The sequence below is a fragment of the Pyxicephalus adspersus genome, chromosome 2 (assembly GCF_032062135.1).
Source record: "Pyxicephalus adspersus chromosome 2, UCB_Pads_2.0, whole genome shotgun sequence".
NCBI classification, from domain to species: Eukaryota; Metazoa; Chordata; class Amphibia; order Anura; family Pyxicephalidae; genus Pyxicephalus; species Pyxicephalus adspersus.
Window position 1 is genome coordinate 133,465,465 of NC_092859.1, and position 72,089 is coordinate 133,537,553.

At 37.2% G+C, this 72,089-nt stretch overlaps 1 protein-coding gene across 1 annotated transcript; it reads left to right on the top strand.

Annotated features, from left to right (window-relative positions):
• Positions 1-15,407: 15,407 nt before the first annotated feature.
• Positions 15,408-46,827, top strand: LOC140324514 (elongation factor-like GTPase 1). The gene is made up of 4 exons (XM_072402454.1): positions 15,408-15,555; positions 19,874-20,853; positions 29,852-30,036; positions 46,528-46,827. The coding sequence occupies exons 1-4, from the start codon at positions 15,413-15,415 to the stop codon at positions 46,714-46,716; spliced, it is 1,497 nt and encodes a 498-aa protein (XP_072258555.1). The 5' UTR covers positions 15,408-15,412; the 3' UTR covers positions 46,717-46,827.
• The last annotated feature ends 25,262 nt before the right edge of the window (positions 46,828-72,089 follow it).

Here is a 72,089-nt window from a genome sequence, read left to right on the forward strand (position 1 = left end):
TGCTCCTGGAGACCAGAAATCTTTGATAGATAACATTATCAACTCACAGCTGTAAGGATTTGAAACTTTGATTCTGATACATCAGCCAGGACCAAGCAAAATTTCCTCTTCAACTTCAGATTAAATTCATTTAGATACAGCATACATTTTCATCTGAGCCAGAAATAAATCCATCAAATGCAGACTTATTCTTTTCCACTTGTTTTAGGGATGTGGTGAAAATGTATTACTGTATTACTGTGTTGTCAGTAAATACTCATAAAGAATATCATTCCTGTACTGAAGAAATTTGTTTGTTTAGATGGTTGGTAATGTTTTCTGTTTTTAGCCTGGATGTGTTTAAATGCTAGGAGCAAGATAGATCATTTATCTGTATGTCAACTGAAGAACATACTCTTCTGTATCTGTATGTAGCACATTCTTAATGCTAGACTATGTTATGAAAGGGCTGGCTGAGATTTTTTTCTTCTTCTTTTTCTCATTTTGTTTTTTAAGTGTAGTTGTTTTTTAGGCAATAAAAAAAAATGTGTATTTTCCCTTAAATACAAGATTTACATTGTCTGGAGTGGCCAACTGTATATTCTCAAAGGAGTTACCAAACAATCCCTCTGGGGCTAATTTATTACCAGAAATATATGTTCACATCAGTCAGGTGCACGGTGAAAATGGCTTCCTCTGGTGAGTCCCGTGTGACCTTCATTAGAAGCACATAGGCACAGCTAAATAAACATTAACTTCACAAAAACAAAAAATTAATCAAAAAAATCTGCATTACTCAGTAGATTGCTATAGGTACGTGCTCTTCATGTAATTTAAATATTATGGGTAAAAAACAGATATCAAACTTCAATCAATCAATACCACATCTTCCATGATCAGGAAATCATCCTCCTAACAAGTTTCCAAGTAAGATTTTGGAATACTTTCCTACTGTGTTCTACGTCCCCCACCTCTTGGATTGTAAGCTCTTCTGGCCAGGGTCCTCTCCTCCCCCTATCTCTATGTTTCCATTAAAATTGTCCCTAACATTTTCAAGGTTTTATTATTTATTACCAGTAAGAGCAAGTAGTTCTAGATGAGAACCATAATCACACGTTCCTTCATAAATACCTTCTTTCACATTTGTACTAAGTCTTCTAACCCAAATTAAAGGGACCACTTAAAAAGCATCTTATAAGTAAATACGTATTAGTGCTTATGTGCTGCCCTTTTTCCTTGTTTTTACCAGTATAGCTGAACTTTCGATATGATATAGGATATTCGATAGGATATGAGTAGGCTGGTGTGGGGGATTACTTTTTTTTATTTTCATTTTAAAGAAAAATGAGAAGCATGGTTTTGTTAAGTATTATGTAAATATGTTCAGGTAGAATTGAGCAAATAACAATTAGTATTTTTTTTTAACAGCAAACATGCAGATTTTGCTTATCAAAATGGAAGAAAAAAATCCTAATCTTCCCTATTTAGAGCAAGCAGTGGTAAGGTTGAAGGACAATAAAAAGAATTTATACATTACGGGCTTGGTTTGGTTACGTTCTGCTCTGCATATTACAAATAGTGTTTTGTCCTGTACTGTATTATTGAATAAGTTGAGATATCCTGTTCACCCACTAGAAGTATTTTCTTTAAGATACCAGCAGTCAAAATGGCTGAGGATCTCCTGGCTCCATCCTAAACATCGCTGGAATTTAGATCTATCTATAGGTAATAAGGAAAAATATTAGGGATTTGGTTCAGTTATGTTTGAAAAAAAATCTTCCCTACACTTAAAAGCTGAATACTTCTACTGAAGATCCTTATTTTACCTTACAAAGTAAATATAATGTGCATTCAGCCAGGAAAACCTACTTGTTAGCAAATTGCTTTGCTATACTGAATCACAATATGCTTTTCTTTTTTATGATGTGACGGCTTGCAAAAAAGTCACTAACACTTCTTGCTTTGTATACAATTTCAGCAGTCTGAGTAACAAAATACAGGATACTTTTTGTGTTTTTTGTAACATGCATTTCTAGGAACTGCGGCTGCTTTTTAGTTTCTAAAAGTTTGTGTTTTTTTTTCTACTTGTAAGGGAATTGCTAGCATGGGAATTGGTAACATAAACTGTGCTAATGGCTGTCTGCACCTGTAAAGCAACAGTCAATTGGGATTATAACACAGATTTTGCTAATTGCAAAGGGTGAGGCTAAGGATTGTTTTCCATTGTTTAGGCTACGTTTTGCAACTGTGAAAATTACATGAGGGCAATTGCATTGCTAAAATGCAGAATTTATTAATTAGTGAGGGTGAGTGCAATATTCACTCAGAACAAGAGCTTGTTATGGCTGGTCCCTGCTGTTTGTATTTTTTTTAATGCATAATTTGAGAGATTTAGTAGTTCTTGTTCCTTATCATGTTTATTCATGTAACATTGTTTCATTAGCAATTCATACTCTTCTGTGGGTTTCCAACTTTTATTTTTCCCAAAAATCAGTACACAGGAATTAAAGTTTAAAGAGTCTGACATGTGCCTCTATCTTGTTCTGCAATTATACCCTGATCATGAAGAATTCACTAGACTTCTGTGCACTAGAAGTTCTCCACTTAAAGGTTGCCTCCAGACAATGCCATCAAATCAATAGCTCTACCTAAGCACTGAAACTTCCCTATAACAGAAACCCAATTACCTTGATGAGCATTTCACAGTTCTACATTAGGCACCTTTAAATCAACATTGCTTATACAGGTAAAACATCAGTACATGCTTCTCTGTTGCCACATTAAGAATGCTTCTAGGAACTATTGGTAAAAGACCTTTTGACATTTGGAATAAGTTTGGATGTTGTTCCTGTATCCGTTCTTTCAGTGCATGAGATCTACACATTGAGCAGATTGGGAATGCCGACACTCCCACGGCATTCTAAACCCATTATTACTTCCTATGATGCTTCAACTTATCTATTTAAAAACATATTAACTTTTCATATACTGTTGACATGCTGCAAAATGAGATGCAAATAAACCAGCAAATCTTCTGTGAATAGAAAAGTTACCAACTTTGCTCTTTTTCAACTCAAAATGTTCATAAAGAGGATGTATAGGATATATAAATATATATATATATATATATATATATATATCTCCAGAGCTCTGTTATACAAGTCTTTTTTCATTCTTTGAACATTTACAGCATTCGTTAATTTCCAATAGTTTTCAATACTTCTAAATAAATATTTAATATTGTTTCTATTATACTGGAAGATGTTTTCTAATAGGAAAGCCCAGCACCTCTCTTTTTGATTGTCTCTATATAATAAACCATACAGTTCAGTATGAGCACTCTGGCCTTTGCAGCACTGGGTCCCAGGTTCGAATCTCAGCCAGGACACATGGACACTCTGCATGGAGTTTGAAGGTTCTCCCCATGTTTCAGTGGGTTTCCTCCAGGTGCTCCTGTTACCTCTCACATTCCAAAATTATGCAATTTGGTTATTTGGCTTCCCCAATTAAACCCCTTATACTGTATTAAAGACATATATAGGGACATTAGATTGTGAGCCCCTTTGAGGGATAGTTAGTGATATGACTAAGGAGTTTGTAAAGCGCTGCATAATATGTTGGCCCTATATAAATACTGTGTAATAATAATAATAAATTATTTATTTTATCAGTTTTCTTTTTCAAACTGTGACTGGTTTGGTGGCATTAGTTATATTCTGGTGTGTGACAGGATTTTTCAGATCTCCCAACTACCAATTTTAGGGTTTAATAAAGCGTTTACGCGGCACTCCTGGTGTGGGGGTCCTAAAAGGAAATCAGCCTAGGCCACAAAGTACACCTAATTCACCAATAATCTAGAATACTGTGCTCTGATTTCTCACTGCTACTTTAGCAAAGACAGAATCATTGAAAAAGCTTAGTGTGTGTGACTTCTTTTATAATACACAATTAATCTTGCACAAGAAAGACGTTAGCGCAGCAAGCTGTAGGCTTTCCATTCTTTTTTCAAATTTAGTTACTGAACATTTATCTTCATAGGAGGATGTAATGTGTATGCATAGTATAGAACGGGGTGTGTCATTTTTTGTGTATTTTCCTTTATTGTTTTGCAGAATAGATACAGTTATCATTTACTCATGTATTTAGGGAAAATAAAATATGACATTGAAATATTTACCTCTATGGAAGTTGTGAATAAGATATGCTAGGCTTTCTTTTTAGAGAAAGAATCCATGCAATCACTATATATTACATTTAAAGTAAAGCAAAATAAAATATCAGGTTATAACCTTTTATTCTTGCAAAAATGACTAAAAGCCATTGCTATTTTGAGCAACCATTGTCATGCTCTGGTAGCTTATTTAACTATATTTGTGGACAGGGCTTGATGTAAGCTCTTTATTTGCTCCCTTTTGGTAACTAGTATTTATGTAGTCATGTCACCAGCTGTCCCTCAAAGGGGCTCTCAATCTAATGTCCCTACCATAGTCATATGGTGGAACCACAGTTTAAGGTCAATTTAGGGGGAAGCCAATAAACCCATACGCTTGTTTTTTTTGCAGTGTGGGAGGAAACCAAAGTACCTGGGGGAAACCCAAGCAAGCGCTGGAAGAACATGCAAATTCCATGCAGATGGTGTTCTGGCCGACATTCAAACCTAGGACCTAGCACTGCAAAGGTCACCATGCTGCACTCTTTTCCCTTTCTCGTGTCACTCCTTTCTAGTAACACATATAAATAGAGAAAATATTGTATACCTTGTCGTTTTAATTAGCTCCCTATATATATTATTTCTTTTACATCAGAAGTATTTTTTAACGTGTCTGTATATTTGTAGGCAGCAAATTTCTGGTTCTTTCAGATGATTTCATTGTAAGTGTCACTCTGAACAGTAACCATAAAAAGTACCTTTTCAGACCACTGCTGGTCCCCATTGGAGTTTTTATTGTTTTGTATTGCATTAATATGGGATGTGGCAGTATTATGTAAAAAGAAAGCACTTAAGCGGGACACTCAATTTTCTGTTTTAAAAAAAGATCCTTTTTTTTTCATAGACTTGGCAAACCTTAGAGGAAACACTGGCTTTTGTTTATTGTGCTGCAGCACTCGTTCTAATAATTTTCAAAATGTCAGAAAATGTACAAAACCAATTAACCATCCTGTTTCATTATCTAAATAATTGTGTCAGGGTTTTGTCCATTTACATGTGTGCTCTATATTTATTGACCTTTGTTGTAGAAATTCCTGTTGTGAGTTCTAGCAGTGTGAATCCTATGAATAACGCAATGGCTTTCTTCTTCCAGGAGGGAGTTTCCAGCGCCTTGTATTAGCCCTTGCTTTGTTTTGGAAAGCAGGCTGGTTTGAAGCATGTCTCAATAGGTGTTCAGATCAGGCAGTCTGGTTACCCTGTTTTCACAGAGCTGGATTTCTACCAGAACAATTGTTTTCTGCCTGTAGCTGAATGTCTTCCAGCTGAACAGCGGTTAGTGAGAGCAGATCCAGCAGCCTGGCGCGTGAAATGGCTCATCGCTTGCTAATCTGGCCCGGCTGTTGCAGGAGACTGTTATACCTTAGGGTAGAAAAAAGGCTGAGGTCATGTAATAGGGAGATTCCAGTCTTGGCTGAGAGAAGCAAGTGTGAGCTCAGCATCAATTATTTATTCCATCTTTTTTTTCCTCTTTCCTGTGGCTGAAACTAAAGCTGCAGATATGGCAGATTGATTGTTTCAGTAACTTGGAGTTGTAGCAACCTGTAAATTGTTCAATCGGGGAGCAGTTGTGCCAATATACAGTGTCTGGGAGTTAAAGGTATTTAAATGGTTATGTATTATTTATTTACCCTGTTTTTTCTTCTGGGTATGCAATAACTAATTTATAATAGCCCATGTGATTGATTAGATCACTGTGATCAGCAGGGGATCAGATTGTGTAGGGTGGCGTAGGATAGGTTATAAACTGATTTGCAGAGATTTTTTCAGCATGGTAAAGCATCACTACACTGAGGTTTTTTTGCAATCTAATGCGAAAAAAAGACTGGATTCAGAAATGATTCTTCCACGGTGCCTATGTCTAAGACAGAGGTCAGCAAACTTTTTTGGCTACTAGGCCACTTTAGGAGGTCAAGAAGGCACACTAGGCCGGACTCTCTCTTTTTTGGATACCTAAAGAAGCTGTAGATGGTGTTCAATAGGGAGGGGGTCAATATAGCAGTCACTGTTGTGTGCTTTTAGCTGCACACCATTCATTAACTCCACGCTGCAGACTGTGTTTATTGTCATATTATTAAAATGCAGGTGGCCCATACAATGTGCTATGGTGTTCTCTGTATTTACCACTGCATGTTTGGTGGAAAGGTCAACCACAAGTCACATGACAGGGCTTTTCTTACTCTTTTCTTTTTCATTCATTTGAGTAACTCTATGCTTGCTTTGGGTTCCTGCAGAAAACTGAGAGCAAATGTACATCAATGTTTTTTTTCTTACGCAATACTTTATATTTGGAAATAATATTAACAATTGCTATTTTTTTATTTTTTTTAGCATGTCAGTGATGCTGATCACCTGCAACCTATTTTTGTCTAAATGCATACATTCCTCTGAGGGCTGCATGTTATTGACAGGGGTGGGCTTTCCGATAGTGACAATGGTGGACCATTCCTACTTAATAAGCACTTCTTTTTTTCCACTAGAAAAAAATGTGACTGGTCAACAAAGCAGGAAAACAATTTTTATGGTATTTGAATTGTTCACTTCTTGCTGTAAATAATAATTGGCACAGTAAGTAGGTGGGTAGAGGGATTTAGGGCAAGTAAATATTGACTGTTCAGTGAGATTTGTTTCAGTTCACCAATGCCAGCTTTCATGGTGTTACCCATTTTCATATAAGTTTTGTATACTGGTTTGTTCTTGTTATAGTTCAATGCCCTAAGGAAAAACAGAAAAAGTCTTCCCTACTCATTGTTCCACGTGAGTGAAAGAGGTGTGAAATGAGTGAGTTGGCCTACCTAGCATGTGTGTGCGATGAACTAGATAGTAAATGTTTACTCATACTTCTGTCGTCTTAAGGTCATGTCCTTGGTGAACAACCTACTGTCTTGCTGCATTATGCCATTGTTTTAGAGCAGACAATTTTTAAAGTGTTTGTTATTTTCCTTTTAGGAATACCTAGAAGTGGCCTCCTGTTTTGTCTTTGCTATTTCTGCTGCTATGCTGAAGAGGTTGTTGAACATTCAACAACAGATATTTGTATTGATTCTTTTTTATGTATAAATTTCTAAGCCACCTTTAAACTTTCCAAAAAGCTCATTTACTTTGTGGCTTTGTTGTGGATCCCTAAAAAACATTTAAAAGAAACAAAATATTAAATGCTTTTGATTTCTAGTACTTGGATCGGATGTATAGTGTGTATTAGCAACTGCAATACCTTTACCATTCTCCTAAACAACAATTAGGATACGATTTTAGCCACCCAGAGAGGTGCATTGGTTTCATGGCTGGAGTGGAGGAAAGTCTAGGCATTCTTTATTAATACTTCTACACAGTATTTATATTACACCGATATATTATGCTGTGCTTTACAAAGTCTATAGTCATGTCACTAGCTGTCTCTCAGTGAAGCTTACAATCTAATGTCCCACCGTAGTCATATGTCATTACCACCGTCCATGGCCAGATGTGAAGTGACACCAAAAAAAACTAACAGCATGTTTTTGGGATGTGGGAAGAAATGGGAGAGCCCAAAGGAAACCCATGCAAGTACAGAGAGAAGATACAGAAGATCCTTTTTAAAGTTTATTGGTCAAGAACCTGGGACCCTAGTGCTGCAAAGGCCAGAGTGCTACAACCATTCTCCCCTTTAGGCACTGCAAAGCATGAAGAAAGAGTGTATTCTGTAACAAGCAAATATGACTTCCCCCATGTCCATATATAATTACAACCTAAACACAGACATTTTTTAACACAACACGCACACACAGATCTGATTATTTTCATAAAACGGATCTCCTTCAAATGTATATCTGAAAAAATATTGAAAAGAATATACTATTCTATTAATAACAACTCCTGCTGTGCTTTAGGGTAATAGAATAGCATGTAATCGGTTAACTTATACCTACAGTGTGTATTTCAGGGAAATGTCCTGCTTATTTCCAAGAATGCTCATCCTTTAACAGTCATTGACATGCTAGTCTAAGAACTGCGTGACTCATGGGCTCTGAAGTAATTTAATATATGGCTCCTGAGAGTTTTTTTTGCTGGAAACATAAATAAACAACTTATTTATCATACTATCAGTCACGGCTAAGAGAACGTGTGTTGAAATACAAGGTGATCTGGAGATCAGGAGCATACAGTTCAGCGATTGTATGGAATATATATATATATATATATATATATATATTATGAGAGAGAGTGTGAGTTAGTGCAATCGGCTAAACCTTCTCTCTGGTTTCCCAAGAATTATATCATTGTCAGGTATTTGTACCAGCTAAACTACTGTATAAGCATTAAAGCAGAACCAAACCTGCTATACTCACCTATCCCTGTTCCATTACAGGGCGCTGCCATCTTCTTACTTTTTCTCCTCTTGGAACCATTCTTTGGCTATATTGATTAGCCAGGCTGGGATGACATAACTGTGTATGTACTACCATAGTCATTGGGCCATTGCTGATCACCAACTTTTTTATGGGTTAATCAATGTAATTGTTCAGAGTTTGTTCCTTTGTTCCCCAGTACTAATGGTTCCTCCATGGTTCATGTGCTACATGCCATATCAGTCAGTCTGTGGCAGTTGCTAGATTGGGCCTGATTTATTAAAGCTCTTGCTTACTTTGAAAACGGCAGCTTGGTATTGCATGTTATAATGTCTATGATCTACCAGAAAACATAGTAATTTGCTATTTGTTAGCAAAAATTTTTTAATCCTGGACCAGATCCATTTCATGTTTGCTGGATCACCCAGCTTCACTGATAACAGTTCACCTCCCCAACCTTTATTAAATCAGACTCAATGTGTCCAGTGACTTCCTATATAGCTATAGCTGCCCAATAGATGATAGTAGGCATGAACATGCTGACCAACCTTAAGAAAACAAAAATTCCCATGGATGTAGCACGTGATGAGTAAAAGTCTGTATATTGCAGTAAATCACAGCTAGAATCCTTATCAAATTCTTTAAAGACCTTTTTAAATTTCTGTCATTTTGCTGTAACTGACTCATCTGCCTTATTCCAGGCAAGAAACCCCTTGACTTCTTAAGGTTTTTACATAGCAATATTCAGTAATGTGCTTGATGGGTTTGAGGTATATTTCATCACTGCCATCATTTTTGAGACAGGTCCCGGAGCAGAGCACATTTCAATCCCTTTGTATTTTAAACCTGAGAGAAAAAGGAAATCCATCTACATGATAGTAGAAAAAATTACAAGCACTTAGTACCTGCATGCAGTATGATAGAAAGTGATTCGTTCAGAGGCATGAAAGTGATGGCTTGTGTGCAGGCTTTTATCAAACCGCTCTATGAGCTGGCAGAAAACTCATTTTTGGTTATAAAAAGAAGTTCATGAAAGTTATAAACCGGTGGTTAGGATCACAGGCACCCGGTTATCCCAAAAGCTCCAGATGGCAAATGATTTTAACCCTCAGTTCTGTACTGAAAATTATTTCTGAGATGACATCAATGCCGGTTGCAGAGGCTGCAGAAATACGAGTGAACGCTTGCAGTAGTAACTGAAAAGACAATCTGTAACTATAACCGTGTGTATAACTGTATCGGTGTGGATACAAAGCCTGAAACAATGAACAGTTACGGTATGGGATATATAAAAATGTTTAGAGACATTTGGTAACCCTGGTAAAAAATGTTTACAACTGGTAATGAGGTCAGCCATCAAAAATGATCTGGGGGTTTTCTGGTTGATCATAGACATTATAACATGCATGGCCAAGCTGCTGTTCTCAAAGTAAGCAAAAGCTTTTGTGTTGTAAAGCTTGGTATTGCATGCTAATATGTCTATGATCTACCCAAAAGGGTACGGGAATGGGCAACTAAACTTGTAAAAGGCATAGAGGAACAAGCTGATTGAATTTATCACAACACCTTCTCGATTATTGACTTTTCCTTGAGGGGTGTGTGTGTGTGTGTGTGTGTGTGTGTGTGTGTGTGTGTGTGGGAGATATAATATATATGGTCCATTTGTGAGTTTATATATATATATATATATATACATATATATATTTTTGGTCCATTTGTGAGTTTGGTGCCATTATTCACCTTGAGGTCATTGCATAGGACAAGAGGGCACTCTTTGCATCTGGAGGAAAAGAGGTTTAATCTTTGCATATGGAAGTGATTCTTCTGTGTAGGGGCTGTGAAAATGTAAATGTAAATACGGTCCCTTTGGAACTAGTTCTGGACAGCTCAAATGAATGTTTAAAAAAAAAAATGCTGAATGCATTTCTAAGGGTACAGAAAATAACTGGCTCTAAATATTTATCAGTGGTAAATGTTATAAATAAATGATACAAGAATATTGATTCAGTAAATATCTGTTGCCTTAAGGCCAAATTGGACCATGCTTTCCAATGGTTTTTTTCACCTTCCTCTGGATCAACTTTGGCTATAAGATTTTGTATATGCAAATTTTTCGTTGTATTTATCTACTCAACTTGATAGCACTTGATGTCTTTTTTCAGCCTAACAAAAAGATCTTGGTTATTGTTCTAGAATTTTTTTTATACTTGTTTACCAGAGGCTGTTTGTGTTCTCTTTCATGCAAATGTATTCAAGGAAAGAAAATAGTTTTCATGTCTGGTATTTTAGCTTTTTTGTTGGACACATTTATACAAAAGGGACCAAACTATTAAATAGTATAAAACAAATAAGAGTGCACTGCACTTTGAACCACTGAGCAACACATTTTTCTGCGCTCGGGGTGGCATTGTAAAGGGCTTGCCTGGTTCCCACAAGACTGCGGCGTCCTCAGGCAATGCCCACTCAGCATCTGTGTCTGGCCTCACGTTCCTGGCGTGATTAATGGGACGTGCAAGCGTGCGGGGGCGGTGCGCTGGGAGGCATGACCCGGCAGGAAATTTAAACAGAATGTACCGCATTGACATTCAAAAATACTGTCGTAATCAGACCACCAGGGAGGTTAAGTGGAAGCAAAGTAACAAAAAGATACAAAATATAAAACGCCCAGTCCTTTGGGAGCTGTCTGTCTGTGCAGACTCTCATAAATGGCTTTCTCTACATCAGGCCAGGCCTAAGGCTGTACAGTAGCAGCCGTGCGGCTGTTGAAAAATGCCGGGCAGTGTGCCTAGGTAAACAAGGCTGGACAGAACACTGTGGGAGATTGCTGAATGCGGCACAGTTATGGTCAATAATGAGATAAGAAAATGGGTTGAAGGAAATTATTGGACCACACACGTGTGTTATGGGGCTCATGTGGCTTTCTATGTGTTTTGTGGCTTTCTACCACCCTCCTATACTTCCATCTTTAAAATGCACACCCTTTAGTATGTTCGATTTTTCCATCATCTTCCATTATGCCCCAACTCTCCAGTGCCCCTGTATTGAGACCTAACTTTTCAGTAAGCACCCAAAAACAGCCAGGTGGTTAATGAAAAGTGCTGGGTGACGGGCTCTGCTAAAACGGGCTGGGGAGAATACTGAGCTGGAATTTGATATCGCCTGAAACCAGTTTGGGTAGAATACACAAAGAATGAAAAAAAGTCCTGCTCAAGAGGCAAGAAACCAAACATTAATAAACATGTACTTTACCTTCATTCTTCATATATTACAACATGAACCACCCATGCATGTTACATTTTCTGTACTGTTCCAGCAAATGGGGCCAGAGCACATCTAAATCACTTTCCAGGGCAGAAACTATAATAAAAAAATGTACAGGTGTCAATACACAGTGAGGGGTTTAGAAACAAAAAGCTTCAGGATGCCCCCACTATTCACTTTACTATAGAGATGGTCTCTGCTATCTTACAAATCTCATCTATCAAAAACACAAAGGATTTTATTTTTTACTGCCCTTTTGCCAGTCTACGGTGGCAACATTTATTACAATATTTATTTCTAAATATTATAATCCTATCTTGTTGATTAATATTTTATTTTCCTTCTGTGTCACAAATATATATTCTTATTTATAGATTTGAATATATGTATATATATATATGTATGTAAGAAAAACATTGGTAATCAAGGCTTGGGAAAACTATCACTATTATTTCTATAGATATTTATATAAGGAGTACTATATTGATGTAAAATGTGATTTTCCATGAAAAAAAATTCAATTCTCCAACTTCACTCATTGGTAAATACAACCCACAGCTTTGCTTCAATATGTAGCTTAGAATATTCAGGTCTGTTTGTACATCATGACAGAGATGTACACATGCCATTTGTGTCATAAAAGCAGTAGTATAGAACACAAAACATAACTTCTCTCCAAATGTGTTTTTAGGTAGCACACATACAATGCTTACATGATACATTTTCCTATTGGAGGTAGTGATAAGGGGAATTTTGGTGGAATTAAAGTTAAAAATCAATGTCTTCTCCTGTAAAATATAACATACACATGTTCTTTTATCCACTTAGCTTGTACATTTTATTGCAGACCATCCACTTCGTTCCTGCAATGCGTTCTGTGAGCTTTTGATATCGCTCACATTGCATTTTCTCTAAGTGGCTCTCTTAATTCACTATGACTTCATTTCCCCTTCAAGAAACAAAGCTATTGGCTTCTGTTGCGATTATAAACCAAGACTACTTAATACCTGCTAAGTAGCATTCACCGCAGTCACGTCCGCGCCAGCTTGATCCACCTTCAGTTACTTGTTGGCTTTCTTTGTGCTATTTATTTGTAACAGCTTTTTATGTGAGACATAATGTACACACATCAGTGTAAATGAAAAATGGAAGGATCTGCGTTTCAAAACAAAATATAAGGTAATTATAACGGAGACCAAAACAATCCTTAGACCGGGCAATACCAAGTGCCTTATATTTCTTGTTCTGAAGAATTATTCCTTGTGTACAATTGGGTTCTGTGATAGAATTGTAGAAGGCTGGTAACATGAGTTTTCATATTTCCCTTGAGCAATTGCCTTATTCCATTAACAGCTCAAGGAAGTAAGTGCAGAAACCGAAAGCAGTCAGTTAGAATTCACATTCCAACTGGACCCTTCTGGTATTGGTTCTTATTGTAAAGAGTTTTTTTTATACTGGAATTAATTACCTATCATTAAGAATACCTCCTAATCATTTTTAAGTTTGTGGGTGGTGCTTGAAATGGTTAGAACCCTGACAATTAATTTAATTGCGGTTTGATAATTAGTTCACTTTCTTTGTGTCCTAGGTACTATGATCACTAGGATGGCTGATCACTGTGTAAAAGAGGCATTATTCCCACTTTCTATTGATTTCTTTTCACATTCTGTTGCATCTCCTGGACAGGGAATGAAGAAAAAAATCCCCAAAAAGAGAAAGGCATTAAAAAAAAAAATTAACGGACAATAGATTTAAACCTTCCCACTAAATTCATAACTAAAAATATATTGTGGATGTTTATGTAACGTAACAACGATTTCTCTGCTTTTACCCTTTGCATTCACCATTCCAGAGTACGAACATGAAAACTTTTGAAAATCTAATGTTTCCGGGCAACTCAGGGTTCCTCCTCAAGGCAACCCTCCACAGCCCTGAAATGTTGGCTTTTCAACATGTTGTAACAGTGCTTTTACAATAATGCCAGAATTCCTTTGGAGTGCTAGGGGCTTCATCTTATGTTTTCATGAGTTTTACACAGCAGCATCCATCCATGGTTGTCACTTCAAGTACCCCTTTCTCTTTTTGCTGTAAGGAGAGCAATTCCCATCATGGACATTGCATGAAAAACTTAGAACAACTAAATAAAATACATTTTAAACACATTTTTTTCAAGTGAACTCCAGACTAATTCCTAGAATATTTTTTTATTGTTGTAATGATTAAAAATCTCCCAAATTGTTATGAATACTATCCTTCAAATATTCGCAACCCAAGTGTGAATGGGGCTTGCTGTCAATGCCATTTATACAAAAGAGGATTCCTAGTCTTAAGCTATGTACACACATGACATTTTTGTCATAGGAAATGATCTTTTGTAATTGTTCCCAGCAACACTAGAATGAATGAGTGATGTGCCCAAAACAACGTTAAAGTCAATGGAGCAGGGAGAGCACGTGGGAGTCACCCATTTCTTCCTCCCCATAGGAAAATAGAGCAATCAACCACAGACAGTCATCCCTTGATCCACCATGGCCTTCTGTACATACACTAAATTTCCAGATACTTATCTAGCGTGTGTATGTAACTTTACCAACAGTAGGGGATAAGAAAACTATTCTCCACTATACAAAAACTGAAAATAAAATGCCTAGAATTCCACTCCTTCTCTTAACCTTGATCAGTATTAGCTAGCCAATTTAGGTCTGGTAGCTCACAAATTTTTATAATTGCTCAATGACCAATAATATGGGAAAGAGTGGGGATCACACCCCAAAATGAGGTAGTACTAGGTAGTTTTGGCCAGTGGTAAAGAAGGAGGAGGTTGCAGCATGACCATCCTTCTCACACACCTCGCTGTTTCCAAAGCCACTGTCCCTGTTTTGGCAAGATTGCTTCCTTAACATATTAGGGTAAATCCTGCAAAAGAGTATATCCTTCAACCAATGGTAAATGTTCCACTGACTATGCTAAGCCTTCTTTTAGTTTGTTTTTTTGCTAAAGCCACCTATTACCGCAGCCATAATACTTACAAGACAAACACTTGCCATAATCGAAGGATCAACACTTGAGAATGGAAAGAATAATTATTGAGACAGCTTTAACAAAAGTGAGATGTGGTTAATATTACATTCAAGTTAAACATTCACTTGTCCCCACAGTATGTCCCAAATCACTTAGTAACCCTAAGTGATTTGAGACCTACTGTGGGGACTAGTGAATGTTAAACCTGAATGTAATAATAACCACATTGAGGAGGAGCCTTTTAACTTGTCAATATGCCTTTGGAATGTGAGAAAAAACCTGGGCATCTAGAAGAAGCCTACACAAACACAGGGAAACCAATTTCCATTAATATTACTGGTATAAGTCAACAACCCAAGTTGCCAGCAAGAATGGCGACCACCTAACCTTTTATGCTTAGTCCATATGCAGATATTTAGTATGGTAAAGTGTCTGTGGTCTGTCTCTGAATACCTGTACAGTGTCATTCTACTGCCAGGTTTTCTTATTATCAACAAATTGATATTTATTTGTTTTCCTCCATGTACCCTTTAAATTCTTCAACTGATGAATATAATTATTGCCTACAAATATCATATTTTCCTGATATATATGTGTATGTTTTTATCTAGGTGAAATGCCGCAGCTGGTAAAAGGAATGAAGCTTTTAAACCAAGCGGATCCCTGTGTAGAAGTTCTGATCCAGGAGACAGGAGAACATGTACTTATTACAGCCGGAGAGGTTCACTTGCAACGATGCCTTGATGACTTAAGAGAGAGGTTGGAAAAAACAATATATATAATATTCTGTAAACAGATTGTAGTTGTCTTTGACCAGGCACCGATATATTCCTTTTAGTTAGCTGGAGTTTCTCATCCAAAAATCTTTCAGCATCCTTTGGCCCTTAAGTACATTTATTAATGGCTATAAAATGATGTGCTGCTGGCGAGTGCTGCCTCGTCTCTGCCCTTGCATCCATCGTGAGCTCTTTTTGGCAGGCTACCTCTCATTACTTGTCACTGAATGGGATCGCTTCATTTATAGCTACATGCTCTGTGGACGATGGATTTTCCAATTAAAAAGCAATGTAACTGTAATAAAACCGTGTATTTATCTATACGTGTATCTAATACTGCATTATCGATATAGATGGTTGTTCTTTAATCTTTCCTTTCTGTTCTTTAATGATTTTTTTTCTCTCCATGCCTAAATTTTTTTAGGTCTTGGCCTGTTATCCAAGTAGAATTTTAAGAAGATTTAAAATGATATAAAATCCATAATATTTTTTTTAAATTGATCTTAAATTTTGTCGGGCTCTTAATTTTGGCTACACTGAATCTCATATATATAGTTCTTACTTCTACTCCAATATCATTAAAAAAATTGTATAATTTGTGTTGAACTGTACATTAAGACATTTTTATTTTCAGATTCCACTTGTGTGGTATAAATATTGTTTTATATATTTATTTTTTTAAATTATATATTCCTCATAGACCTCACAAAATAAACCCCCCTAGCGTAATTTTTTTAATTTAAAGGGTATTTTTTTTTTTCTTTTGGGTAAACTTAATTACTAAAATTTTAATTATTATAGCTAATTGCACTGACCTAGATTTTAATATTACTATTATTAATAAACAGGATTTATATAGTGCCAACAGATTATGCAGTCTGTACATTAAATAGTGGTTGCAAATGACAGACAGATACAGACTGACACAGAAGAAGGAGAGGACCCCGCCCCAAAGAGCTTACAATCTAGGAGGTGGTGGTTAATGTTTAACACTTTGAAGACTCCTTTACCATATTGTTAAGTAAAGCAGCTTTATAATTATTATTACTTGACTGTCCCGTGTACTGCACGGGACTGCAATCTAGTGCAGGATCACTCTGGTTCTACTATTCATATTTGCTATAGATCTTAACCGGTAGCGCATATATTAGCACATAAACTATAAATTAGACTGACTTAATTCTATTAATTTGACAAACCAAGACAAGGACAGATGTATATTACTGTATTGTAGTTGGATCACAGTTAGAAAAGCTGTTATGAGTCTGAGTAATTATTGTCCCTTGTGACTGAACAGCCGGCATCCAGTTCTCTGTTCCAAGTACCAGATCACCATATGTCTCCCTAAAACTTGTTATAATGGGCAGAGAATGACTTAGGATGGATGGAAGTCATCAGTTGGGCATTATCCAAATGGCTTGTATATTTTTTAGTCTAGCACAGACTTAGTTAAACTGTGGTTTCCAGCTGTTGAGGAACTACAGGTTCAGTCTTTATAGGTTTGAAGCTGTTTTTTCTTTTAGTAAGAAACCAAATGATATACTACTGTTCTGCTAAATCAAGGTATGGCTAATTTGTGTCCAATAATGTATGGCTTATTTTTGGCTACCATGAGTTTAGCAAAATATTAAATATCTAAGTACTGAGGATTTAGGAACTCATAACATTTCTTTACAGGTATTATTTGATAATCTCATTTATATACACACTGTTGGATTCAGGTAGGCCTCTTACACTTAAAATAGGTAACTGTATAGCATACCTGGCTGTACTTCATTGAAAGGCAAACACATTTAAAGTAGAACTAAACCTGTGTCCATGTTCCTTCGTAGCGTCACCATCTTCTCTATTCTCTTCCAGTGAAGGATCTTTAGCCATCTAGATTGGCTGGACCAGGATGACATAACTTTATTGCAGGAATTCATTCATTTCCAGCAAGTGCAGAGGAATCCAGGATTGCTGGATTGCTGAAAAATGACAATGCCACATGTGCAGCTCAGCTTTTTTCTAGATTCCCGAAGTGATCAGGCAGGTAGCAGCAATTATTGCAAAAGAGGCATTGTCTGTCCCTTTCTGCAATAATAACTTGCCTGATCATGTACACATAAAATTGGAACTTTAGTTCCACTTTAAGACACCATGTATGACAAACTCTATGTGCATATCTAAAAGACTTCTTTATGCATATTTGGGAATGGTTTTTTATAAAAAAAAACAATGTTTTTGGTCTTTTAATCTCCCTGCCATTTGATGCACAAACCAAATTGACACTGTCCCGAGCCAAAAGAGATTATTATTATTATTATTATTAAACAGGATTTATATAGCGCCAACATATTACGCAGCGCTGTACATTAAATAGGGATTAGTTATATTTATTAATATATTTAGACAATGTCTAAGTAAAACATGAAGGCCTAATTAAATGTAGCACGTGTTTCTGCATGCATTTGCTTATTGCAATCACAGATGCGTGCGCACAGGCACTTTATTAACATGGCTTCCCCCTGCATTTAGGTAATTGTAGGCCAAAGGATCAGAAGCCAAAGTATGTTGTATAAAAATTTTCAGCCATACCCTGATGATGTAATGGTTTGTAGCAGGCACATTTCAGGATTAATAATGAGGCATTTGTATGTACTGGAGACACTTTGCTGCACCATGCTAGGAAGGAAATTTGTTTGTTACCACCTTCCCCATAGGTGTTCGTTCTCTTCTACAGCCTGACTTCTAAACTTAGACATTGTGTTACGTCCTATTAATGTTTTTCCTGCATGGGTTTTTTGTTTCCCTTTTTATTTTCTCGCACATGGAAAGCACATTAACAGTTTACTTGGTAACTTACAGCCAAGTCGTGCTTCCCTTTTCAGGGATTCATCATATTGCCAGATTAATCCCTTAGCTTGCTAAAATGCCGCTGTTCCTCTCGAGCAGCTCACACAACATAAAATAGAGAATGTCTCCAGCTTTTAGGGAGCTACATATTCTGCCAGCTACAACTTCTTAATTCCTGGAAAACTTTTTCTACAGCCCTTATACCATATTCTGATGTAGTTCTGGTAGTAGCTTTTTTTTTTATAATGGCAGCAAATAACTAATTCTAATTGTGGGTTATGGTGTGTTTTTCATTGCACACCTAAAGAGATTTCTATTCCTATATTATGAAATTCTCGATTAATTTATAGGAAGAGCGAAAGGCTGCATGGTGTCCATATTCAGCTTGCTTACCAGCCGCTCCAGCACAGACTGCATGTAACATTGCTTCCTTTCACAAGTCTGTCCTAAAGCAACTGGTACGTGAGGGGGATTTGGATGGCTCCCACTGATCTGTTTGGGTGTAGTAAACCATTACTGCAAAGTGTGAGACTCTCCCAACACTGAAATATACTGAGATGTTTTACTTTCCCAGAATATATTTTAATGAAATAAAGCAACTATCTGTTATTCTTTCTAAAGTTTTATAATTACTGTACAGATCACCAAAACATTTTTTTTAGGCACAATTTAATCACCTGTTATTCTTGCTGTTGTTATTGCTGTTTAGTAGATCCAATATCTGCAATTGTCTTAGGGACCATTATCACTGGGACAGGAAATATTAGAAATGTCAAAATGTTACAGTTGTCCCTTAAATAAAAAGCAAGGTGAAATGTCCCAGTGCTGAGAACTCTCAAAAGGGGAGTCTCCCTTTAAAAGAAGTTCTTTTACTTGATGTCTTTGGGACATGAAGTGATATACAGACACAAATAGGATGTGCCATGATTTCTAATCCTTCTTGAATTTTGTCTAGTTTAAATGCCAGTAATCTGAAATCAGTATATTTGTGCAGTACATATGCATTTGCAGTGTTCTTTTCCTAGGTAAAAAATAAATACAGTTGATTTGCCAAAAATCTTTAGTGCTCTTTATCTCCTGCTTAAGGGAATGCAGGGTCTATCTTGCCTTGAAATCCCTAGCAGCATTATCCGCCCTGCCAGCTGCATTACAGAACACCACCTATCTTATATCCCTGTCTGACCCTATCCATATTTATTTGTTCATTTATTTCCATGTAAAACAATGCTGCTGCCCTAATTGTACAGAGCCACCTCACTTGCTGGGTCTGATTTAATAAAGCTCTCTAAGGCTGGAGATGATAGCCTTTCATGGGAGAACCTTAATGATCCAGCAAACCTGGAATATATTTTTGGCAACTAATAATTCAACAATTTTTTACAAAATATTAAAGGTTTTTTTGGTTTTCCTTGTTCTTAAAGTAATCTTACTTTTTTCTTCTTCTTTTTTTTTTTTTATGTATGTAGGTTTGCCAAAATTCAGGTGAGCTCATCAGCCCCAATTATTCCATTTCGGGAAACTATAATCAGGCCACCAAAAGTAGATATGGTAAATGAAGATATTGGAAAGCAGCATAAAGTAGCCATTATACACCAGGTGAAAGAAGAACAAAGTAAGATGCCTGAAGGAGTTCAGATTGATGCTGATGGCCTTGTGACTGTACCTACACCAAATAAACATGCCACCCTCAGTGTCCGAGCAATGCCTCTTCCAGAAAAGGTCACTGAGCTCCTGGAGAAAAACAGTGATTTGATTAGAACCATGGAGCAGATTAATCTAGATATAAATGAAGGCAGTAATGCTAATGTTAATGATACAACAATCAGCAGAATTCATGAATTTAAAAATCAGCTTGAGCAACATTTACAGGGTAGAAGGTGGAGAAATGCCGTTGACCAGATCTGGTCATTTGGTCCACGACGTTATGGGCCAAATATTTTGGTAAATCGTATTGAAGGTTATGAAAGACCATCTGTCTGGCAATGCCTTGAAAAAGTGTCCAAACAATGTAAATATCGGAGCTTTGATAACAGCGTCGTAAGTGGATTCCAGCTTGCAACCCTATCTGGACCTATGTGTGAAGAACCTTTAATGGGTGTCTGTTTCATTGTGGAAAGACTAGATATTTGTAAATCCATAATTCTAGATAGACAAGATTTAGAAGAGAAAATTGTAACAAAGACTTCAGATGCTGAACCTATAGATGATGCTACAAGGCCAAACACTGATGGAAATGATATCTTAGAAGACAGTCAGGAGTGTTCAAAAGTTCCAGAAAAGTCTAATAAATGGAAAGATTTGCTGCTTTCAGACTGTTATGGACCTTTTTCTGGACAGTTAATTGCAACAATGAAGGAAGCGTGCCGGTACGCTTTTCAAGTCAAACCCCAGAGGCTTATGGCTGCAATGTACACTTGTGAAATCATGGCCACAGCAGAAGTCTTGGGTGAGTGCACATTGTTATTCCAGAAACTCTGATAATGTCATTTAACAATTATTTATTAATATGGTTTATATTAGTTATAAATAGTTTACCCGTTCAAGACTGTACACACTTGTGTTACTATGTAGCTAATTGCCTGTTTATATGATATATTTATATATCATATAAATTTTATGTGTGTTATTTGTTGTAGTTTAGAGAATATCTTCAAGTGGATTTCCATTATTTTAAACATTCCTTACTTTAATCAGAACTTTGTGTGTAGTACCATGTCAAGGTGTCCATCTACCATAAACCTTCTGCACACAGTGAGACCCTCACAGAACACAGTGAGTTCTACTTTCAAAGTATGTGGAATCCAGAATAAGTAGCGAGATCCCATATGTTAGTGCTGGAAACAAGCATAAATGGTAGGGAAGGTTTCCCAATACCATTTCACTTCATGTCCCAAAAATGCAAAAGGAAGTTAGAGGAAATCATCCAAAGTAAGGGGAATTTATCTTATCGACAGTTGTTCTGGAAACAGGTGTTTCCATTAGCGTATTTTACCTTTCCATTAATTCTGGGAACAGTTACCCTACCAAAAGCATTTATGATTCTCTACTCAACAATATTATGAATTGCATTCCCGCCACCCTGCATAGCCCTGAAGGTAACATCCCTAGACATTATGCAGCTTTGCTGCTTCCTTAATCACCTCTTTGGATTATGACACTAATGAGGTTCTTCCAGGGTCTTTCCTCTTGTAAGCTTCCCAACCATCAAGTTCACATTGCCCATTAACATTTTCATTTGGCAGAACCATGAAATCCAGCAACCACTTTATCTCATTGTACATATCTATTTAATATCTCTTTGACTTGTTACTGTGTAGGGAATTTTACACAACTATATATATTTGTTCACCATTGCAGATTACTTCCGAGACTGGTGACAACCACTGTCCTTTTCTATGAGGAAGAATGCAGCAGGGAGCCTCCTGCTTGTTCTCCTACTTTCCCTCTCTTTAAAACTTACCAATGTTGTATGTACAGGGCTCGTTTGTTCTACTGTTGCTGCAAACATTAAAAAAAAATATTTTTTCAGCACCAGAGATTTAAAGTCTTTATGTAGAAGACATAGACGTTCCGATTTAAAGAAGACTTGTGGATTCCAGTAAATTATCCAGTGGATTCATAAATAAATAAGCTAAATTTGTTGGAGTTCTCCTGTCATCACTGAATCAGAATCACCTGAAATCTCTAATAATTTAAGAAGTCATCTGTGGATCCCTAATTTGTAATTGGCGTTAATCAGTCTGTTACAGTTGCATAGTTTAAATGAGCTGGGCAATAAATAACACACATGTTTAAATATTGAGTTGTTTGCTTTTCCCATTTCTTTAGAAAAGTAACATCACCCTGAATCGCCCAGCACTCCTGTATAGACTTGCACAATTGCAGGTGCAGGTTCGTCATTGCTTTGCGTAATCAAAAATCTCTTATGTAATATAGCCCTCAGGATAAAGAGTTGACCTTTATGGATATGTATTTTTTATTACAAATCATTTCTGTATTTGTCTATAAATCATTTTACATTAACAAACCAGTTTAACCCGTTCACAGTCACAGACAGATTATCTTGTTCGGACTGGGAAGACCTATTATTAAAGTGTTTTTTTTTTCCATGTAAGCTGCCCACCTTGTGCTCCTTGTCAGTCATAGGGAAGGTCCAATGCAGTAACATTGGCTGATATCTTAGCTGCTTCACTACTTACTATGTGTGTTTGCTTTCAGTCCTATTTCCAAATAAACTTGTAGGTAGCATGGTGGCTCAGGTTAGTGCTCTGGCCTTTAAAGCGCTGGGTCCCAGGTTCAAATCTCGGCCAGGACACTGGCATGAAGTTTGCAGGTTCTCCCCGTGTCTGTGTGGGTTGACGTGTATTAAAGACATATGGTGGTGACATTAGCGCTGCGTAATATGATGGCGCTATATAAATGCTGTGTAATAATAATAGGTAGACAGATTGAGATCTTAAAGACAGGATAAAATAGGTAGGGTAATTGATAGGTTACTAATTTGCTTGATGAAATATTAAATATATAGGATAGGGTTAGTTGAATTGGGTAATTAGCTTAGTAATGTCAGCTGATTAATGATTAATTTGCACTTTCTCATATCTAAAAAGTAATCAGATCTGTTAATTAAATTAAGTGTCATGTATGTATTAGTGATCAAATTTGATGTTAAAATGATTAATGACCTGATCAACCAGTCAATATTTAAATTATTCAAATTAAAAACATTTTTTTTTGCTGAACATACACCTACATTTACATATAATATGCAAAGTCATCTGCTATTAGTTTAATATTTATGGGCAGCATGGTGGCTCAGAAGTAAGTGCTCTGGCCTTTGCATCACTAAGGTCCCAGCTTCAAATCCCGTCCAGGACACTATCTGCATGGAGTTTGTAGGGTCTCCTGTGTTTGTGTGGGTTTCCTCCAGGTACTCCGTTTTCCTCCCTTATTCCAAAAACATGCCGTTAAATGGCTAGCCCCCAAAAGTGACCTTGTGCTGTAAATAAAGACATTTGACTATGGTAGTTATATTAGGTTGTGAGCCCCTTTGAGGGGCAGCTAGTGACATGACTACGAACTTTGTACAGCGCTGCATAATATGATGGTGCTGTATAAATACTGTGTAATATTATTAATAATAATGGTTAACAAGTTTTTAAACTAGCACCTTACAGGGGAACTAAACCTCACTACACTCACCTGTCCCCCTTCTGTCACAAGTCACTACCATTTTCTTTTTTCTTCTCTTCCTTCTTGCAATCTTTGGCCATCTCAATTGAGATTGCTGTATAATTCCCTGGCTGATAGAACATTTTAATAGTGGAACTTTAAGAACTAATAATAATTCTACTTTAAGAACTATTTCAAATGTGCAGCTGACCATGGAGTTCTATCACAGGCTTAACTTCTCTCCCAACAGCTCCCACTATTTTGTGGACTTTTATGCATGCGGCTGCTGTTACAGTAAAGTTCCTGAAAGTGACAAGACGCTTCTAATTGCATAGTTGCTTATGGTACCTCAACCACTTCCACACAGGACCACACTCAACAGCATGACAAGATGGTTGTAAATGGTGGCTAAAAGATGAATGTTTCAGTTGAAAGTCCAAAAAGGGCCTTAGGGGAAATTACATTTTGTTTTTGTTTTCCAAAGTTCCAAAGTTTGTGTAAAAGTCCCAAAGCTTATGTCATGTAGATCATCAGGTGAAATTTTTCACAATAAACTGTATGGCCTAACCAGGGTTCCTCCAGGGGTTGTTAGGGGTTCCTTGAGCCATGAACAATTTGTGCCTCTCAGGTCAGTTTAACTGATACCAATGATCTTTTTGGTTATTGTAAAGGCGACGTTCTTTCTACTGACCACCAAGTCAATGTACTTTAGGCTGTTGATAATGTTAATATTCATGTCAGGGGTTCCCTAATGTTATTTCAAGGGTTCCCTCATTAAACAAGTTGGGAAACAAATATCCTTAATAGCCCGTTCCATCAGACTTTGTAATTGAGGGACAGTAGTGAGCATTTCAGTGCGTTATCTTTAAGACTGAAGTAGTTTGGTGCCTTGCAGTGTGAATTAAATAAGCATACTGTCTTGAGCATGTCGATATTAATATAAGAACAAAATAATGTTTTCCTTTTAATCCTAATTGAGCAAGAAGGAGATGTTTTGAAGTTTTTTTCAGAACAAAAAAAGCCATTCTGAGAGATTTTAGAGCCTCAGAATGTTTTTTTACACTGGGAACTTCAAGGCCCAAGGCACATTTTACAAATGTTCTTCATCAGCCTTTCTTTTAAATCCTTACTTCTAAAAGAACACTATCCAGCAGGCCCTGGGCTATCATCCCAGAGTATGTTGTTGCATTGCAGACCTCAAGAATACATGCCATTTAAAAAAAGGTGTACATAAAATAGTTTTTTCTCATGTACCTGTAATATATCTGTCAAGGTTTCTAATAAAAATATTTGTTTATAGCTTACATACAATCATATCTACTGTTTTACCTTTTCATAAAAGTTATGGTACTTTTTTCATCAATGCTGATTTCGTCAAAAAGTGAACACAGCTTGCATATTCAGTTACACTTCTCGCAATTACCTTACATTTAATGTTATGGCTGTATTGAAGTCACAATGCACTGGTGCCATAGCTCTTGGAAAGAGGGGATACCCTTTTCAATAGCTGTTAATGTCAGTACAGCTAGAGCAAGAATATCATTTTCAGTCGCCTTTGTAATAAGATTTCTAAGTCATCAGCTCCAGGTTGGCCTAGGTTAGGGCAAGAATTCAACTAATAAATGTCAATCAGCATGATTGTGGGTTTTTTTCAGGTGCTTTGCCCTTGAAGTAGCAATAAATCAGTTTCTGATTTAAGTAGCATTAAGTAGTATTAAATCAGATAATTGCACATGTTTAATAGTTTCAGGTTCATAGTTTCCAGGTAAAAATATAAAACTGTTTTTGAAGAGAGATCTAATATGCGTTGTTTAAAAACAAATATACCACATTGACAAATATCAAACGAAAGGGGAAGGGGAAAAATCAGCTTGATCTATTGAAACCTGTACACTCTATTTTTTTTAAAACATATGTAATATGGTTAAATACAGTGGTTTGCTATATATATATATATATATATATATACACACAAACCACTGTATTTGAAGATTTATAACAGGCATTTAAACAGATTAAAAAACCTTCCTTCATACACGAAAGACTACATGGTTGGCATGTAGGACATGAACAATCATTCCAAATTTTAACAACTGACCAGATTCTGCCCAACTAACATTTAGCAGGATTGTATTATAAGTGTTGCACTAAATATTTTTTTCCTTTATATTTATATTTATATTTTTTTCAGTTTAATTACACATGTTTATTTATTACATATATTTATTTTTGGAAATAACAATTCTTGAAGACCACATGGTTTGATACATATATACATGGTTGGATAAGGCAGCTCAGTGGTTAGTACTCTGGAATTTGCTGTGCTAGGTCCCAGGTTTGAATCCTGGCCAGGACACTATCTGCATGGAGTTTGCAGGTCCTCCCCGTGTTTGTGTGAGTTTCCTCCGGGTACTCTGGTTTCCTCCCACTTTCCAAAAACATGCAGTTAGGTTAATTGGCTCCGCTCAAATTAGACATTAGATTGTCGGCCGTTTGAGGGACAGCTAGTGACATGGCTACGTACTTTTCAAAGCGCTATGTAATGTGTTTGCGCTATTGAAATGAAGACAGTAAATGTTTTTGAAGATCTAAACTGCACAAACCATCATCTATATACCTGTTCACTTGAGGCATTATATCTTCTCATATCTGTAGATAAAGAGGCTTATTAATTGTTCTTCCTTAAATAATATATCCTTTAGAGATTTGCTATACCTCTTTTATATACAATTATACAACATAGCCAACGGCAAATTGTTAAAAGAAAAAGCTCACGCAACTTTTGTGCTTGCTCACTTCAGAAGTTTTGAAGGTGCTGTCAGTAGTCTGTAAAAAAGACATATTTTCAAAGACAAGCAGAGCAGAGGAACATTACTGAGAACAAAAGAAACACGATAGTCCTCAGCCACTTGTGTCTTTAGGTTTGAAATATGTAGGAGGGACTGAGAGATAAAAGCATGCAAGCATCTGTTGCTTTATTTATTACAATGCATTGTTAGATTTCTCATACTGACAGATCCTATACGTCATAAGTAATGGTTAATTCTAGTTATTAAATGGTATACCAGGTCCAATATATTCTTCTGTCAGCCAAGCTATATAATCCTAAAGCCCAGTTTGTTCACAATATGTCAGGGAATCAAACATAACTATTGTGAGCCCCTTTGAGAGACAATTAGTGATATGACTGTGGACTTTGTAAAGTGCTGCCTAATATGTCCACTTTATATAATTACTGTAAAATATTAATAGCTAAAAGGCTTGAATAACAAAGAATTATTATTCACTCTTTAATATCTCATTAACACTGAACCACTCCATCATATTTCTGATTTATGAGCAAATGCAGGATTTTGGCAAGTGGTATTCCAAATTAAAAGTTTACTAAAATGGGCATGTCCTATGTATATATATTACATTTACCATTAACCAAAAATATTATATTTTGCAACATGTTTGTGTTAGGTTTGTCAGTAACTCAAAAACGTATTTGGTTGGATGTTTTTGCATGTTTTTCTGAAATTGCAGTGCCAGTGTTATTCTTTGCCTTTTATTGGCTTCAATTTCTTTTCTATTAACAGCCACAGACTCTAGGAAAAGTAATTTTAAATACAATTGCACAGAATTCAAAAGTATTAATTACATTTTACAGTTTAACTCCACCTTTGTAACCTTTTTAACATTGAAGAATTCTTGAAATAACTTTAAGGTTATCAGGGAACCTCTGCTATAATTACTATATCCACAGCTCAGAGTACATTAGTGTTGTGGTCATTGGGAAGAATGTCACTCTTACAGGTAATCAAAATAATTATTGGTGTCCATTAAACTGACTTGAGAGGTCTAAAGTGCTCACGGTTTAAGGAAGATCTAGCAACCTCTGGGGGAACCCTGGTTGAGAAACACTGTCTTAACTGAATGTTAACCAAAAATTTTACTCAGGAATTTTAACCCAACTGTTGGGCGAGAATCTGACATAGTGGTCGCTCAACGTCATTCATGGATCTATCCTGACGAAAGAACGACCACTGTGCAAATCAATGGAGAAGAGTACAGTGGGATGCCATTCGCCTGTTCTCCCCTCCCCTCTCCATAGAACTGAACAGCGCTATGTGTACAGCTCTTATTTGTACACCTCTCACTATTTTGTCGCTGGAAACCATCATAAAAACCATTTCCAGCTACGAAAATTGCAGGTGTATACGCAGCCTTAGTCTTTCCCTGTACATTTAATCTTTGCTGATTTGATTCTAAATATAATTTGATGTATTTAATAATCATTGCATTGAGAAAATAACTAAATTCAAAGATCAGAAGTGCCTAGCGACCAGAATTCAGTTTATTGAATTATTCCAGGTGGATGCTGGGTGGGTACTGTTGGTGTTTAACATTCCATCTTGCACTTTTACTGAGTAAGCCAAAATGTATCCTGTTTATATAAGTGTTTGTGGGAAAGAACTGGCTGTGTTATTGAGTGTAAGTATCTGGTTGCATGAAAAGCCCTTCTTGTGAGCTCTTGCATGCATGAGGTCTATTAACAGCCTTGCACAGGCACCCCAACACTAGAGAGGTGTTAAGGCATTTTTATTTTGTATCTGTGATAATGCATTTAATCCTAAACAAATGAATACACTGATCAATTAAAACATTAAAACCACCTAATATTAGGTCTAATATTGTGTATACAATTCTGACCCATTGCGAACTGGGTTCCACAAGACTTCTGAAGGTGCACTTTGATATCTGGCACCAAGAATGTAGCAGCAGATCCTTTGAGCCACACTGCCTCTGCCAACCATAGTTCATCCTACAAATATCTCTACCACAGTTAAGTTATCCACAACTACCTGGCCATTAACATATCTAAATGGCAATGTTTAGAATTAGACCAGGACTCCTTTTTACATTGTTCCATGTCCCAGTTCCAATGGTAATGTGCCTGTTGTAGAAGCGGTTGGCAGTGGACATTGATTCTCTGAATGGTCTGTGGCTACACAACCCCAAATGCTTCAAGCTGCAATTAACTGTGTGTTCTTACACCTTTTTCTGATGAACAGTATTAGGTATTTCAGCGGTCTGTACTATTGTAGCTCTTCTATGGAATCTGATGAGACAGGTTAGCCATCCCCAACATGTATCAGTGAGCCTTGGTTTTTCCAGTTGACCTTCCTTGGGTCATTTTTGATAGGTAGTAACTACTTCATACTGGTGGCATACCACAAAACTTCCTTCTTTATGGATGTTTTGACCCAGTCATCTAGCCATCACAATTTTGTACTTGCCAAAGTGAAATAAATTCTTATGTTTGCTCATTTATTTCATGCCTACAACACATCCTCTTCATGAACTGACCATTCCCTTGCTGCCTCATATGCCTCATGCTCACTTTTACAGTTGCGATTGGAAAAGTTGCAATACTTCCTTCAGTATAGACACCTGTTATAGCACCAGGTGATTTCCATTCAGTTTGGTGTAATATACAAAAAAAATATATAATTTAGTGTTTGGTTGCAGTTGATTCAAAATAAAGTCCTAATGCAATCTAGATATGCCCCATTTTGTTAGCTAAAGAGCCACAGTTGTGCTTTATGTTCTCTGTGTACATTAAAAAATCAGGGCATGTAATTGTGAATGTGTTCTCTTAATTAAAAGGTGGTTTTATTGGCGTGAGACTGCAGGCACTGCATTGATACATTAGTGTGCTATTTAAACCTCAAAATTCATCCAACTTGGTTATAGTTTGTGAACATTGGTTCTTCTTTTCTATTCATAAAGTAAACACATTCTGTATATTTTTTATTATCAGCAAGTAAAATACTGATAGCTTTATTAGTTTAAGCAGTTTGTGACTTAAGGAAAATTTCATGGTTTTATTTTGCAGATTATGTCCCTTATTCGCCCATAAATAGGGCATTCTCCTCAGATCAAAAGGAAGCAGTAAAGTCTTTAAGCAATGATTCTTTATTAAAATTTTCAAACATTCTCTTTACATGTCACTTGGTATCACTAGATTCTGTGACAGTATGCAGAAGGAGATTCTGTTCTTAATGCAGAATAGCAGACATATTCAATTATTTAGTAACTAAAATGCATCATTTTAGCTTTTTATTTTTATCAGGAAGTCAACTTGTACAGAATGGAAGTTTTTTTTTTTTTGCTCGCCCCACGCTTCTTGGTGGCATTTTCAAATCAAGTCTTTGTGTTTTGCAGAAACTGATTGAAACCATTTGACTGACTGAATGGCTTTTGTTTTCTTATAAACATTTCCACAGGTCGTGTGTATGGTGTCCTGTCAAAAAGAGAAGGTCGTGTCCTGTTGGAGGAGATGAAAGAAGGAACAGACATGTTCATTATCAAGGCAGTGCTGCCCGTGGCCGAAAGCTTTGGCTTTGCTGATGAAATAAGAAAAAGGACAAGTGGCCTGGCCAGTCCCCAGCTGGTGTTCAGTCACTGGGAGGTAAACAAATTATCCCTTCTGAATAATCACTAGATCAAATAGGACCCGGAATGGATGCTTTGCAGATGGGGATCAGTATTTGTCTTCCTTGATAGCAGATGAAGAAACTTCAAAATACAATGTATTAGCAAAAATTTCACATGGTTCTCCTCAAAGGGAAGGGCTACCTTCCTCTCTGATGTCTTATTGAAGTTTTAGTATCCACAGTGTTTTCTATGCATATATATATATATATATATATATATATATATATATATATATAAATTTATCTTTTCCATGCACACTGATGTGTTACAGATGATACATGGTTGCTTTACTAACCACGGAAACAGAAATCAACCCTAATGAACCAACCTTCTAACTAACAAATTACAGTTGATACATAGGTACCTGCTGCTTATATACCAAAGCATCCAATACCCCAATAGGCCATTGACAACTCTTGTACTGCATGATAGGAGACTTTGAACATTCTTCTTTACCTCCTAAAATTCAATATTTGGTGTCTAGTTGCAAGGTTTGGGCATTGTGATATGGATAGCTGTAGGCTTGTCTAGCTCCATTGAAAAACTGACTTTCAAAAAGTAATATTTGTACTCAACAAGGAACTATAAACACCATTAGTACCAAAGGAGCCCATATTTCTAAAAAAGAGCATTATACCACTTCCCAGAAAGGTAAGTATAAAGTGATTCATTATAGAGCACTGAAGACAGGGTTGGGTCACTTTAAAAAACCCATTCCTGACCTAGTTGAAGGCAATGATGACTTATTTCATAAGTAAAATGTACTTCACATTCTGAGATATTGGGCATGCCAACCAACATTTTATTTGGTAAGAGAGAAATTGATATCTGGATTCCTTCATCCAGCAAATTCCGTACTTTTCTTTATTTGTTTGTTTATTGCATTGGCATAAGCTTATTGCACATTTGTATGCACTTAACATAGGCTGCTTTTTTGAGACATAGAATGTAACCCTCTGGAGCCATACGTAGTGAAAATTATTTTTAGCGTGACAGTAATATTTTACCAAACCTCATTATTCAGACAGAATATTCCTCCTAATGCTACCAGATTTTATTCTCTTTGGTAGATCATAGCCAGATTTCTTGTTTACTTCTATAATGGCCTGGATATAGTGTTACATCTAATAATTTGCTCTTAAAATGTTTCACGGTTTGAAAACTAATTTTGGAGAAGTGTGCTTCATTTCGTTTTGTTCTCATTTAGATAACAGCTGATCCTGCCTAGCAGGCACGCCCTGCTCCCATGCCAGATGTTAGGTGTCTGTCTGGGGCTGCATTGGATTTCAGGAGTGAAAACAACATTGAGATTTTTAAGACACATTAAAGCCTAGTGGGAGCTTTGATAGATTTGAAAGGAATGTAACGTAAGGAAAAACTTAACCAGCATATTAGATGAAGCATGTGGCTTGATACTCTTCTCAGTTCTGATTTCTCGCTACATTTTTTTCATTTCCAGAAGCCTGTCATTTATTGACCTTAAAGTTAAAGGATTTTTATATATTTTTACATTGTACGGCATATTTTAACACATTTTATACTAATACTAGATGTTGTGATTGAATGATAAAGAACAAATTAAAGAAAGGATAAAGGAAATAAATATAGTTAATCTAAATTCATTCTACACTAGATACATAAGACCTTTATAAATATGGGTTCCGTAGTAGGGGTCTGGCATCGGCCATCTCATACTGCTTAGTAATAAGAGAACTGAGCTGGGTGATGACTGATATCTCCTTGCAATTTAGAACTGAAGGTTGAAGTTGAGCTTATTTCCCAGAGGTACTAATGGCTTGGGTTCATTTATGTGGTGTGTAAATAACAGAAATCAAAATGATGTTACTGCAAGGGTTTTGTATATGATTGGAGCATTCCTATCCTATTATCCTTTAGCCCTCTGTGTTTAGTTTGAGAAATTTCTATACTAATCCTACTTTTTGCACACACATGGAAACTGGTGATGATAGATCCTGAATATGTTAACCTTATGATTGATAGCTGCCAGAAGATGGTTATGGAGATGTACTGATCTTACACTTTCAACAATGCCAGATTTAACATTAGCCTAAGCAAGTTGGTGGTTATTGGCAGCACAGACATAATCTATCATTAAATGATAAATCGCCAAACAACCAACTAGGCCGACTGCTGTTATTTTCTGTGGGAAGATGCAGTGGGGTGCCTCTTGCTTTTCCTTTTCCATCACCTCTGCATAGAAGTGGGCATTGCTCTGTGCACGGTGCTCATTCATTCTAGTGTTGCTGGAAACAATTGTTTCCCACAACACATATTTAATGCTCAAGTGGTGGCACTTTTTTTTCCCAGAAATACATTTTATGAACAATTATTCACACTTTGTTGCAGTATTTTGAGCCAAGTTAGGACCAATGAATTTGGAAAAGTTTGTCTAACAGAGCTGGACCTAGTTGAGTTCCAAAGGTTGTATGCTACAAGATCTGAGGAGCCCCATTGCTAATTTTCAGGGTGCAGATTAATAATGTGGTGAACTAGTGAAAGCAGAACTACAGTTCCCATTTGTGATCACACAGGGCTTTATTCTTCAATAGGCATTCTTACATGCTTGATCACTTATGTGGAACTGTCAAAATTGCTGAGCTGATGGCCAAAAATCACATTATGGATGAGAAGAAGGAATAGGATGGCATCACTATGCAACTGAACGGGGACAGGTAGGTATAGTGGGGTCTAGATCTGCTTTAAAAAGAAGTGGTGAAAAGGCTCTAATAGGCAGTAGTGATACTTTCCCCACCTCCTAGATTGTAAGTTCTTCGGGGCAGGGTCCCCTCCTCCTCCTGTGTCACTGTCTGTATCAGTCTGTCCTTTGCAACCCCTATTCAATGTACAGCGCTGCGTAATATGTTAGCGCTTTATAAATCCGGTTTAGTCATAGTAATAACAATAGTGATCCAATAATACCAATCTTTTATTAAACCTTTAAAAAAGATCTGTAAAAAAAAAAAAAATCACCTCCGTGCACCCTCTAATGTTGATTGTCAAATTTAAAATGTATTACCTAGTACTCCTGACAATCAATACCAAGCTCAGAGAAGGATATAAAGAGTGTGGTGTACTCTTGCTATACTATGTAATATTTTTTTATTATCTTCTGGACAATAAAAAAAGATAAAAAAACTTACACAGAGCCCAGCAATCCAACTTAATAAGTCCTAAAAAGTGTTATTAATGCAATTTTGACTTGTAGAATGAATATATTTTTTACTACTGGCTGTTTGTACATGGTGGAGTTGTCCTTTAAACTGAAGCAGTGATCAGCAATGATCTCTACAGACTAGAATGAGTCTATTTAAAGCAGCTCAACTGCAAGAAGCCTAACTGCTATGGGGCATGGATGTCAGTTGTTGGCGGAATTGCCAGATTAAAGCAACGTTTAGAGAGAAAATGTGAGCAATGAAGTGTAAGTAAGATATAGACACTGAGGTACGGCTGGTCTTTGTTTTATTTTTTTCTAACAAACCGATTGTATTCTACACCCACCATAGTTCTAATAATTCTAAATCATTCTGCTATCCTTCAGTCTATCTAAGAAGTCACAAAAAATGTATGGCCTTGGAGGTTAGTGCATTTTCTCTGTTTGTGTTTTATATATTAAAATGGATCTCATCTGTCATTTCAGGCAAGTCATTAAACTTGTCCTCTGTGACACTTGACATTTCAGTGACTAATGTATTCTCTTAATAAAATGGGTTATATTGTGCTTGCTAGGCTGCATCCCAAACTGCATTAGTCTTTTCAAAGATATATAGTGTAGTTTTCTGTGTTTTTCAAAGTAAGTTTATTTGTAGCAGACCGAAAAACTGTTACATGTCTAAAAAAGAAAAAATGCGTATGCCTGCATTATATCAGTCTTGCAGAAAAAAAAAGCTCTGTGATTGTAAAGCATATCATTTAAGCTTTGTCCCTGAGCAGTCGTAAGGCTAAGGAACTCTTGGCTGTGTAATAGTGTTGACAAATGCAGCACGGCTGAAATTCATTTCATTTATCAACTCAATTACAATAGAAAGTCATCCGCGATTTTCTTCTGTGCTATCCCTGAAAACCAGGGCTTTGAAATTGATATATAACAGACACAGACATGTGCCAGCCTCATGAAATATATTGTAATATAATCATAGATCAGGATTAAACTGGGAGTGTTTGGTCAGACTAGTCATCTAGACTTTTCTTAAATTTACCAAGAACAATAGGCTCTTGTAAATCCTAATTTCTTTATTTATATGTTCTTGTTTAGACTTTAGAACTTTGAAGGTTTGGCAGCATTATGTCTTTATCTTTTTGGCGTATAAATTGGAATAATGGGCATCAGCTGTGCAGGGCTTACATCTACTATACAGAATTATGCTCGGGTTACTTTATAGCTTCTATAGCAGAAAAGTAAGATTTATTGTAATAAAACCGTCAAGGCTACTGCCACTTGAAGAATGTTTAGGATTGTTACCAATATGGCAGCTCTTTGCTATTTTACATAAGAAACCACATTAATTTGAACGGGTTGCCCAACCCAGCTAGTCGTAAAGCATTGCTGTGTTTTTAAAGTGGAACTAAACCCCGCATTACTCACCATTTCCTCGTAGGGTGCTGCCATCTTCTTCTTTCTTACTTCCTCATTATGATCTTTGGTCAACTTGATTTGCTGGGCTGGCATGATGTAACTCTGCATAGGTGCATAGTAGTTCATTTACTCCTGGCACATGCAAAAGAAGGCAGGAATGGCAGGTATCCTGGCTAACAAAGTAGGAAGGAGAGATTATTGCAAAAATGACTATGTGAGTCCTTTTCTACAATAATGACCTGCTTGATCATATAATAAAGTTAGAACCTCCTCGTTAGAAGCTCAGTGCACAACTAAATCTGGCAGTGCCCTGCTACTTGTTCTGCAGTGCATTCCTAAGGAGCATTCGGATATTATTAGAACTAAATGGAAATCCAGCACACCAATGTGATTGCAGCACTTTACTGGAAATGAGCTCTAACTGGCATGGGGTCCTTTAGTGTTGACATCTAATATACTCTTATATTTTGTAACTGTTTAAACCAAGCATAGGCAAACTATGGTTTATGTGGCCCGTTGGGGTTTTAATCCAGCCTGTCAATTATTGGTGCAAAGTTGTCCATTGGCAAAAAAGAAGGACCAACAATACTGTTCCCACTAAAATTCAATGTCGTTTGAATGTAAATTTTTTTAGCTTTTAGGTAATGGCTTTTACACATAATTTTTTTCGATTCATACAAGTACTCTCCATCCATCTAATACTGGCACGGCCTGTCTGTCAAAATTTAGGGCTGGTACCCTGAGCCAAAAAGTTTGTTCACCCCTGGCTTTTAAACCGTATATTATTGATACTGGAAAACCAAGGGATATGAGATGAGTTCAGTACATAAAGACATTTATAAAGCTGTAAATGTGACATTAACAACAGCTGAATACACCACTGTAATTTCAAAGGGTGCTCTAGGTAGTTTACAGAATGTCACATTCACTGCATATAAGATAAACAATACCCCGAGTGTTATCAAGTATTAATAACAGGAATAAATATAGAGTTCATAGTTGCTCTGGCCCAACAAAAAAAAGTTGAGGTTTTCGCAAAGTATAAAGCATTAGGTTATAGCAGATTTTGATAGGAACAAAACTCAAACGTTAGGTGGTTGTATGTTATTTGATCTTTTTTTTTCTATGCATCAAGGTCTTTAACTTAACAAGCCCTTTGCTACAAAAATATTTTACTATTAAATATGTTGGACACAAGTACTTTTTACAGTTTTTTGGGGTAAAATGCTGACCATGTCCATGGCACTGCTGGTAGCAAGACTAACACAAGAGTAGACCTAGTGTTTGATACTTGCCTTGTTTTTTTCAATATTGCAAATATAAAACTTCTCTCTTTTGATTACAACCTGATATGTGAATTGCACAGTGAGCATTTAAACAAACAATAAAAATCCAAAGGTTATTGGTTTTCACTGCTGTTTGCAATGGATTTAATCCTATTCTTGCTGTCATTAGTTGTTGTACACAAAAGATCATCCTAACAAGTACACACTACTGTTGTGCTGAAACTCAGAAATAGGTTTTTGATGTTACACTGCTAAATTCTGGTTGCTACATATTTTTTTAAAAATGAATAATGAGCCATGTAGATTGTTACCAATGTGTCTTTGTATGGTTAAAGCAATACCCACACTCACAGGTCACAGAGCTTTTTGATGCTAAACCTATGGGTCTAATACATGCACTGGGACTTTATTGGACTTTAATTGAAACTGTCAAATTCATATCAAAAATATATATAAAACATTGCTTAATTTTATCATGTTCCAACCAAATCTATTAAAAACAAAATCTTAATATAGTTATCTCCAGGGATGTGCTTTTGTGAATTGAACCACCAATTCATATGTGCATCAATGAGCAATTCAACCAAAACGGATTGATGATATTATAAATGTTCTTCTATATGTTTTGCCATTTGCAGCTACCTCAAGAAGAGCATAAACATTTTGGGCACCAGCTTATTGTCAGACCAAATGTAAACGTGATGGTGAGAGTTCAGTTTAAAAGTTGATTTGTTGTGAAATCTGTCTCAGGAATGAGGATAAAACAGCATTGTACCAGACTGAAAGAACTTAATTGGCGAACTGGTCCTATGATTCTGTTTACCTTTAGCATCACAGGTTACAATATGGTTACAGGTTACATTTCAATTGACAAATTAAGGAGACCGTGTAGAGAAATGATTCAGTAGTTCATAGGGTAATTTTTACAATATTTTTTATTTTATTGGGTTTTATTACTGCATAAGTTAGATGACACACACGGATTTCATTCTGTCTGATAGTTTGTACCCTCTTGTAACCCAGGGCTTAAACACAAAGACCTTTCAGAGCTTGTGTGACGGCAGGCTTCACCTCACACCACACCAATCTACAGTTCCTCCATCGGCAGGCTTTGCAAAATCCAGGGAGCAGCAAGACACAGCCTTGTGTTCTTGGAAGATTTTAAGGCGTATGCATTAAAAGAGTTTGCATTTCAATTGCTAGGAATTTCCATGTGGAAATGATTTACTATATGAAAGTGTGAAGACCTCATTGGCATGGCTATTCACTGCTATTACTGAAACCTGAGCTCTTTTAAATGGGAATATGTACCGTATTTCTAAGTAAGCTTTATTTTTCTATGAATACCCCGGGAAACATATGGGCACATGTTATACAGTACTAGGCCCAATTTCTCAGTATTTATTGATGTGAACGGAAACTACCATACTTCTTTTTGGTTTAAGTAAACTAATAATGTTATGCATAGATAGTCATGCAAATCCTGCTACTACTGCAGATTTGTGTTTTGGAGATGGGAGAGCAGATTTAGAAAACTATGAGGAACCCCCTTAACAAACAAAGGTGTGCCTGCACTGCTCCAATGCAGCAGTTGGTGTGATCTAATGAAAATGCCTTTCTTGACTCACAAGGCCAGTTAAATTTATAAATGTGCTGTTTTTCTGATGCCTGATAGCCCCAAACCTCTCTCCTTTTTTACTGCAATGTGATGTGTGTACAAAAGTGACAACACACACCCCCATCTAAAAAATTATGATACAGTAGTAGCATGTGCAGCTTAATGCAGAATACCAGGATGTGCTGGGTATCCCACCATTCCGAGGGTTACCATGACCGAATGAACAGTATTACAGCCTGGCTCCTGGAGAAAGATGGCAGCACCCATGCCAAAGCGAGAACAGGTAGGTGAATAAAAAAGTTGAGATCTGGAAGGTATGTGTATTTTATTGCAGACCGCACCTGTGCCTTTCCTGGTTGCAGTTTTCTTCAACACTTTGTTCCTCATTAAGGTTAGAGAAAAAAGCAGTGACACTGTCACTGGACATTGAGGGAGCCCAAGGTATCTGAGCTTTATTTAAATTGGGTTTCTTCAGCAGCAGGGGATTCTTATTATTGCCAACTAATTGGTAACACATTGTTCCTATTCATTGACTTGAAGTGATGGTAAATGTTATAAACTTATCTGTTCACTTATTCAACCTGTAAACACTATTTGAACAAATGTTGATCCAATGTTTGTCTATTTGTTTTTTCTAGAAATAATTTTCACATGACACAAATCTTTTTTGATGTATGTATGTGTATATACATACACAAGGTATAATCATTATGTTGTACACACACACATAAAAATACATAAAACATACTTTGTACTTTTTACCAATACTCCAACTTATGTTAAAAAGTTGGAGTTGGAGTTTTTTTTCCTAAACCCATTTTGGGTGTCTAATGCACAAGATTATTGAATTATTCTTTATAAAATATTTGCCCTGAGCTGAATCTACAGCTGAGCCAAGTGTATATGACAGTGCCAGTCATGTCACTGTTCTGTTTTAGCATCGGAGTCTTTCAGTGGTGTCTTTTGTTAGTATCTTGCAGATGAGGGAATAAATATGAATGTGTAGTACAATTCTTCTGTATTTCAGAATGGAAGAAAAGCCTTTCCTTTCATGTACCAATGTAATCAGTGAGCGAATGTCCAGAAAACGTATGGTATTGGGTATTTATCCCACGTTTATCTGCCAGACAATACATCCTGAAGATTCATATGTATGCTATTTCTTTTTGAGCCTTAAAAATAGATGGATTATAGCACAAAATAAAGAAAATGTATAGACAACATGAAAGAATTGTTCTCTACCAAAAAAAAAAGCAGTTGTCAAATAATTATTCCAAAGGAGCTGGCTCGTTCTTTGTGGAACAGCTGATAAAAGGCAGGCATTGAAGTACTAATTCCATGTGTGTGTCTCCAAAGGTACCTACACACCAGAAATCCCCCTAAATGGGGACTAGAAATACACTATTCTTTTTCATGTCCCGCTATATTATCACCAAATGCAGAATGCTTTTGTAAAGAAACCTTTAATTGCTGAAAAAATAACAGCCCCAGTAATTATGCAATTATAAAATGAAATGTGCTTTCAGCAAGAGACAAACAGCTACCAAACGAGGCTGGGCTATCCGTAAAAAAAAAAAATCTCAAGGGTTTCTGGGATTGATGGGGAGCAGGCATACATGGGTGTTGTCTGATTAGCTGTGGCATTTCACAAGGGAACAAAGAAACTCCTTGCACATCATACCTCAGCTGCTGTTACAATGCACATGATGATGTGCAGGCTATATGTATATTTTATAATAATAATTAGAAATAATCAGGTCTTGTTACTCTTGATTTCTCCAGCCTTCCATTCTTGTGCAAGCAAAAATCATGTTTTTACATTTTGTGGCATATGATTGTATGTTTTTTTGTAAAATGGAACACTATGTGTTCCATATGTACATTATCCCTTCCAGAGTGAAAATACAATTTGCAACAGTAATAAACAAATTAAATAAATTACTGCCTGCCTTAGATCTAAAAATTCCACTTACCCCAGGTTGAAAAGCACCACAGCACATTTTGAGGTGGTAGCTAACTTTAAGCTGAACAGGTAAACAAGAAAATAAACAGCATAGCAAGTAATTTTCATGGGGATTGTCCCAGCACAGTTACCATTATGCATCACCACAGTGTTGAGTTTTGTAACCATAGAACCTGGAAATAATATAGCCATATCAGAAAACATAAAGCTATCCTGAAACAACCCTAAAATACTGAATAATGCGTTTTGGTTTTGTTTTGTTGAATAGAAGAAAGGCATGTCTGTCTTCTGTAGTAGTCTTATCTGCCAAGTAAACAGAATTGATGGTTACAATAAAGCAGTTATTTGAAAGGTTGTAATGAGTCAACATGAACTCAGTGGTGCCAGGTTAAGTACATTGTTCCTCATACACTGCAAGTTTTAATTCTAAAGGTGCTTCTTCATTAACTAGTTTAACTAGGAACAAAACAATTAGATTGGGGTGCATTTATTTTCAGTTTTGCACAATTGCAGGAAAAATCCACAATTTTCTGAAAAATGTGCAGCCTGCCATCTTATTGAAAATGTTATTTTCTGGCATTGAATTTTCTTCATATGTTTTGAATGTATGACTATGACTTGACCAGGTTTGAATGACAGGAGTCAATTGCAACTATTTTTATAAGAAGGCTAGCAGCTCATGTACTCCTGCTGAAGTTTCATGTGAACCTCCTTACAAACATCCAAATGCACAGCTTCATCACCTGCTCTCTCCTTATCTGTAATTGGAAAATACAGCAACAGACTGATGGGATCGTCCTACACTGGTCTTGTCCTATCCGTATGTCCTTGGCAGCACATGTGCTCTACATCACTTTTTAACTACTAGGGCTAGCCCTCCATCTACAATTCTGGTTGATTCTTTTATGGTGGAAATACAAGTCTCTGATAGTGACCCGGATTTAATAAAGCTCTCCAAGGCTGGAGAGAATACACTTTCATCAGTGAAGTTGGGTGAACCAGCAAACCTGGAATGGATCTGGTCCAGGATTTAAAACATTTGCCAACAAATAGCAAGTGACTTTGAAGAAATCCATTCCAGGTTCGCTAGATCACCCAACTTCACTGATGAAAGTGTATTCTCTCCAGCCTTGGAGAGCTTTATTAAATCAGGCCCATTAAGTCAAACCAGATACTTTAGTTGAATTTAAAAATACAGTCAATTACAGTGTATTGTTAATGAATAATGTGATATAATGAATGAATATATAATAACTTATGACAAAACAGTTTTGTATTTTTATTTTGGGTAGAGTAGGTGAGGGTAAAAACCATCGATGTGCCACTAGGAAGATTTTCTTTTTGTTCCTGCCCTATAGGTAATGGAAGTGATAGGAAATCTCTCCAGAGTGTTCATTGGAGGATTTACTATTTAGTGCTGATCCAACATCTCCAAATGTTTTTTTTTTTGTTTTGTTTTTTCTGGTGGCAATGGTCATCAAGACAAATAGAGAGGGTGAATCTTCCCAGCAAGTGATCAAAATGCGGCATGATCCTTTAACCCATCACAATTCCAGCTCAGATTATGAAGGGTTCAGAAATATCTCAACTTGCTGAGTACAGTACAAGAAGGATGCAACCAATCACTCTTTCATGTGCAGAACAGATTTTCAACAATTTACTCAGTGAATTTTTACTTTATTTTTCTATTACGGAGTAGAGGACATTTTGTTTTCTTGCATTACATTTTATTTTATACTTTACAAAACTAGCATTTTCTGTCCATGGACATAAATTATATATATTATATTCAGTATGTTATGTATATTCATGTTATTTGTGTATTCCATTTTTTTTTTTTTTTTTTTTGCAGAAGTTTGCAGGTTTGTTTTTGTGCTTGTTATCTTTGTAATCTTGCTGCTGCACTTGGACCTGTATTTTTTGCAGAAGTTTGCAGGTTTGTTTTTGTGCTTGTTATCTTTGTAATCTTGCTGCTGCACTTGGACCTGTATGGTTGTTTTTTTTTTTTTTTTATATAGACCACCCAGTAGTCCCTTGGTTATAATCAGTGTCCTTTCTATTCCGCACTTCAACCAGACAAAGGATCATTGTGGTTGTGACCAGTGCCTCTGCACAGACAGACAAGCCTGTGATTACAAATGGTTAAAGATGGCGGTGGTGCCTGGGGAATGTTTGCAGTAGTAGACACGGACTGCTGCTCTACCTATGCTTGTGCTGTATCATGTATCAGCAGCAGATGCAATGTGACAGATTTCCCATTGGAAGAGCCTAGTGTTTTCACTCAGCAGAAAAAGATTTGGATAGATGTTTACTTACTGCTAAGATTCACTCCATCTGTCCTGCACTTAATGGTACCTGTCTGCCCACTAGAGACTTGGGGGCTCCTTGCCAACTTCCTAATTTAGCTCTGGGTAATTTGTCATTTTATGCTTTATATCACAGCCCTGTGTTTGAACACACAGATAAGACCGAAAAGCTTTTCTCATCAATCAATCCCACTTTCAAAAAAGGAGCAGCATTGATTGCTCATTTAGCTTTTCTTTTTTTGGTAATTTGCCATTTGCGCTGTATTCTTTTTCTTTTTCGTGAGACGGTGTTTATGAATGTGGAAATAGGATTAACCTGTAGGATTATGCTGTGCTGATTTTTGTACTGGGAGGTATGTACATACTGGATTGGGCTCAGCTTGTACTTCAAAGCTCTGGAGTACATCAGCTATATAACCAAAAAGCCCTGGCTGCATAATTACATAATGTATGTTCTGCGTGTGTTCAGGATAACCACAGAACACATACTGTGGAATTGTAGAACATTTTTAATCTGGCCACATTACATTGTATGAGTTCCCTTTCAATGTGATAATAACACCTTTTTGCCTGTATTATACATGAACGTGAAATCCCGCTGCTCATTATGTCTTGTAGAAGGAGGCAGTGATGTCATTTGTTATAATTGGCTAAATAAGTGCTTTATAATTTCTATATTCTTTGCTAGAAACACTGTTACAAAATGAGTATATTGCATGAATATACAGAAAACATTATATGTACCTTGGTTCTTGGAACTAAGCTCGATTTATTATAATAGGCTCACAGGGCATTTGCATTTAGTCACCTCTCACGATAACGCTTATAAATCATGCATGACAGGGGTCCTTTTATTGTTTGTATTTTATTTACTCATGACTCACTGTTTAAAGTTTATGTCAGGGCAAAAAAAAAAAAAATAATGTGCAGTACATCTCTATAATATATGTCCTTTATGCTTTAAAGACCTTGCAGGCACAAAAAAGTTGATCTGTTGGAAATGCACTCAGCTCTGCCATGGGCTGACAATGCACAGCATTTTTAGGTGCTGAGTGTTGTCAGCCTTGTCTAGTTGTCTTTTAATAAACCTCTTCCACGCTTCTCTGTAGCATAACGACTAGTCTATGTACACACGTCAGATGATTCTTATCCGATAATTGCCTCGGGGCCAATATCTGGTGTGTGTACAGCGCTTGTCATTCGCCCGTTCATGGATCTGTCCTGGCGGATCTACGGACAGTGATCAATTGCAATGGAACTGAATGGGAGAGAGGGCAATGGGGAGCCACTCCATCAATCTCCCCCTCCCCTCTCCATAGAGCAGAACAGCAGTGAATGTACAGCGCTCATTCATGCATCGTTCAATCTTTTGTTGTTGGAAAGGATCGTGAAGGATTATTGCATGTGTGTACGCAGCCTAATTGTTCCATGATTCAAGATAAAGGCTGGAAGAGATAAATAGGCTCTGTAGAGATAAAATAAAAAATGTGCACTCCACTGCTTTGAAATTCCAAACCAGTGGTTAAGCACCCCCATATTATTCCATTTAATTGTTTGCTTTAAAACGCATACCTAATGTTGTGTTTTTATTATTAAAATTTTTCTGATTATTATTATATTGCTCAGACGTAAATGGTTGTAGATCTAACTGTGTACTGGAATTATGTGGTAGTGGTTTAAAACAGAGGCTGCACTCTGCAAACTGAATTTAACACATACAGCCATCCTCTGTACTCTGTGTTATTTGTAACATTTGGTTATTGCTTGAAATATTCAGTGCTTTACGCTGAGAAGAGCTTACAGGCTAATGTCCCAAACACATCTAGAGACATTTTTTTGGTGGAAGGCAAAATTACCTTAGCAGAATGATTTTGTGAAAAACAGAATACCAAAAATACTAATAAAAACATGGAAACAGCATGCAAAGCCATAGTTGCAAGACAAGGATACTACATACTGAGACACCATTTTACCCCAATTGCAAATTCCTTTATTCCTGCTAGACAGCTATGCCAGATTGCATGCACCTCAGTATACATCATACTAAAGAATTCAAACAGACAGGTAACTTTATTTTATTGCAGAAAAGACATTGCCTGTCCCTTCTGCAATAAATAACTTGCCTTCTCACAAATTTTTGTTTCTTTAGTTTAGTTCCACAAGACCAAGTGAAAGAGTCAAAATGTTACTTTAGGGTAAACACCACAATACTCACTAATAATAAGAGCTAAAAAGCACACTATGCTTCCCTTTTATTAAAACTGAACTGATAACGTCTGAGGTAAGACCATATGGTAGTCCTAAAAAAAGAAGGTCAGAAAAAGCAGTCAAACAGAACTGCACACAACTTAAGAAAAGTTTTGCTACCACAAGTGTGGGCGTTCAGAATAGTTCAGAATATATGACCGTACTCATGACCTCTTGAATGCAAAGTGATGCAATAAAAACAAATACTTATCACAAAGGTTAAAATGGAACCATACAGTCTGCACACTTCAGTCACCAACGGTCCTACATCTGGTTAGAAAAATAGCTGCTGTTTACGTCTGTTTTTACTTACCAGGAGGAAAACAAAGTTGTAAATGCCTTATGAAAAGTTTGGATGACTTAGCTTTTGTTCCTCTAGCAAATTTGAAGAGCTTGTGCACTTGTTTCCTCTGTAAACCAGAGAAAGTATCTTTATATTTTGTACAATCATTTTGGTTCAGCTTATGCAGAGGTATCTAAATGTATCTGGGATGCAGTAGCCAACTATATGGCCTAATCACATCTTTCTGTAGATTTGGATTTGTGATAATGGCATTCTTCACCATTTGTGAACATCAAGCTTTAGACTTTCTCAAAGTCCATGACCAATGAGGTATTGCCGATGGTCCTCCCTGCACAACCTTAATGCTAAACCCTAGAAGCATGGATGCTAACACCGATCTCTCCTTCTAAAAATCATAGCTGCCTGGCTGCCATATGGACTGTCCTAACCCTAGTATGTAGGTTTGTTTGGGGTTAGCTACTTAGAATTGACTGAAGCAGCTGGCATTTTAAAGAGGAATCATCACTAGCAACCCTCAGGTTTCTCTTAATGGTTTACTTTCATCAAGATATTCCAGGCTATCTCAATCTTTATAATATAGTAGAAACCTTGGAATAACTTTCAGGTCTCTGGGAACCCCTGCAAATATGTATGATGTGCCCTGTTTTTGGTACATTTGCCTGGTAGTCAATGGGATAAATTCTTTATACATTTTTGTCCAACTCTGGTTGGCATATGACTGCAAGCTTTTTGAAGTGTCTGTTTGCCTGTAGGAAGTATGCCTTCTCATTGATATATATATATATATATATATATATATATATATATATATATATATATATATATATATATATATATATATATATGTGTATTTCCAAATGTGTGTGTGTATGTATATATATATATCACACAATAAATAATATGTTATTCTCTGTTGCAAATCACTAGGAGAAAAGAAACATAAAGAAAAGGATTATTATTTTTTTCTCCCTATTACATGGCTGACACACTTGAAAAGTAATTGTTAGAATAGCCATCCAGCGGAAAAAAAGAATTTACAGGGAATCGACCAAGTGACTGTAAGCTTCACCAGGGTATAGACTAATGTCAATGAATAGACATTATGTGTATAGCACTGCGTGATATGCTGGTCCTTTATCAGAGTCAGAATGCACCTGAGTCCCTGAGAAATGTGCACAGTTGTGTGCCTTTGCCATCTAATGTGAACTATTCAGTGTTCTAAAGATAAAATGGTTCTAGAATGGCTGTGATCATCCAGTTCGTTTTATACGATTCTGCCAAAGTCACTAATAATGACAGAAAGGAAAAAAATTATATGATAAAAAGCTAATGTTGTGAGCATATTGACCAGTCTGTGCTTTCCAGCATTGAAAAGGGCAGCCCGGTCCTTGCACTGACCTGGAACAGAAGTAACTTTGCAATTCTTTATCTCCCAATTAAGTATTTAGATCTACTGTAAATAACATTGTGCAAAAATGTATCTTTTATCCTATTACAAATGTCTTATTGTACCTTTTAGTTTGTATCTCATTATTGCACTGGATAGTTAATCAAGAATAACCAGGAAAAAGTTGCCTAAAAGAATGAGGTTTGCTTTCATTAAATCTTCACTCTCGTTTATGTTGACATTTCTGGAAGGGATCTTTGATCAATAATTATTCTGGTTGCTTTTTATGGTGTTATTTTTGGAGATTTTGGTAAGTTTGATTTCTATATTTAGTATTAAAAACCTAACAGTCCAGGAAAGCAAGGATCGGTGCCCTAGGATTAGTGTGTACGCACTTCCTAATCTGTGATCTGCCCCTTTGAAGTCCAGGTATGGCTTTCTTTAAGGACCTGTCACCCACCCTTAATTCATATCTGGGTGTCAGATTTCTGTATGGACGTCTGTGGGATGGACAACCTAATAAAATGGAGTTATATAAATAGGGAAGATCAGTTGTTGATTTCGAAAAAGCACACTGAAGGAGACACAACACTCATCCAATCCTTTTTTTTTACTTTTATTTCAATGTGTTTTGTTTAAGTTGCCTTAAAATATTATAAAGTCTTTATTCCCTGCATGTGATATCTAAATTTTTTTCTATATTCATGCATTATTATATATTCATCATTACTTACTACTTATTTTTTGTTCTGTTTCTCAGATTATTTCTAGTGACCCATTTTGGGTACCCACCACAGAGGAGGAATACTTACACTTTGGTGAAAAGGCAGACTCCGAAAACCAAGCCAGGAAATACATGAATGCTGTGAGGAAACGTAAAGGTCTGTACGTTGACAAGAAGATTGTGGAACATGCCGAGAAGCAGAGAACTCTGAGCAAGAACAAATAACTATTTTCAGCTTCTTCATTTGTTTCTAAAATCATTATGGCGAAATGCGCTGCTGGTTAGGCTTTCAGGGACATATGAATTGGATTTTAATAAATGTAACTGATGAGAAAATTGACTCCCGGTGTTCTATTTCCCTAAATAACTCTTGTGAATACTTTGTGTAGGCTGCTTCTTGCTGCAATATAGGAAGCTTCTGAGATTGCAAGAATGAAACGTCATTCTCTGAGCTGGGCTACTGACAATTTAGGTTTATTATTACTCCATGTATTACTCATTAGGTTGGTTATATGAAGTGAATGTTTAGTGAATCAGCCTTTTACTTGTGATTTAAGACATGTTCTTTCCTAAACTTTAACGTATGCTTTAATGTATTTGCACAGTTCTAAATGGGCACTGGTACATGAAATCGCCCACATGCAACATGGAAGTACTGCCAAGTATTGTGTAGATTTGGATATCCAATAATTGTTATAAATGGACCCCTATAATTTCAGTGGCTTTGGGGAAAGTGATTTGATATTTAATGATTGAGCTGTATATTACTTTGATTCTTGGATAAGGTTAAAATAAAAGTTAGTGAAGTCTATTTTTACGTAGGGCATGATCTGAAACAGGTCAATTTTTGGTGTCCCTGCATCTACACTTTAAAGCTGAACTCCGGCCTTACATTAAGTTCTGCACCATCGTACAGGTTCCTGTCCTGTATAGGAATCGCTTACTCTGATTTCACTGCACTCTTAATTTAGATAGAGCCCTCATTATTTCTTGGGCTGATGGACATGCAGCATTATCCAGTGTGGTGTTCCCCAGCCTGACTTTCTTCCCTCTATGGCCCATCGCTTTCAATCATGTATAACATGCGGGTGTTATTGCAGCTTTCTAGAAGCTATGTACAGCATCCTGTGAGCCCCACCATTATCCATTATCTGTAGGCATTACATGGAGTAGCACTAAAAAACTAGTGATGATGTGAATTGGCCTAAAACAAGATGCATAATGAAAGCAGCTTTCATTCAATAATCTCAATAGCAGATTGATGAGAGGGTGAACTAGGGAAATCAATATATAAGCAGATTAATCTTCAGCTTTGACAATGGAGAGTTTATTACAAGTGTTATTACTATGAAAAATCTACACTGCGGTAACCATAGTATGATTTTATTTAGTCTAAGCACTAAGTCCTTTTGGACCAGTTTTAGAAATTATAATGGGGCAAATCTAATGTTTGCTTGGTAGCATATAATAGACAAATCTTTTTTTCCATCTCTAGTCAAGGTTTCTTCTTACTGGAGCAATCAGCTGCTTATTATGATAAAAGATCTTTTATTTTAACTGTTTATTTTTATTATGGTTGAACTCCAAGGATTTTTTTTTTTTTTAGCAAACTTACATGATAACATAGAATAAACCGCTTGTATTTTTGTGTTTTCAAGTATTTTTGGCACAGGCCAAGACCTTCAAGCAGAAATAAATTCTACTTATTAAAAACTGCTGAACACTGATGTTTCTACTTTAAAAGTTATTTTTTCTGCCTGCTGGAAGGAGACCCTTAGGTAAAATTAGAAGTGTTGTAGACCTTGAGGAAGCTTGAACATATCTATCTGTCTTTGCATGAAGTTGGGGATTTGGTCAAAACAAAGGGCCTTTATAATAGTGAATTGTACATGCGAATACATATTTATCATCAATAACATCCAGGGGCTGTCTGATGGGTCCATGAATTAATTCTGTAGCAGGTCAATGACCCTAAACATACAGACAAAGTCATAAAGAGTTGTCTTCATCCAGCAGGAGATGATTGGATGGACCTCACAGAGTCCTGATCCTAACATAATTGAATCTGTATCAGATTATAAAGAAAAAGACAGCAATTGAGGCAGCATAAATTCTTAGAACAACTGTGTTTAGTTCTAGATGTTTTGAACAATCCCCAGTTCTTCAAGGAAAAAAAAACTTTGGCAGCCCAAATATTCATTTGATTTAGGTTTTTTTTTTTAAGTTTGTAGATTTAGCAGAACATAACCCCACTATGTTCACCTGTCCCCATGACTGGGCACCACCATCTTCTTCCTTTCTTTTTCCTAGATGCAATATTTTACCATTTATATTAGCTAGGGTTAAATATTGCATGGGAGTTAAATCAGCCCTGACAAGCACAAGAAGTACGTTTGACTGTTCCCTGTGTGACCTGATAGGTAAGACTGCCTATTGCAGTGGAGACATAGCCTTTTCCTTTCTACAATAATGACCTAGCTAAAATAGAACATTAGTTCCCCTTTAATTGATAAATGAAAGCTATTCCTTACATTATTTTAAAAAGTATCTCTACATAATATTAATATATTTCTACATACAAGGATCTATTTATAAATGGCTAAACACTATTTATGAATGTATACATACAACAGTAATATTTTCTGTAGTATTGTATTATTTGTGCTCCTATACAAATACAGTAGTTACAACGACAAATAAATGTGACAATTAAATGAATAAATCATTGTATAGTATGAGTGTATAGTATATAGTACAGACATACTTCATGGATTATTTCAGGTAGACCATGGAATATTTCAGGTAGTGCATCAACAGTGCAAGTTTTTTGTGCAGTACAATACTTGTATCTTTAAACTATTTTGTCTTTTGTAGCAACTTTCCCTTGCTGTCCTGGAAACACAAGAATTAAAGGTTGACTATTCCTTCATATTACATAGTAAAACAAAGTTTTGGGAAAATGGGAACCATGCAACTCTTCCCAGCATCAAGTTTGACAGCAATACAAACTTCACAGGGAATCGGACTGTCCAAAAAGAACACAAAAAAGTTTGAGCTATACATATACTTCAAAAGTAAAACTGTCAGAAATTTGAAACTCCTCTATGATTTTTTTGTCTCTATTGCTTGAGGCCTTAAATTCATAAGTCCAGCTCAACAACCACATTTCTAAAAGTGCCTTTGAGGTTACTGAATAGGATAATGGCTAAGCTTATCTCTAAGGAAAGGTCAGGCTACCCCAAGTTTTTTTAATTCTGTGCTGTCAATGTTATTATTTACACATAATTTACACCTTTTACCCGATGCAGTGTTTCTTGTTTGGATTTGGGTCAATAACAAAAAGATCTCAAACATCTGATATTGCATCAGAACCAAGCATAGCTGTTGTTGGAGGTAACCTAAATCAGATGGTTCTTAGTACACGGCAGAACTAAATCCAGGTTCCCACTGCTTCCTGGCCGCTATTATCTAGGAAAAATTCCAGTAGTAAGCCTATTGCCAAGATAAATAACAGTATGTGTTTTCATAGGCTGGGGGTCATTAGGGTTCAAGACTATCCCTGATGACCACCAGTCATTAAAACTACTTACTGATTTTACGTTGACCGTGAGCTTTCTGCCCAATATTTACCCTGGTTTCCAGTGGCCTGGAAGCAATACCAGTAATTGATGTACACAACAGGCAGTGTCCACCCATTGTGTACAGGTAAATATCTCACAGGTGTGCTTGGCAAGACGGGTTTTAAGTTCAGTTTGTGATATTCAAAATCTGAATTTTTTACTTTGGCCAAACAGCCCTCATTCTGAACTGATCTCAATTCCGTATTCTCTACCAGGAGTTCTGCTGACCTGATGGGTATTTATTATTAAATGAAAACAGTACATAGATAGTTGATTTGTCTAGGGGGCTGCAAAAATGCCAAAATGTTTTCTGTTGCTTGATCTTTATAATAAGTTATGATAGCTAATTAGTATACATGGCTGGATACTAAAATATTGGAATGACTGATCTACAGAATTCACTCAGGGAGTCTTGAAGGAAGTTGTTTTTCCTTTTTAGCAATAAAACTCTCATTTAAATTTTCTTTTCATTTTGCTCTAATTAAACTCTGCTAGAGCACAGAACATTGATAGACCTTTGTCTATTTCTTGAGGATTGCTAGACATGCACCTGTTTTTAACAGTTGTTACATCCCAAACCAGCCTTTCTTAACTTTTTACCTCAGTGGGAAATATATTTTTAGGGTGTCGAGGAACCCCTACAATAATTAATCAATGAGAAAATGCTATTAGCATTGTTTGCTAGTGATAAGTAGTGGTCAGAATGCCAGACAGACAGCTAAAAAGGTCTTTGGTTTCACCTTAGTACCATCTTTTAGGATTTTAATAGGCCACAGCTCAAGGATCCAAACACGTGCTCAAGTTCCTACATGGAAATCTCTAAAAACAAAGATGGCTTAAGAGGTAAGATCACAATAAAGATCAGCACTCCTGTTCTGCACATCACCCATGCCAGGTTTCTTACCTGCCGGGTCAGCAGTTCCAATAACATCCTGCTGCTGCTTTCACATTACCCCTGTCTGTCATTCGTAGAGCTTTCTTTATCCTTAACATCATGTATGTTCTTATACAGTATGTCTAACAATCCTTTCGCATGATTGGATGAAGTCAGCAGAACTTCATCTCATTTACTAATCTAAATAAGTTAAGTGAATTTGCCCCCAATATCTCCAAGCCATCAGAATTACATTCCATTAGTGAAATTGATATACAAGTTTGAGAGACTTTCCACTTTTACTGTTCCACTTCTTTACGATGTAACCATGGTAGGGATTATGTCTGATTTTTAGACCTGAATGTGCGTATGAATACATGTATAGCATTTTTAGGTTAACGTTTTTAATAAAATTGCTTGATGCTTTTCAATTGGAGTGAATGTTTGGTGCACACACTAGCTTTCACAGTCTAGAACTGTGTCTTAAAGAGAACCTGTAGTATGCTACTACCGGTAAGACAAACAAGCTTTTTTAAAACAAGGTAGTGCAAATGCACGGACACCTTGAAATTATTTTTATTATTATTTACTGCAGTTAGAATAGTAAAGTGTATATTCTGGTTTCTTTGGAATAGCATACCATATGGAGTTCATTATGTGTAGTTAAATAGCAGGAACGTATTACATAGAGCTTTATAGAGTCTATATGTCACTAAATGTCCCTCAGTGTAGCTCACAATATGTCCCTAACTCTTGGATTGTAAGCTCTTCTGGGCAGGGTGCTCTCCTCCTTCTATGTCACTGTCTATCATTTGCAACCCCTATTTAATGTACCGCACTGTGTATTATGTTGGCGCTATATAAATCCTGTTTGGTAATAATAATACCATAGATTAAAGACAATTTGAGGGGAGAAACCAAATAACCTACCAGAAGGTTTTTAACTTGAAAACATGGGAAGGACATGTAAACTCCATTCCGATGGTATCCTGACCAAGACTGAAACCTGGAACACTTGTGCTCCCAGGTGTGAGTGCTTGCTGCTGAGCGGCTGTTGTTTCTGTAGAATTCTATGCAGTATTTTGCCATACCCAATACACCAAAATGTTATTTACAGTGTTTCCCTACCCATTTATATTATGTAACATTTCTAGATACATTTTTAAAGCCTGACCTTGGATATAGTGGGGAAGGTTTACAACCTCCTTCAATGCTATTTCTGTCTGCAACAATACTGAGATCTTCTTCACTTTCTATGTTCTCACTAGGACTGAAAGTAAGAGGAATCTCTCAACAGGAACACAGACTTCAATAACCTTTTATTTTAGTAAAAGGGCAAAATGTCATTTTTTCAGGATCCCTATTGTGGATATATTATTCCAGTTTCGATGACCACATAGGGTGACAATCTGCCCAATAGGGATGCAAAAAATAACATCAAATAATCTGACCCTTCACCTGTTTATACAAACTAGAAAAGCATTGACTTGTATTGAATGGTAAATTGGGCCATTTCCATTATTTTATTCAGCCTTTGCTTTCCGCACCAAACTGAAACACTTCTTCAGATGTACACATGTATCTGTTGCAGTGAATTGGTTCTGTAACGCTGAATTTAAAAGGAATGATCACAGAGAATAAGTGTTCTGCTTACCTGCAGCCAAGCTGAGTGTGAGTCATTACACAACATTAGAACACACTGTTTTCATGCAAAGCAGCAGCTTATCAGCTACATCATTCACTCAGCAATGTCTGGAAGATTATCTCTGGTATGTGAAATGTATTGACATCAGCTGAAACAGAATTATCTTTTAACTCCCCAGATACCTGTATTTCTCTCAATGACTTGTGCCACCACCATCATCATCTGATCAACTCACATGTAATGAATAAGTTATGAACGGTAGAGGCGTCTTGTTAACTGCCTGTGGTGGGTGCCCTATGATTTGTACCCTCAGATTTACTCATAAACCAAAGATTCGGGTAAACATCACATCTGACCTAAGACATTTTCAAGCTGAAATGCAGCCTTACCTTTCTTTTTGCATACTTGTAGATAGAACTCTCTGTCGCACAACAATAATTATAGGCTTTATCTGCTTTCATGAGTCTACTTAATTTCCTGCCTGATGCAGGGGTGGGCAAACTTTTTTAGTCAAGGGCCACAATCTGAAAAAAATTTGCCAGAGGGGCGGGCTCGATAGAGTGGTCATGATGTCATGTCATGATGGCATAACCCTGCCCACTCTCTCATCACAGATCTTAGCCTGTGGTGGGAGAGTGGGCGGGTTTTGTGCAGTGACACAACCCGCTCACTCTCCTATCGCAGGCTCAGATCCGGGTCCTTCTGTCCCTGCTCGGGGTGGCACCGGCTAGAGCCGTGGAACACCAAAAGGGCCGGAAAAACATCCCCATTGGGCCGTAGTTTGCCCATGCCTGGTCTAATGGGGTCATCTAGCCCACTTTTCCCATTTCTGCTGGCCTAATGCTTGTCTTTATACTATTTGCTTTCTGTCCTATCAATCATTTAAGCTACATACACATGTGCAATATTAGTAGTTGGAAATGAACTTTCACAATCCTTTCCAACGACTAGCACTGCACGATGCATGAACAAGTGTCGTACATACAGCACCATTCTGTCCTATGGAGAGGGGAGGGGGAGAAAGAAGGAGCGGCACCCTGCTGCGCGCTCTCCCCCTTGCCTTGCATTAGGATTGTTAGTCATCCATTGTCCGTGGATCGGCCAGGAAGGTCGTTGGGACGATGGACGACTGGAGCTGTACACACTCCAGATTCTTGCCCGATATCAGCCCTGAGCTGATTATCAGGTGAGAACTGTTGGACACGTGTACATAGCTTTAGACTCATGTGTGGGTGTTTTCTGCATGGAAATGCAGTATGTCATGGAGTGTCTATGTGCTAATACAGTGGGCCTGATTTATTAAAGCTCTCCAAGGCTGGGGAGGATACACTTTAATCAGTAAAATCGGGTGATCTGGCAAACCTGTAATGGATTTCTTAAAAGTAATTTGCTTTTTTGTTAGCAAATATTTTCAATCCTGGACCAGATCCATTCCAGGTTTGCTGGATCACCCAGATTCACTGATGAAAGTGTATTCATTCCAGCCTTGGAGAGCTTTCATAACTCAGGCCCAGTGTGTCAGAGGCAGTGCTGTGAGCTGAGAAATCCCCTGGCCTTGCTGAACATTACTACTCTCATTTCACACAGACTTCTCCAAGGCTTGCACTGTGGAGTCACAAGCAGTGCCTGCAAGGACACCAACACACTGCACTGCTCAGTCTGCAAACTTCATACCTGGATTTTATTAGCAAACTTTTTAGTGAGTTCCGTGCATTCAATCTGCACACAGATATGTGTTTCCCTACTGGCTGTTTTACACTTTAGATTGCATTTTGGTTGTGATTTGGAATATTTATAGATTCTTTTTTCTGTGTGCTGATCTACTGCTTATTTTCATGTTCACTTGTTTGACCTTCAGACTATGTGATGACTTTCATTAATGGACTTGTACCATGCCCAGCTGTCACTTTTCCAGTAATATCTACACTAACAGTGGCTGAAGACCTAACACATTGGGGTTAAGCCTTGTAGAGCATTTAGCATGCACCCTTCTGGTGAAACCTTTGTATCCCCAACTCAATTTTTACATTGTTGGATCTTCATGCCTACAGTGCTGTAATGTATGAACTACTGGGCTCCTATGTACCTTGTCCTTAGGAGGAATACTTCCAATTTGTAGTAACATTAAAATGCAGCAGTCCTTTACAGTGTTTTTCCTTTGGAATGGCAACTCAGTGCACAGAAGCATTCTGTTGGGAGCCCATTTATGTTTTTTATGTAATGCCTTTTTCCTTTTGACATAATGTGTTTCAGTACAGCATGTTGTCCCTTACAATGAGATTCACTTGAATGGGTTAGTTGTATCTGTGGCCATTTATAAAAAAAATAATACTAGAAATAGAAATAGACATCATTGTTTTTCCCATAGATGAGGTAATAGCAAATTAGGTCTTAATAAGCCAATATAGTTGGTATGATTGAGGATGTGTGTCTCTGTGCTTGTCAGTGGAAAAATGAATTGCTGTAAGAGTGTCTAACTGCCTTCTGCACTTGGCCTTATCATAATACGAGTGGTGATTCATGCCAAGTTTATGAGTTTACTTTCACAGATACGTTAAGAAGCTTACAAATTTCCAGTCCTTTCCTGTGCAGGATACTTCCTCCCCGCAGCTGCAGACTTGGTCTTTCTGTCCTGAAAGGACAGATGTATTTTGGTGTAAACTTGTGTTTTGATGTACTATCCAACACTTTATTTGAATTACCCACATCCAGGAAGCTGGGTAACCCTCTGAAAAAGAAAGAAAACACTATACGAATGCCTTACTGACTAGTCAACTCATGTCTCAGGTTTAACTTCAAAGCCTTAAAGACTTGTGATTTAAATCCATCCTGCTATTCTGACACTTGGGTTTATTCATCTGTGTTTTCCCTTTCCTGTGTTTAACCATTAAACTTCTTATTTCAATACAGTCGTCAATGTAAAGACTACTACACTAAAAAGTGAATGTTCTAACAATGATGTATAAAAGAGCCCTAAAACTTGGTCAGCAATGAAAGTTCCCAGTCTGGGCAGATTAGAAAGGATAGTGTTAGGTTAGAAGTCTTTATTGTTTTGGTATAACCTTTAATGTTACTTGCTTTGGTGCTAAAAAAAAGCCCTCCATCAGTACCACAGAGAACTAACATCTCTGTTTTTAATCTATTCTTCAGCACATTACGTACTTTTATATATGTTATAGTAAACTATGAATGTTTCATTTGTTTAGTTTTTCCCCAAAGTGAGAATCATTTAGAAATATTTAGTGTGTATTGTAAGTTGCACTGAATTATTTAGTAAAGGGTTCACTGAAAAGTGAAGTACACTGTACACAGCAATCCTCCTACCATGAACAATGTCTTTTTTTTTACTGTGCACAATTTGGTATTGGAAGAGAATACATGTAATGGGCTAACAATAATTCAACTTCTCTACCTCAACTTCTTTTGTTAAATAATACTGTATGTGTGTAACTGCACTGTATTGTATCACAGCCTCACAGTTTAGCCAACAGTCATAGAGCCCTACTACTAAATTCCATTAGAGCAGGGTTCCTCCAGAAGTTGCTAGAGGTTCCTTGAGCAGTGAGTAACTTATGCCTTTCAGGTCATTTTAAGTGGCACCAATGATCTTTCTGGCTATCTGACATTCTTCCCACTGACCTGCAATGTTACAGGCGTTTATCCCCTTTACCACCAAGCTAATGTACTGTAAGCCTGTAGTCGCCAACTGGTGGTCCACAAGAAAAGTTTGGGGGTCCATGGCTCTGGCTGGTGCATCGTAGCGGACTGTGTCCCTGGACATAACCCGCCCACTCTTCCATCACAGGCTTAGATCTGCAATGAGTGAGTGGGCAGGGCTACATCAAGATGATGTCACTATGGGGGGTTTCTCCCCCTTTGATTGACACCCAACTCCCTGCGCATTTGCGGTCAGAAGCTGGTGATTTTAGTGGTCCGCGGACCCAAAAAGGTTGGCAACCAGTGCTGTAAACTGTGGATATAGTCATTTTAGCAGGGGTTCACTAAGAGTTTAAAACACATCAAGCTGTGCCTTAGCTCTGGATTGTTTGCTGAGCACTTGGAAACAATACATTTGTAAATGATTTTGAACTATGGAGTTTGGTTTTGGTCTTTTTTCCTACCTTAAAGTGAGTGAGGGATAAACAAAACCCAGAATGGACGGTTACCTGTGGCTGTTTGAAGGGGAGATTTGTGGTCAGTGACATGGGAGTTCTGTTTTCCCTTGTCACCCTTGTAGCTGAGAAGCAGTTTCTGCCCTATCACTCCCCCAAATCAGCAAGCTTTCCTATCCTACAGTAAAAGTGTCAGGATTATGTTAGAGGAGCTAGATAGGATTTTGTCAGTGTTCTCTTTTGTCATTATAGTAGTTTGTCTTTTTTGGCACATTTTGTATCAAGACGCCTCTAAATTGCTTTGTTTCTTCAAGTCAAAGTTGTTCTGGTGTAATGGTTAGGGTTTATATCTAGTATGCCCAGGTCATGGGTGCAAGCTATACTTACAATTATATATTATAAAATTTGAGTTTTGCTAAAAAGTTCATATTTATATAACATCTGAATTTTGGTTTGGTATTTTTACAAAATGTTAATAATAATAATATTTCTCCTGCCCTGCATATGGTGGCGCTGATCATACAGAGATTAGCAATAGGTAAGACATGGCCTAGCATGTGCAAAACATGGAGAAATGGTAACTATTAAAACATTTATAATGAAATAGAAATGACACCAGAGTTACTTTCAGCAAGGCTAAAACATCACTGTACAATCCTAATCCCATAATCATAAGTACTATCTATGAGACAACAACACTAATCATTACACAAGAAGATCTCTGTGTATATTAGGAATGTGGATTCCTATAAAATTAGGGTATATTAGGTATACATTTTTGGCTGGAGGAGTGGGTGTTTCTGCATGCAGTCTGCCCTAAATTACAGATGACTTAAAGAAAAAAAGCAAATATCTGAAAAAGAAGGGGTTGAACCTTATGATGACTGATGTCCACCAGACAGAGAATTAGGTGGCCTCAGAATACCTGCTTCAACTTCTAATGGTTCTTGTGTGTAAGGTGAAGGATGCTAGAAGACTTCAGTTAAGGCTTAAGTTCCTCTTTACGATCCCTACAATCATAATTTTGCAGCCAACATAAAACAAAAAAAGCATGCACAGGCTTACGTAAGATTATGGATCAGATTGCATAAAATGGTTTCATTACAGTAGAAGGGGATTGGATAGAGGGATAGGCAAATGATGAGTTTTAGCCAGAAATGGGCTCCAAAGAATTTCCTGCTAACACATTGTTTACAGATACCAAAGGACTCCTTTAGAGGTCTTGTGGAGCCCATGCCTTGACGGGTGATCAATGTTTTGATGGCATAACGAAGACAAACAAAATCAACAAGTACCATGTCCAAGAAAAAATCATTCTTTTAACCAATTCGAGCCCAGCATTTGATTAGTAACCAAGATGACTAGTTTGAATTTGTTTACCTTCAGGCATGCATGTCAGTTTTGGGTGGTTGTCGATACATGACAGAGATCTATAACTTTCTGAGTCACTTATTGGAAACCTACTTTCTGATTTGTTCTCTGTTCAGAGATACTAGTAGTAGTCTCTTCACAAATCTGTGGTTACAAACCAATTGGTTGGTTTCAAACCAATGATATGTCTGTTCACCATTCATCTGATCCCCCTCTATTAAAACCATCTCTTATCCTATAAAGGAAAATATACTCACGTAAATCTGCCTTCCGGGTCCCTTGGCAGAGCTGCTTCTGTGTCAAGAGACCGCTGATCCAGTCCTGCAATGGTGCCTGCACTGGCCAGTTTCCCGGTCCGACTTGCTTTAGTTCATCCTGCATACACATGTCCCTGGCCATCATTGGAAAAGGATATGTAACTCCTATAAAAAGGATGTAATTCATCAGACTAGGCCACTGTATCTTAATGTTCTAGATTCCAGTTCTGATTCTTGAATACCATTGTAGACTTTGTGATGGTGGACATGCTTTATCTAAGGTTCTTTTATGCCCAGCTATATGTTTTTCAGCAAATTGTACTAGAGTAGTTCTTCTGTGGGATCAAACTGAAGAAGCCGTCTCCCATTCTCTCCAGGACTCCATTGAGCATTTACCATTCTTGACCCTGTTACCATTTCAGTTGTCCTTCCTTGGACTACTATTAGTAGGTACTAACCGCGGCATTTCAGATAATGAATTATTCTTTTCACTTGTTCATCTAATATATATGTATATATATATATATATATATATATATATATATATAGCAGGCTTGCCTTATGCCATTACTTAGGTTGGAAAGTTTGAAGTACAGGAAGGGAGAGACTACATACACAGTAGGTACATTTCAACCTGGCAACAAGAAGTATTATTGTGATTAAACCATTAGAAAAGCATAATCAGCATTTCTAGCCTTCCAAAACTTAGGCAGTCTGCCTACAGCAATAAAACATTACTAAAAACAAAACTTAGGCTGTCCGGCTCTAACTACACATCAAAATTTCTTTCTAGTGGAGAAATGGACCTTTTACTTGGTTCCCCAATCCCATTTGCTTAGCTGCCTTCAAAAAGTGTCTTTCTCCGGAGCAGAGAGATCCACTCAGACCAGCAGAAAACCAATTATTACAGTGGGGGGGTCGGTGAAAACACCCTTGCTTTTTATAAACCCAGTACTAGGTCATATTTATACATTTCCCTTTAATATTTTTTTCCTGGTGATACCAATAGGCAGACATGAGTTTTCCATCATCCACACGCCTGTACTATCTTCCATCATTTAGTGTGTTGTAATGACTGTGACGTTTATAATGAGAAGTACACATAATAAAATTGATATAGGAATACACTTGCTTGTTCCACTAGATGACAAAAATACCATGACAAGCAATACATGATAGATTGGGACGAACAAAGGACACCATTGCTTGTCCTTGAAATGAACAAACTGCATTGATTTACCAATAATGTAACATGTCTAGCCAGCACCAATTTCCTTCTTACATCTGTGACAGACTCTTTATAGTAGAAGGTATTGCCACTGGCACATTTAATTCAGTCATTTTTTTCTGTTGTTGATATTTGGAGGCTTTGTTGTATGAAGTGCAATCTGAATGTTGTATCTCTGTTGGCTGTTATTGTTCAATCAGCTGGCTGATGTTTTCTTGTTGCTTTAGTCAAACACCATCCATATTTATATTGTGGTGACATTCACCATCACTCACAATTTACTATCTTAATAATACATGACTAAAGGGTCTGTCCAACCCCAACTAATATTAATGTTAGCGGTGTGCCCTGAAGGCCTGAATTCCTTACCAGTTGTCTGCAAGCTCTTGAGGGATTCTTTTGTGAAAACTCCATATTGTAATTCCCGGATCATTTTCTTTCTCCCGCTGTAGAAAATGGGTTAACACTGAATAGGCTGGGATTTCTAAAGAATAAAATCACAAAAATTATTTAGGGACGTTGAGACCATCATAGGTACACTAGATAAACCAAGGTGTACTGTATATTATTTTATTGGTACCAGTTTTGTATGGATATTCATTGTGACTTTCTGTTCACACAATACCAGCCTCAGCTTGAAATGTTTTATGGTTTTTGAATTAAAATATATATTCCTATACAATGAGATGGCTCTCACACCAAAGAAATGGTGAAAGTAAACTCCATAACAACTATTAACATGAGCGCAATGCTTCTCCGCCAGGGTTTCTTCAAAAGTCACTCGGGGTTCCATGAGCAATGAGTAAATCACCACTGACACCAATGATCTTTTTGACAATCTGTAAAGGAAACATTCTTCCCACTGGCCAGCAATGTAAGAGGAGTAGTCAAGGGTGACTTTGACTAATTACTCTGACCACACACATCAACTCTATTACCTTTGAAGGTTCATGCAAATGCTACAACCTGCCCGTTGTTCTTCCTTACTTTGATATTTCTCATTTAATATTATCAGTGGTCATTGTTTAAACTAGCTGATGTGCTGTTACTCAGTTGGAGGCCATTACATTTATCCATGGATGGAATAATTAATAATAATATTTGGATCTGTTGTTTACACTCCAGATGAAGTGGTGTGTTTTAATATACTGTATATATATTCATGAAACGTGTTGGGTCTACTGGGTGTTGCCTAATACCAATATTGTTACAGTTATCAGCCATTTAACACTCTTTCAACTACATGGAAGGAAGCAATAATGATTTGTGTGTCACCTATAGATGTGGACTCTTCTGTTCTAAATTTTGTAATGCCCATTATTTATAAAGGTTGTACCTGTGTACACCATGTGTTACATTTCTCATCAAGCATCTCAAAAATCAGCTTTCTGTTGATTTTCATTTTGTTTTGTAACCAATGGTTGTGGTGCATGCTCATCCTTAAGCTACGTACACATGTCCAATGGTTCTCACCCGATAATCGGCTCAGGAATCTGGCGTGTGTGCAGCACCTGTGGTCAATCGTCCTAACGACCATCCTGGTGGATTCATTGAAGATGGACAACAAACAATCCTAATGCAAGGGAAGGGGGTGCCGCTCTTTCGTTCTCCCCCTCCAGAGCAGAACGATGTTGTATGTACAGCACTTGCATCGTGCAGTCCTTAGTCGTTGGAAAGGATTGTGAAGGATTGAAGCTATTTCAGCCTTCAAAAGGTTGGGAAAGTCAGTTGTAGACAATCATGGAAGATGACATGAATCTCCTTAGACACTTCAAATCCAATTACTAACTACACAAAGCCCAGTACAATTCATCTATTTCTTTTCAATATCTTTGCATTCTTTTACCTTTGTATATTACCATTGCTTTGTATAATGGACTGACTTTACAAAGAATGACAAATTTAAAAAAGTGAAACTCAAGGCAGACGGCTAACTACATAGTTGAGATAATATATGCTTTCAGTTTTTTATTCACATTTTCCTCTTGTGAATAATCTTTCTCACTGTAGAATGATGGACTTTAAATTGTTTGGTGATGACCTTATAACAGTTCCCAGACTGATGAGCAGCAACAATTGTATCTCCAGGATCATTGCTGATGTATTTCCTCCTTGGCCTTGTTTTAACACATCTGAATGCTCCAAACCGGCAAACTGAGGTGGTCACTTGAAGTGGTAAGGGGGTACTTTTTTTTAACACATTGCTTCTGCATTTTGACTTTGTCTTTGTTATTATAAAAATTACAAAGCATAATATGTCATGCTGTTGATCTGAGGTTGTATTTGCTTAATATTAAGACCTGCAAAGAATCATATTATATATATATATATTTTTTTATGTCCTGAAAAGCAACAACTTTAAACAGGAGGAGGGTGTACCTTCTTTTTCACATGACTGTACATGCCTAAGGGTTTGTAATAAAAAAAAAAAAAACATTTTGCAATTTTCATATATGTTCAGACATTCTGCCCAGCCAAACACCTTATGAACAATATTCCTGGTAAAAGCAATACAGCTTCCTGGTTCATCATCGTTGCTTCCTCTGTCGCCTCCAGCCTACTTATTGAAGAATAAACATAGATGTGTAAATAACGAGAATGGGAACATTACAAATGCATTGGCAGGTAAACATAACAATTCCTTGTGGACAAACTATATGTATGATGGAGGTTTCAGCACGTTTGCGGACAGATATTTTTTTCTGTTTCACTATGTCATTATATCAAACTCATTTCTGGTTGGAAAGGGATTTTCTGATCTAATATTATTATACAGTATTAATATAGCACCAACATATTATGCAGCGCTTCACAAAGTCCATAGTCCTGTCACTAGCTGTCCCTCAAAGGAGGGAATCACAATCTAATTTAATGTACAGCGCTGCGTAATATGTTGGCGCTATATAAATGCTGTTTAATATTAATAATGTCCCTACCATGGTGATATGTCAAGGTCACTTTTTGAAGGAAAGTCGATTAACACACTGCATGTTTTTAGGGAATGGGAGGAAACCCATGCAAACATGGGGGCAACATACATACTCTGTGTACGGGCCAAGAATCGATCCTGTAACCTAACACTGCAAGGACTAGAGTGCGAACCACTGAGCCAACCCTGCGGCCCATTCTCAGTGTTGTTATGAGAAAAGCTGCTGCCTTCTCACCATACCAGTTCTATTGCAGGATATGCCCCCCCAAATGTGATAGATTACAATTTTTTCTTTTGAGAAAAGCAGTAAGCCAATCACACAAGCAGGAATAAGATTTCTGTATATTAGCTGTGTACATTTGTTGTCAGGGAAGCCAAATTTAAAGCAGGACTAAACCCAAAATAAACAAAAACAGTTACCTTTAATCACGCAGATCCATTAGGAGGTTTCTTTGTTTAGTCCTGCATATCGTCGTTTGTTGCCCTGGTATCTGTCCTTACCGGGTGCCCACATCTTCTTATCTCTTCTTCTGGGTTCTTCTTCCTATGTCATCGATCTCGCACTGTGCTGGAGCGATATCGGTCGACGTAGATGGGAAAAAAAAGATTGCTGATCTCACTGCGCTTGTGTAGGATCAGCATTTTTTTTTTCCATTAACCTCCCTAGCGGTTCATTTCTTTCCGGTTTTAAAAGCGGTCCATTGTTTTTCATGAAAATTTTTTTACAATACAGTATAATATAATAGTATGAGTATAAATAAGTTTGAAACATAAAGTCATGTAAAAATAATAAACTGAATAAATTAAAAATATATACTTTTTTTTTAAATTTTTTCAAATTTAAAAAAAAAAATAAATCTTATACTCATACCATTATATAATACTGTAAAATAAATGTTCATGAAAAACAATGTACCGCTTTTAAAACATATAAATCCAATGTATTGCATTCAATACAGTTATTTTGTATTGAATGCAATACAAATGGATTTTGAATTTCCCGCCCTGCCCCACCGGCAACGTACACACGCACCGACGTCACGGGGAACTCCCTTGTGACTTATCGTGTGTAGAAGACGCCGGAAGAAGAAGGATCATGGCAATGGACAGTGCAGGACCCTGGTGGATCAGGTAAGGCTGTATTTACTATTACTTCCCATAGGTATACCTACCCGGTGAGTGTGACTCGGGGTTACCGCTTTTAGCAACTTTTTTCTACCCTGAGTCACACTCGAGGTTACAGCTAGGAAGGTTAAAGAAAGAGATTAGGACATGCGCAGAAGGAGCAGCCAAACACCTGGGATGCGTGACATAGGGATCCCGAGAGGCTTTGCACTCCATTCTGTCTTGACAGAAAGGGGACATTCTTTACCCTTTTTTTTTAAAGGGTGTTGCACTTAAATAAATAAATAAAATTTTTTCTTTACATATAAGGGTTGTTTACCATTTTATGTAAAGTGAAAATGTTGAGTTTAGATGCGCTTTAACGTTTTGACAGAAAATCACAACAGCTGCTGATTCAAATTCAAAGGTAATTGTTAATAACCTGCAATCAGATAGGTTGTATTGTGTTTTCAGCAGAAGTGGAGTCTTCCTTTAAGTCATTAAGCCCTCTAATGAGTCATTCTAGAGCCTGCACCTGTGCTGCTGTAAAGTGATCCTGCCAGCTCTATTAAAGCTAGAAGAAAGGGCAGCGCTTTGTTGTTGTTGGGTGATATCAGACTTCTGTCGAATGCAACCTGGGTTGGGAGGAAACTGTCATAGTTTTAAAAGAAGCAATTTCTGTCCGCAGTAACAGAACCTGCTGCGACTTGTCATTTGTTTGATTTGTATATACAGCTCTATGTGTCATTAGATGCATTCTGCTGCTTTGTTGGTGGAATCCCGTACTTAATTTTTGACAAGTGGAACAAAGGTGGAGTTGTATTTTGTAGCAGCCAATCAAACCATTAATATGTCATTCTTTTAAAAGTTCTCACTGGTTGTGTCTTCTCTTCCATGTGTGTGAAAAGCCAAAACATTTATTTGAGCAGGGAAGGATTAAACCTCATTGGGTTTTTTGGTCTGTCTGTGTACTGTTAAGGAAGTTTTATTTTATGTCCCAGGAAATAAGAGGAAATCTCCCAAGATGAGAATGGAGCAATTGTCTTCAATGACAAATTTCCATCTTTGTACAACTGCACAATTTTAGATTTCCCCTCACTTTTGTATCTGTGACAATATTCGTCATTACAAATAAAGATGTACATATCTCTAATGTCAATAAAATGTGATGGCTTCTGAAGCATCAGGTGATATGTGATTGAAACAATCTTTCATGGTTGTTTCTAAAGCTACATACACACTTCCAATTATTATCGTCGGAAAACGAACGACGAACGTTCCTGCACGATATATATGAACGATCGTATAGCACCGATACTGCACATAGAGGTAACGACACGATCGTTCGTAGATATTGTACACACAATAGATACGATCGTTTAAGCGATAGAGGAACTATGTGCACGACAGGAAAGTGAACGGACGTTCGTTCATCACGCATGCTCTGAACATGGACGATCAACGAACGACCGTACACACGAACGATGTTCAACGATCGTCGTCCAATCCGATCCGTCGGTCCGGTCGTTCGTTTCCAGCGACTTTCCTCGTTCGTCGGCGTCGTTGGTTACTTTTTTACGAACGATATTTTGCCCAATCGATCGTTCGTCGTTCGATTGGAACGATAAAAATTGGAAGTGTGTATGCACCTTTACTTTCACACAACATTATTCTGTTCTCTGGGGAGGGGAGAAGGAAAAAGACAGTTGCACCTAGCTGTGCTCTCCTCCATAACAGGAATCATTTAGTCATTAATTCAACATGGTGGATTGATGAACAGCATCGGGGGAGATTTTCACCCAATGCTAACACAACCATTCATATCAGACATAAGTTATCCGATGTGTGTACAAAGTTTAAATCTATGTACAGATTTTCTTACTGGAGAAAAAAATTTTGCGAGTTCCTCACCTAACACCCGTACAGCTATCCTGCAATGTTGTTCAGTTGTTGAGCGACAGATATCGACCACTCTGTTTCTGTTGGCTGGTGCGCCCTGGCCAGAGCCACAGACCATGTCCCCCATATGGATCACAGGCTCAGGGCGGTGGGTGAGTTCTGGCATCATGACGTCATTCTGGAGGAAGTTTCTTCCCTTTCAGTGACACACGGCTCCCCGGGCATGCGCGGTGCGGAGTCCATAAGTTTAGTGCTCCCTGAGGTCCAAAAGGTTGGGGACCACTGTTGAATGCTGTCACTAACAATCGTTTCCTATGGCAGTGCATCTGCATGTGGCTTAATACTTCCTCACTCTATCCCAGACTCTTTGTCTGAAGAGTCACTTTAATGTAGAACTAAATCTGCCTGACTGGGCAGGATGCCGCCATCTTTCTTCTTTCTGCAGACGATCTTTGGCCGTCTTGATTGGCTGTGCCAGGATGATGTAGCACCTCGGTAGATGCACAGGAGTTCATTCATTCTGGGACACACAAGGGAAGCATGCACATCTTGTCTTTGATACTGGAAACCTGGAGCGATCAGGAAGCTAAGACACATTTTTACAAAAGTGATATTGCCGGACCCTTTCTGCAATGATGACCTGCCTGATCATACAAACCAAAAATTAGAATTTAGTTCCACTTTAAGTGCTGTATTTATATAAATGATTCCAGTATACAAGCCTTTCCACTTGGAAAAAAAAACATGGTAGTTGAACCAAAATATTTGTGTGGATTAATAGGGGGTTTCCGAAGCCATTTATTGTGTATTAATAAAGCAAAATGCACAAACGCAGTTAATTAGAAATAATTTATTAATAACATCCTTCAGAAATTCATCTTGCTCTTATTGTTGTATACAGAAATATTTTTAAATATTGCTAGTTTCCTTGTGTAGCAGATGTGTTTGGTGAATCTTCCCATTTGTCCCAATTCCTATACTAATTTTTACACTGGACAATTGAACCAGTGAACATATCGGGTCGTGTATGACCGTCCTTAATATGAGCTACTGTGAAGTATGGAGATGATGTTTTTCTGCAACTAGTGAAGATAAGTACACAGAATGATCTCATCCTATTGTAGAGAAATGTCTTTAGGGAGTCTGACCTTTGTTCAATAAGATGACATCATCTGTTGCCAGAGATTGTAAATCATAATGCTGACATCCTAGCACAGTAAGGGAAATGAATAAAGAGATGGAGTTAGTGTATCCTTTAAAAGGCTTACAATAGATTTTCTTGTCTTCGGTTAACCCCTGCATTTCTCAGAAAATGAGGATCATGGGAATAGACTAAATCATCTTCTTTCAAAAGGAAAGAGTTTGTCCTAAAAGGAAAAAAGGAAGATAATTCAGATATGTTTGAGGACAATATGAGAGATATCCAGAGTAAAACTTGTACTGTGAGAAATAAAGGGGCTGCCATTACTGAATTCAGTGTAAGAATACTGGTTCCTTGGATGGTCTCTAATGCACATGTGGGCTGGTTATTGTTATATAAATATATATATATATATATGTAAATTCTAACAGTGAACTTCTTTCATTTGCTACCTATTGGTCATATAAATATATCAATTTCTTATATCGAAGTTCAATGGTGCTGATCCGTCCCGTGCACACTTCCTGTATTATCTAAAAAGAGGGTAATAAACCCTCAGAAATCTTATCTTGTGACTACAGAATGATTCATCTGTATTTTGTAGAGATGGGTAGGGGGATGAGTCTGAGTAGCTTAACAAAATGAATACTGGGCGGGCTTATACCATTTTGTTCATAATACTTTACACTGTACATTGCCAACCCACAACAGGTCATAGGAGCTGAGCGCATTTCCAATACATCAACAGACATTTTTTACCCACATTTGCAGAGTCTCTCAAAGGATACAACATATGGATTGTAGAAGTGTACTTACCTATGAGCATTTTTTCCATGACATACACTTTGATGGACTGTGTATACAGGCACATGCATTATGTTTACTAATCCATACCCTTCCCACCTAATGGTTGTAAAAAGAGATTTCATTTTTAGTTCAGTTTTTTTCTACTCGGATTTCTCTTTCAGTCTGTACCAAGCTATGATTTTCAAACATTGAATTTCTCGTTTGTTTGATTGGGTCACTTTTCTATTTGCATAGGCCTGTCCTTTTTTGTGGTGAGCCTATGACTGTTTATGATAATTTGGCCATACATCTATAGGGGTGCTCGGGGTCCTCCAGCACCCAAAGTGAAAATGTCAAAACATGCCATCTACATTTTCTCCAGTTTTCAGCACATACTATATTTCTCTAAGCACTCTATTTTCAGCCACCAATGCCCTCCCGACCCATTTATATGGCTAGGTGATCTCCAACTAAAGCATTGCCCTTTCTTGTGATAGACTTGCAGAGACTGAGCTTCCCTATTAGAGGCAGCAGCAGGCAGAGACAGAGGGCAATCATACTGCAGAAGGCAGCGAATGAGCTGTTTTTCTAGAGATTCCATTTTTCAGACGTCCCATGGTCAACATTTTTTTTCCCTGATTGATCAGTGACTTTATGTGAACCCTGATTCTTCAAGAACAACATCCAGTATCTTGGTATGTAAGCAGTATATTTATTCTTCTTTCTTCCTACAAGTTGTTCCTGAAACCTCTTTAGCATAGAAGATTGAATTCCATGGTGCTCCCTTTGGACAACCATCTTGCTCATTTCATAATGGACCTATCGTCCAGCAAGGCAAAGGAGGTTTTTATAACACCAAGCACAGGGCTAATGTCTGGGCAATGCATGGTCCAAGACTCCTTTTCTGGACTGGTCCCAGACTCCAAAGCACTCTATTAGAAAGTTGCTGTTGGATTTATCACCTTCCTTCACTTATTCATATATAGCAAAATTCTCTGTGGCCATGTCAGACAAATATTCATATAGGAGGCAGGAGACACAGGCAATCAATATATTGAGCTTGGGTGAACCCAACACAGATGTTGCACAAAATCTACCAAGCAAATGCAGAATTTAGGCTAGGTATGTTGTTTTTTGGCAGGGTCCAAAGAACAAATCTTTTTAGAAGAGGTTTCAAAATGGCAGCCTTGACATTTCCTTAGAGCTGTTTTTTAACATTCTTTATAACCATGACAGTGACCATGTTGATCTAATGGAAGCAAGATCTGCTCTTGTTACCTGTAAGTACCAATCTTTTGTATTATATTCCCCAAGGTCAAAATGAGAACATCACACAGCCAGCTAATGATGCTTAAAAGCCCAGGTCCTGACATTAATAAATAGTTCTGGCCAGGTCAGAGGATTCCATTTCATATGATTTGGTGACACTATTGTAGTGGATACAATAATATGAATAATAAATGTCCCAATTGTAGCTATGACCTCTGATCTTCCCTGGCCTGAGGTGGTCATCTTATCCCTATGGCAGAACACCCACTACACTACATTCTAATCTGTCAGTGAGAGTACTAATATTGTAGCCTGGCAAGAACCAACCATGTTCAAACAAATTATATTTAATAAACTTTGAAATTTCCTTTATTCAGTGCCCCCGGGGTCCTTTTGTATGCTGAACCACCTGAGAAACTGAACAGAGTGGAAATTTTATTACTATCCAAGACAAGCAAGAAAAGTTCATGCTGTAGTCTGTTCGCTGTCCTTGCTTGAACTTTTATAGGACTCTTTTATGTCCATTACATTAAAAATGACTGTGTCCTTAGATACATAGGCCATCGTTTTCAATAATATGTCGGACCTGCCGGACTCTGAGGAGACAGATTAGATGATTTTGTTTAAGATTACATTTCCACGCTGTAGTCTCTTCTAGTTTTATTTTCATGAGCACTCATCTCATGTGAATATTAAAGTACATAAAAGAGCAGTGACAAAATGGAGGCGGGAAAGCTAAATGTACTGCTTGTTTCTACGATATGAAAGCCACTAATCTGTTTTTCGTATTTTCAGATACTTGTTCCCTTGTGTATGCAAGCTTTCTTATTTACAACATCTAGAAAATAACACATTAATGTTCAAATTTCAGAATTCAGAGTTCAGAATTTGGTTAATCTGGTGTGAAAGAACCTAGGCTATGTACACACGTGCAATAATTGTCATTGGAAAGAATCTTTTATGAACCTTTCCAACGACTAACGACTGCACAATGCATGAACGCGCGCTGTACATAGATTACTGTTCTGCTCTATAGAGAGGGGAGGGGTAAAGCGACGGAGCGGCACCCGGCTGTGCTTCCTCCCCCTTCACTTACATTACGATTGTTCATTGTCCGTCGTTTGTGGATCTGCCAGGGCGGTCATTCGGACGATGGACGCGAGTGCTGTACACACGTAAGATTCTTCTCTGAAATTGCCCCTGAGCCAATTATCGGAATAGAACAATTGCACGTGTGTACCTAGCCTTAGAGTTGCCTCTACTATTTAATATATATATATATATATATATATATATTATATATATATAAAATTGTTGCAAATGAGGGAACCAAAGTAGTTATGTGTTGGCATGTAATCATCCCCTTTGCTAAATGACCATTTGTACTAATAACATTTCTTAAAAATAAAACAAAAGCAGAGAATGATACCCTGACATGCTAGAAAGTCATTACAACTGATACTTCCCTAAAATTCTTTGGTCCTAGTTCATTTAATGTTCAGTACATTTTCTTTGAATATATATAAAATCTTAGTCAAATCTTTCCAGAAATGTGTTACCATTCATAAATGTTCAAATTCAATTTTTTTAAGGGTTGAACACAAGGCACAGCCATACTTTGTAAAAACTAAAGTATTCCATAAAACAAATTCTTATTTCTGTTCTCTTGTAGTTGTAACATTAGAAGCCAGAGATTTTCTTTTTGAATGATTGACTTTAAATGTCCCCCGGGGCACTTTGCACAGAAAGATCATTTTACCTGCCAAAGGTTTGTGCTCACTCATCAAAGGTGGGGGGAGAAACATATGAGCAGCTGTGGCTTGTGTATTTTTCTAAGAAAATGATCGTCCACCAAGTTTAACTATCAAATACTGAAACAAAAAGTAGCAAGGAGAGTGTACTGTTCTCATTGTTAATTGCTGATTGCTTAAAAAAACAAAGCCAATTAAACACATTTTTTTACCAGCCTAATAATATATCTATACCAACCAATCAGTTTTTAGCTTTTATCATGGTAAATAGGTTTGTTCCCCGGCTGAATGTTCCATTAGGCTACCAACACAACGCATTCGATGCCACAGGAACATTGGTTTCTCAAGGTACAAAGTGGCAAGAGGTAGCTAAGCACCCATAAAGCAAGAGCCTAAAGCTACGTACACACTTCCAATTATTATCGTTGTTAAACGAACGACGAACGATCCTGCACGATATCTGCGAACGATCGTATAGCACCGATCCTGTACATACAGATAACGACACGATCGTTCGTAGATATTGTACACACAATAGATGCGATCGTTTGAGCGATACAGGGAGTGACGTGCACGACAGGAAGTGAACGAACGTTCGTTCATCACGCATGCTCAGACCATGGACGATCAACGAACGATCGTACACACGAACGATGGTCAACGATCGTCGTCCAATCCGATCCGCCGGTCCGGTCGTTCATTTCCAACGACTTTCCTCGTTCGTCGGCGTCATTGGTTTACTTTTTTACGAACGATTTTTGCCCAATCGATCGTTCGTCGTTCGTTCGTTGTTCATTTTGAACGATAAAAATTGGAAGTGTGTACGCAGCTTTATTCTTTGCTGTCATCAGAAGGCCTTCCCTCAGATAAGGTCAACATTCCTCCCTGAACAATGGACCATGATTGCTAATTGAATTCTATGAGATAATTATACAATGTGCATTGCCTTATTAAATAACATTGATGGAGCATTATCCACAAAAGTAGCTCAGGCACACTTTTCAGTGCAACTGCTTGGCTATGGATATCTCGGGGGCAGACGGGTTCAACAGTGGACTCTGGGGGGTCCGAGATCAATTTTACAAATCATTCTTTATCACTGTTAATTGATTCCTACATCAGACAAAGCCTTGTGGTGTGTCCAAAGCATGGACTACATTATTACACCCCTTCAAACTTTCCTGAAGCTTGGCCATACTCAATCACTAGAACAGCATAAAAAATGAGGAACACTTCTGTAGGCTTTAGCAAGCTGCAAGAATGATGCAAGTACACACCAAGTGATCGGAAGCAGACTAAAATGTAAAGTTTTTTTTATTTATATTAAAAAAAAAACAATTCTGAACTTTAAAAATAAAAAGTTACTTTTGTTAAATTGCTTATCTTCAATCCAAGCTTGTCCCATGTAGAAGGTTTGCTCCATAACCATGCAGAAGTTCTGCTAAATCAGATGATATTTTGTGTCCCATACCAGATCTAATCTCAAGCAAAGGGGTTTCCAGGAATTGGTGCAGTTTTATATGCTCTGGGCATTCTAGCGTAGGGTATATATCAGTTAAAATAGATTTGTTAAAGTGTATTTCAAAGCAATTGGTTAGAGATTTAGGAGACT

What these genes read in the sequence shown, in the direction of transcription:
- LOC140324514 (XM_072402454.1), top strand. Translation starts at nt 15,413, where the DNA reads ATGCCGCAGCTGGTAAAAGGAATGAAGCTTTTAAACCAAGCGGATCCC. An exon ending in CTTGATGACTTAAGAGAGAG is followed by an intron (nt 15,556 to 19,873) that starts GTTGGAAAAAAC and finishes TTATGTATGTAG; the next exon opens with GTTTGCCAAAATTCAGGTGA. An exon ending in TGGTGTTCAGTCACTGGGAG is followed by an intron (nt 30,037 to 46,527) that starts GTAAACAAATTA and finishes TCTGTTTCTCAG; the next exon opens with ATTATTTCTAGTGACCCATT.